At 40.5% G+C, this 72089-nt stretch overlaps 2 protein-coding genes across 3 annotated transcripts; both read left to right on the top strand.

The window, feature by feature from the left end:
• Positions 1-20728: 20728 nt before the first annotated feature.
• LOC121384959 (RGM domain family member B-like) lies at positions 20729-58299 on the top strand. 2 transcript variants are annotated; one of them, XM_041515464.1, is made up of 4 exons: positions 20729-20995; positions 46521-46693; positions 47208-47728; positions 54059-58299. In XM_041515464.1, the coding sequence occupies exons 1-4, from the start codon at positions 20976-20978 to the stop codon at positions 54776-54778; spliced, it is 1434 nt and encodes a 477-aa protein (XP_041371398.1). In that variant the 5' UTR covers positions 20729-20975; the 3' UTR covers positions 54779-58299. The 2 variants fall into 2 exon arrangements, with proteins under 2 accessions (XP_041371398.1, XP_041371389.1); XM_041515455.1 differs by lacking the exon at positions 20729-20995 and having other exon boundaries at positions 46015-46693.
• A 1929-nt stretch (positions 58300-60228) lies between these two features.
• On the top strand, positions 60229-68382 carry LOC121388366 (sperm protamine P2-like; the record flags this gene model as incomplete). The annotated part of the gene is made up of 3 exons (XM_041519668.1): positions 60229-60296; positions 68016-68094; positions 68305-68382. Coding segments are annotated over exons 1-3 (225 nt in total), but the record flags the coding sequence as incomplete, so codon positions are not given.
• Between the last annotated feature and the right edge of the window lie 3707 nt (positions 68383-72089).

Genomic DNA, 72089 nt, shown 5'->3' with positions numbered 1-72089 from the left:
TTTAAGGACCTTATTTCTCTAAAAATGGATAGTAAATAAAAATTACATTAATTGTTGGGAACCAAATCTAGCTATCGTATAATCTTAACTGAACCATGATGGAATGAAATCCATGTCGTCCCTCTTTGTAATTTTAGTTTTTAAATTATGGACCATCGACATAATTCAGTTATTTTTACAAAATGTCATTAATAAATGGAGTGTGGTGGTTATGAAGATGGTTGAATAAAGTACATTTAGGGACAAATCAAATTATTTTTGTTCAGGTAATACTTTGTCAGACCAATAAATAGGTCAGTGGTCTCTGACAATATGCCTTTAATTCTACGCAGAGAAGCAACACATTACAGTGTTGAAAGTTTTGAGTTAATAATTATGCAAATACAAGTAGGATCGATTGCGCTAAGATCGCTTCTTGGAACTGGGCCCTGAGCACGATAGTAAAGTAAAGTTTGTTTTATTTAACGACGCCACTAGAGCACGTTGATTTTTTATCTTATCATCGGCTATTGGACGTCAAACATATGGTCATTCTGACACTGTTTTTTTTTTAGAGGAAACCCGCTGTCGCCACATAGGCTACTCTTTTACGACATGCAGTAAGGGATTTTATTTGCGCTTCCCACAGGCAGGACAGCACAAACCATGGCCTTTGTTGAATCAGTTATGGATGACTGGTCGGTGCAAGTAGTATACACCTACCCATTGAGCCTTGCGGAGCACTCACTCGTGGTTTGGAGTCGGTATCTGGATTAAAAATCCCATGCCTCGACTGGGATCCGAACCCAGTACCTACCAGCCTGTAGACCGATGGCCTAACCACGACGCCACCGAGGCAGGCTTTGAGCAGGATAAAGGCGATATATTGAGGCAGTAACCGGTTATTTTATATATCCTGCAATCCAACAGGTATATTTGGTAACTCATTATAAAATTACAAAATAGTTTACATTCAATAGTCGATTATTAATATACCAATGTGCTCTAATCGTGTCTTTAAACAACACATATCCCTGTCTCGAGTCAGACCCCCGATCCTATCGGAGGCCGGACTCGGGATAGGCGTGTTCGAAACCCTAGTGGTATATGGACACGTTAAACCAGTTACTAAGCTAAGCTAAACAACATAAACTTTAACTTTTAACTGTTAGTTCCAAAGGTAGACAGTACGAGAAACGAAAGTAGAAATAGACAGGCGACGTTCTGACTGGATGGTGCTGCTCTGAGTCGACCAATCAACAAGCGACAAATCTAATCTGACGTGTCGGAAATATTTAGCGCCAGTTTGTCGGCGGTACAGCGGAGATAGAAGAAATCACGTAAACTGATTACCACGAGAAATTCATTTGACCATTTAGGTCATGCTATCTAGCCCTCTTTTTTATATATAGACTCATCTTGTAACCAACTGCAACAGTGCATTTCTACAAGGTCCCTATGATAATACACTAAAATTCCTAAGGCACCCCTCCATAGAAAATGTGCCAAATTTGCATAAATCCAATATGGCCGCCAGATATGAATATTATTGCCTGGCCAGGACTGACAGTGTAGATAGCTGCGCTGTGGGTCCAAGATTGCAAACTTGAACTTTAGTTGGATGTAAACAATAAATAAAAGATGAAAATAAAGTGTAAAACTGACAAATTGGGAACTTGTTTGAGATTAGCCATAGAGTTCCTGAAAAGAAAAGTTAGTTTTTTTCAACGACACATTGATTTATTAATGAGACGATCGGCTGTTAGATATTGATGATGATGGGGGATGCAGTGGTGGTGATGATGATGTTAATGATGATGGTGGTGGTGGTGGTGGTGGTGATGATGATGATGGTTGTGGCGGTGGTGGTAATGATGGTGATGATGGTGATGGTGGTGATGATGATGATGATGGTGGAGGTGGTGGTGGTGATGATGATGATGGTGGTGGTGGTGGTGGTGGTGGTGATGATGGTAGTGGTGGTGGTGGTGATGGTGATGATGATGATGATGATGACGATGACGATGAAGACTATGGTATTGATGAAGAGCAATGATAATGGTGATGATGATGGCGATGTTGATGATGTAGCTGCAGGATGAATGCCTATCCAGACAAGAAATTACTACCTTGATCTACTCTTACCGTGGAACAGCAAGATTTGTTTTATTTGTTACAACTACCAGCAAGCAATGGCGTGTGTGGAATTCGACAAATTCTCAAGTGGGATTCGGTCTTACGACTCCAGATAGCTCAGTGGTAAAGCGTTGGCCTGATGTGCGGGTGTGTGATCCTGTCAGGGTTGGGGGTGGGGGTTGGGGGCATTGGGCTATTTCTCGTTCCAGCCAGTGTACCACGACTGGTATATCAAAGGCCGTAGTATGTGCTATCGTATCTGTGGGATGGTGTATATATATATATATATATATATATATATCTTGCTACTAATGGAAAAATATAGCGGGTTCCTCTCTAAGACTATTTGTAAAAATTACAAAATGTTTGACATCCAATAGTCGATGATTAATCAACCAATGCGCTCTAGCGGTGTCGTTAAACAAAACAAACTTTAAAACTTTTAAATGCCTTAAGATTAAAGAGACCAAAAGCTGTGTTTATACAGCACTGAGTTCCAGGAATAATGGCCACGTTATACAGGGTTGAATCACTGTTTTAGTTCTAACATTGTTTGCAATACACAGAAGAATGTTCAATACAGGACGAAAAGGAAAAAGAAAGGAAATTTTATTTAACCACGCACTCAACACATTTTATTTACGGTTATGTGACGTCAGACATATGGTTAAGGACCACACAGATATTGAGAGAGGAAACCCGCTGTCGCCACTTCATGGGCTACTCTTTTCGATTAGCAGCAAGGGATCTTTTATATGCACCATCCCACAGACAGGGTAGTACGGCCTTTGACATACCAGTCGTGGTGCACTAGCTGGAACGAGAAATAGCCCAATGGGCCCATTGACGGGGATCGATCCCAGACCGACCGCGCATCGAGAGAGCACTTTACCACTGGGCTACGTCCCGCCCCAGGCAGCTATATGATTGATCCTAATCTATTAAATATGTATAAAGGGGTTTTACTTTAATTTACAGTTGTTGTTTCTATTTTTGTTATTATTAATTTATCTAGTAATCAGCGTAATACCTCTTTAAACTTGTCCGTTTTGTGTAATCTCACAGCACACTCAAATAGTCAAATTGCGTAATGTTTATAATTAGCTAATGGCTGGTACATTACTTAAAGTATTCTTTGAACTGACTGCCGAATTAATCAGATCAAATATGCTTATTGCTGAAATTGGTCAATTTCCCTTTTGTTTAGCGTTGAATACATTATTTGCTAAACGACTCCAGATGCAGTAATGGACAAAACGCAAGATGATTGCTCGAATTAGAATATCGCTAAGAAAATAACACAAAGTTCACATTTTCCAGACAAAAATTGTTACTGGTAAAAGCTTGAAATTACGTTACCTTTGTAACTGAAGAAACGATACGATGATGAATAAAGATTTAAAACAAAAAAAAGTAATAGTTTTATTATTCAAGAAAGTGAAATTATACGTATAGAGTGAGTTCAATGATTACTGGTAATTAATCATCAGCTATTGGATGTCCTCGACTTCGACTTCGAATTATTTTAACATTGGGATTGGGAACTCTATTAACGTGCCCACATCGTTAAAGGTTCAGGCACGCCAACTTCGGATCCAGTCTCTGACATCGCCAGTGGCTGGTTCCTGGGCAGGAGGGTTACTTTAACATGGTTATATACCACTAAGGTTTCGAGCCAGGGGCATGAAGCGAGACATATTAGATGTCAAACAATTGGTAATTCTGACACATGGTTTTCCGAGGAAACACGCTTCGTTTTCCCATTATCAGCAAGGAATCTTTTATATCCACTGTCTCACACGCAGGACAACTCATACCATAGCCTTTGATAAACCAGTATTTGGGCACTGGTTGGTACTGGCGAGAAAAAAAACAATGGTTGAAAGTGTCAACCGAGGGGGTTAGATTCTATGAACCAACCACATTAGGCAAACGCTGTCGATTGAGCTAGATTCGATTTTAAGGAAGGAAATGGTTTATTTAACGACGCACTCAACACATTTTATTTCCGGTTGTATGGCGTCGAACATATGGTTAAGGACCATACAGATATTGAGAGAGGAAACCCGCTGTCGCCACTTCATGGGCTACTCTTTTCGATTAGTAGCAAGGGATCTTTTATATGCACCATCCCATAGGCAAGATAACACATACCACGGCCTTTGATACACCAGTCGTGGTGCACTGGCTGGAGCGAGAAATAGCCCAATGGGCCCACCGACGGGGATCGATCCCGGACCGACCGCACATCAAGCGAACGCTTTACCACTGGGCTATGTCCCGCCCCTCGATTCTAAGAGAAAGGAAGTAAAGTAAAGTTTGTTTTATTTAACGACACCACTAGAGCACATTGATTTTTATCTTATCATCGGCTATTGGACGTCAAACATATGGTCATTCTGACGCATTTCTTTAGAGGAAACCCGCTGCCGCCACATAGGCTACTCTTTCCGATAAGCAGCAAGGGGTCTTTTATATGCACATTCCCACAGTCAGGACAGTACATACCACGGCCTTTGATGAACCAGTTGTGGACCATTGGTTGGAACGGAAAATAGCCCAAATTGCAAATGAGTCTACTGATCACCCTAAAGAGAGTGAAATGCGTTACGCGTAACTGAAAATTATGTAAAGAATGGGGGAAAAGGGAATATTTGTGTTGTGTAATTCTATTGTATCTTAAACCATAATTAGCATGTGTTTAACACATTTGGTAATTGTCAAAGATGATTCAAAGAATGTGGGGAGAAACCCGCTGTACTTCCTAACAAATAGGAAAAATGTTTTTTTAATTACAACTGATATACGATATAAAATTATTATATTAATAACTTTATTTTAAATTACAATATATGACTGCTACGCTAACAAAAATGTCCCCTGATTAGTAAAAAATAAATAAAACAAAACAAAAACAAAAAACGCACGCGCACGCGCGCGCACACACACATAATTATATTTTCCTCAGTGTCTCTTTTTTAACTTTGTATAGAATTTCTACCTTTTGTTACATTTTTAAACGGTTTTAGACTAAACATGATATTTGTAAACGATTTGTCGTGTCGTAGGGTGTAGCATTACAACTCGGTTTACAAGTGCAAACCTCTACATCACGTGTGTCACTCATTTGTCAGTCTGCGCAAGGCCAGACATGCGCTGTCAGACCGGAAGACGCGAAAGCAAGCCCCACGCTCGTCAATACACCAAGAGGCTGATGGGTAAATAATTAACCAACGAATCTGCGAACCTTTTTTCTTTTTCTGGGGGTTTTTCTGGGTTTTTTTTTTTTTCTTTTTTCTTGTTTTTTTTTTCCTCTTTTTTTTCTAAAACTTGGTACACTATTCCAGAGTTACGTCTGTTTTTGTGATGAAATTTCTCTTTTCGCGCCAGCGGGACGACGCCATTGGTTCCAACCCACCGTTTCTTTTTCTGCCGACCGCCTAGCAAGTATGGATTGTGAAAACAATACAACAACGTCGTTCTCCACGGAACATTAAACGTCGTCTTCATTAGCGCAGGCGCAGAGAGCCAGAACGGAAAGTAACTGCTATTCAAGACGAATTCTACATCAGATCCGGACCGAAAATAACGCGCTATCTTTTTGCGAGTATTTCCCCTGTGTTTGTCGTGTGTGCGAAAGCGATCAAGTGGGCTTCAACGAGAAAAGATTTACCGATGTTGGCAACGCGAAATGTGTGTAATCGTTGCTCCAGTGGTAATTAGTACGGCCAGATATCGAGAACCCAGTCACTGAGACGAGAAAAAACCCGCTCCTGAGCGAATTTACAGGCCGCGTTATGTGCATGCCTCTTTGCCAGAGATATTTTGAAGGAATAAAGAGTGGAGAGCGCTTGCTGAAGTGTTCTGATTGTTCATACGGCACATAAACCTGTCTTGGGTGTCTCTTCGGCAATTTGTAGCCCGCTCAGATTGGAGTTTCTCAAATGTAGCGGCTCGGTTTGGCCATTTTCTATAATAAAACAATCGATTGAATGTTTCCAACATCTAAACTGATATTTTTTCTCTTAATTAATTTTTAAAATTTTTGTATAGGCATTTTTATATATTTATGATATATATCACATCACATCACATCACATTACATCATATATCATATCATATCATGTTATACCATGTCATGTCATGTTATACCATATATACCATATCATAATATAATATCATATATAATATCATATCATTGTATCGTATCGTATCGTATAATGTCATACCATGTCATATCATATCATATCATACATACCATACCATACCATACCATAAAACTTCATATCATATATTATATGCCATATGATATTATTTCATATATGACATTATACGATACCATACAATGCGTAACAATATGATATGGCATGACATAAAATGACATGACATAATACGACATGACATACTATGATATGTGATGTGATGTGATGTGATGTGTTGTGATGTGATATGCTCTTCACTATCCGTTCTTCTCTTCTTTATGAAGTTGTTTCTCTGAATCTCTTCTTTGTTGGGGTTTTTTTCTATCCCAGCAACTGTGAACGTCATCATTGAACACACCGGTTTCTTATTGCTGGACGACGCATGCGTGTTGCCGACACCGCCTCGCTGGTAATGTGATCAACAACCGTAGAGATTTTCACGCCGTCATCTGTCAGTGTCAGAACCACGACGTCTTGTCAAACTCCGTCTCACGTTTCACTACATCGCAACTACATCTCACGTTCAAATGTATCTCATGTTCAACTACATCTCACGTTCAAATGTATCTCATGTTCAACTACATCTCACGTTCAAATGTATCTCACGTTCAAATGTATCTCATGTTCAAATGTATCTCACGTTCAACTACGTCTCACGTTCAAATGTATCTCACGTTCAACTACGTCTCACGTTCAAATGTATCTTAGGTTTAACTACATCTCACGTTCAACTACATCTCACGTTCTCACGTTTCACTACATCACAACTACATCTCACGTTCAACTGTATATCGGGTTTAACTACATCTCACGTTCAACTACATCTCATGTTCAAATGTATCTTGTGGTAAAGCGTTCAATTGATGCGCGGTCGGTTTGGGATCGATCTCCGTCGGTGGGGACATTGGACTATTTCTCGTTCCAGCCAGTGCACCACGACTGGTATATAAAAGGCCGTGGTATGTGCTATCATAGCATATATATATATATATATATATATATATATATATATATATATATATATATATATATATATATATATATATAGATTCCTTGCTGCTAATGGAAAAATGTAGCAGATTTTTTTCTCTTAGACTATATGTTAAAAACATCAAATGTTTGACATCCAATAACCGATGATTAATAAAACAATGTGCTCTAGTGGTGTCGATAAACAAAACAAACTTTAACTCACATTCAGCTACATTCTTAAACTACATCTCACGTTCAAATATATATCACGTTTAATTCCACATTCACCTCCATCTCACGTTCCATTCTATTTCACATTCACCTCCAGCTCACGTTCCATTCTATTTCACATTCACCTCCATCTTACGTTCCATTCTATTTCACATTCACCTCCAGCTCACGTTCCATTCTATTTCACATTCACCTCCAGCTCACGTTCCATTCTATTTCACATTCACCTCCATCTCACGTTCCATTCTATTTTACATTCAGCTCCAGCTCACGTTCAAATATATATCACGTTTAATTCCATCTCACGTTCCATTCTATTTCACATTCACCTCCATCTCACGTTCCATTCTATTTCACATTCACCTCCATTTCACGTTCCATTCTATTTCACATTCACCTCCATCTCACATTCAACGGAATCTTATCCATCACTCCCTCAGTATAAACCGGCCTCCGTGGCGTCGTGGCAGGCCATCGGTCTACAGGCTGGTAGGTACTGGGTTCGGATCCCAGTTGAGGCATGGAATTTTTAATCCAGATACCGACTCCAAACCCTGAGTGAGTGCTCCGCAAGGCTCAATGGGTAGGTGTAAACCACTTGCACCGACCAGTGATCCATAACTGGTTCAACAAAGGCCATGGTTTGTGCTATCCTGCCTGTGGGAAGCACAAATAAAAGATCCCTTGCTGCCTGTCGTAAAAGAGTAGCCTATGTGGCGACAGCGGGTTTCCTCTAAAAAAATCTGTGTGGTCCTTAACCATATGTCTGACGCCATATAACCGTAAATAAAATGTGTTGAGTGCGTCGTTAAATAAAACACTTCTTTCTTTCTTTCCATCAGTATAATTATTTTAACTTGATAAATCCAAATTCTCCTTCGATTTCAACCTCCTTCGATCTTGTTCTTTCAGTGTCCTCCGATATGGTCTTCCAAAGCTGTTCACACTAACTCCACTTCCTTTACGGGTGCTGTCTCTGTCTAATTTCCTTCACCCTCGTCCTCTGCCGCTAATAAGGGTGGTCTGTCCCACGGCACTTACTAACGATCGCCAGTAATAAGGAACTGTAGTAGCTGGCTACAAGGATCTCTTAACAATTTTAGAAGTAACCATTGAACACACTCTGAAGTGGTCAGACTAAACCCAAGAGTAACGCTGGTGGGAAATGGCAGGAGGGTGGCATGGATGACCGAAGATCCGAGCATTTGTCTAGGTTGTGGAGATAAGGACTGGGACGTGGAGTAATAACATGGCATTGCGTTATTTTGAAGTGAGGGTTCGTGGGTCGAATCCCTTTGTTCAAGCGAATTTTTCAATGTATTTTCAAGGGGTGTATGTTTCGGCTCTCTACTCCCCCCACCCCTCCTTTACATATTACATAAATTTCAGCACTCGCGCTTGAGCACAATTTTTTTTTTCAAACTGGTTTAATTGTAATATTCAGATGTTTATGCGAATTACGGATGGAAGGAATGTTTTAATTAACGACACACTCTACCAATTTTAATTACGGTTATATGGCGTCGGATATGTGGTTAAAGACCATACTGATAATGAGAGACAAAACCCGCTGCCGCGACGCAATGGGCAACTCTTTCCGATTAGCAGAAATGAATTTTTTACATGCAGTATCCCACAAACAGGATAGTACACAGCATGGCCTTTGTGTATCAGTCGTGGTGCACTGGTTGGAACGAGAAATAGCTCAATGAACCCACAGACGGGGGTTTATGCTAATGAATATTTATACGAAAGTTAACAAAACCTTGGATATTTCCACCATAATCGAGCGTGGATGAAAAAAAATACTGAATTTGAAAAACACCGCATTATCTTGGATCTATCTTTCGTCTGTGGAAAAAGGTTATAATATATTGCGGTGTATAACAGCGTGTGTTGTATCTCAATATTAACACGTGCTCGCGCTCGCTCGCGCTGTCTCGTGCCCCACTCGCTCTCTGGAGCTGCAAAGTTCTGTGGAGATACACGATAATCTGGTGAAATCACGTCTGCCTCTAACCTGCAGCGGGCTGCAATGGAGCGACAAGAATCCCTCGTAACCACAAATAAGCGTTCTCTGATACAGCCTCGATAAGATCTCCGATCTGACAGCGAGAAGTCAGCCTTGCAGGCAGCTGTCAGGAGCCAATGAAATTCAAGAAATTTATGAAATTGGGATCCTTTCAAAATGCTAGTGTAATTTTGAGATTTAAAAAAAGGGGGGGGGGGGGGGGGACACGTCTTAGGAACGTTGTGTATAATAAGCCTGAAGGCTGTTAGATACTGGGTTCGCACCCCAGTGCTAGACTCCACCCTAAATTAATTTGCCAGCCTTCAAAGCAGCTGTCCGGAGCCAGTGAAATTCAAGAAATTGGGATCCTTTCAAAATGTGTATAATTTTTATATTAAAAAAACATGGGGAGGAAAAGGTCTCGATGGCAATGGGTGTAAACCTGAAAGCCTGAAGGTACTGGGTTCGCGCATTTCAGTGCTGGATTCCATCCAGAATTACTTTGCCAGGCTTCAAAGCAGCTGTCAGGAGCTAATGAAATTTAAGAAATTTATGAAATTGGGATCCTTTCAAAATGTGTATCATTTTGAGATTAAAAAAACAAAACATGGGTGATGTGGTTAAACCACTGACCTTAAATTGATAGATACTGGGTTCGTATCCCAGTACTAGATTCTAGCGAGTGTGGGTTTTAACAACGCAATATGTAGTAGTGTTAGACCACTACGCCGACTTTTCTCACTAACAACTAGCCACAAACCCTTGCCCTGGACAGACAGTCAAGAAAATTGATGCGATGGTACGTGTGCGTGCGTGTGAGCCCATGTCAGATTAATGTACAGGAAATTGTGCAAAGGGAGCGGTCTAGACTGTGGCGAGTGACGTTTATAACGGGGGTCATGTCATGCTTCCCATTAAAAAAAAAAAAAAGTTGTTTCGAGCAGGAAGGGTTCGATCCCCAACACCCCTCTGCGGATGTAGACGCTCGCTAACACCCCTCTGCGCATACGCGCGCGCGCACACACATAAACACACACTCACACACGCGCACACACACACACTCCCCGCTTGTGTTCTGAAAAGTGGCTTCAATTTGATATGAACACGAAAATCAAGACTTAAAAAACGAAAAACATAAAAAGGGTTCGGGGGGGGGGGGGGGAGTTATGTGTAACTGAGGAGGGGAGGGGAGGATGAGGTAGAAGCTGAACTGTAGTTGTTGCAATCACAATTCGCTCCTCTATTTCCTCCGTTCCCGTGGTAGACATTGTCAGTAGACGAGGGTTACACGTTATCTTTTCTATCAGTCTGGCCAATATAAAACCTATTAGTGTAACAGTTTAAAGCCATTCATTTATAAACGAACAGTCCATTTTAATTGTGATGCATGTTTGTGCTTTTATAGTCAATTAAGCACGAAGCACGCTATTGATGTTGTAGATATTGCTTCTGCTGTTACTCCTCCTCTTCTCCTCTTCTTCTTCTTCTTCTTGTGTTCATCGTTGTTGTTGTTATTGTTGATGCATGTGGTGGTGGTGGTGATGCTGGTGGTGATCAGGAACATAGTTTTCATTGATTCAAGTATTTATCTTCTTGCACATCTTTTTTAACGACCACACACGAACGCACGCACCCACGCACACACACATCGACCCACTCAACCCCCCCCCCCCCCCCCCCCCCCCCCAAAAAGAAGAAGAAGAAAACAAGAAACATTTTAACACATGTTGTCCTATGATTTGTATTTACTGGATGGTGTGTAGCCTGGTAATCACGGAAGCACTATTAAATGTCCTCATATATGGTGCGGTATGCAAATTTGTTCATGATTATACATGTATTGCCCATAATTAGTCCTTATTTAGTCATTAGAATAGTATGATGTTTGTGTGTGTCTTGTTTGTGTATATGTTTTGCATCCAGTTACGTATGTGGAATGTCTATATGCAATAAAGTTTTTATCTTTTATCTTTTATATAATGCAGGTGTGATTTTCTTTTATCTTTTCCGCCGATACCACTGATGTTTTCTAGAATGTCATTAGAAACAGAATCTGCGTCAAGCAAGTCAGTAATATAAAACCCAATGGCACCTCTCCCCTTTCCAACCCCCCCCCCCCCCCCCCAGCCGACCCTATAGGACTACTCCAGTAGACCAGTAGATCAACAAATCTCCAGTCTAAGATAATACTGTTTTCATTTCTATGAACATAGTGGTTGTGTTTTCTTCTTCTTTTTTAAAACATATTTCTCAGACCCACTGACCTTCCCCCTCCCATTCCACCCTCGACTTCAGACAAGCATATCGATAAATCTGCAGTTGAAGATAATAATGTATTCATTTCCAATTTTACCAGTGCAGTTTGTTTTTCTGGGTGAGATCATTTGTCAGCGTTATCAACGCGGTGCTGCCCCCTGGCGGGGGACATGCAGCGGTAAACAAAGCTAGACGAGGTACACGGTGTTCAAGCGACGTGACCGGCTAGTTGTCTACACGTCACGTGACCACCTATTTGTCTACACACCACGTGGCCGCCTATTTGTCTACACGTCACGTGACCGCTTATTTGTCTATACGTCACGTGACCGCCTATTTGTCTACACAACACGTGACCGCCTATTTGTCTACACGTCACGTGACCGCCGTTTGTCTACAAGCGAAGTGACCGCCGATCCATTTACATGTCACATGACCGTCGATAACCCAACAAGTTGCCTGACCACCTATAGGTTACGTAACGACACAGGGGGTTACTACATGGTCATCTTGTGGTCATGTGATCGCTACCTATAGGTCTACAGGCGGTTATCTAAAATGTTGGTGGTCAAGTGACCTGTAGGTGGTCATGTGACCTGTATGTGGTCATGTAACCTGTAGGTGGTCATGTAACCTGTAGGTGGTCATGCAACCTGTAGGTGGTCATGTAACCTGTAGGTGGTCATGCAACTTGCAGTTGGTCGTGTAACGAACAGGCGGTTATGTAACCTGTTGGTGGTCATGTGACCTGTAGGTGGTCATGTGACATTTAGGTGATCATGCAACCTGTAGAAGGTCACGCGATCGCTTCAGCTTACATGGCTACCTCTAGGTTACGTGACCATATATGGGTTACATGCCAACAGGTTACATAACAGCCTGTTCGTAACATGACCACCTACAGGTCACATGACCACCTACAGGTCATATGACCACCTACAAGTTACATGACCACCTACAGGTTATATAACCGCTTGTTGTTGACATGACCACCTGCAGGTCACATGACCACCTACAAGTTACATGACCACCTACAGGTTATATAACCGCCTGTTGTCCACATGACCACCTACAGGTTACATGATCGCCTACAGGTTACATGATCGCCTACAAGTTACATGGCCACCTAGAGGTTACACGACCACCTACGGGTTACACGACCATCTGTGATCATAAAACATTATAAAACTTTCTGTACCACATTCTTATTTGATCATTACAGGTAAATCTAAACCTCATCTGGGTAATATCATTTTGACATTCTAAAGTGTGACATTATTAATTATGCGATATTTATTATCTATTAATTATTCGTCATTACTTGTTTATGTTCCTGAGTGTTAATAAAACCTGTACGCTGGAATGTTTTATAGGGACTACAAACTGGCGTATGGCATACATACATACAACACGTGATGTGATTCAGTCACTTGTTATCTCTGTTCGGGGGATAAGGAACCCATACTACACGGAACTAGGCAGGCCATATGCGCATACTGCCTCCATTTGGTGGACCACCGGAGAAGTTGATTTTCAAAACACAAAATGTGTGATTTCTCCTTCAAATATGTCTTACATAATATTCATAAATTATTTATTTACTTCGTTTGTAGTGTACGCCCTGTTAGACGTAGAAGTAAATATTATAATATACGATTATTAAACTAAAAGAAAACAACATGAAAGTAATATTTGTTTGGGGGGTGGTGGTTGTGGGGAGGGGTTTTTTGTTGTTGTTTTTTGGGGGGTTGGTGGTGGTGGTGTGTTTTTATTTCTCTTTTTGGGGAGGGGTGTGGGGTTTTTGGGGGGAGGGCGTTTTGTTTTGGGCTTTTTGAGGGGTTTTTTTTGGGGGGGGTGTCTGGTGATGGTGTTGGTGAATTTGATTTCTCTTTTTGGGGAGGTGGGTGTGGTTTTTGAGGGAGAGTGTTTTTTTGGGTTTTTTTTTGGGGGGGGGGTTGTTTTCTCTCTCTCTGTTTGGGTTTTTTTTTTTTCCTCCTTTTTTTTCTTTTTTTTTCTTCTTCTTTTTTTTTTTTTTTTGGGGGGGGGGGGGGGGGAACGGGGATATTTTTGTTGTTGGTTGGGTTTTTTTTGGTGGGGTGTTACTTATACATGCATAAATAGGACAACACGATTTTGCCGTCATAGAAAAATGTCAGGGATGGAAATGTAAAATATTTTTCCGGACTACGACTAGTATAGTTAATAAAAAAAAGATTGGGGCGGATACTGGGACACAAACCCAGTAACTACGAGTCTATCAATCGTTGTCGGTGTATGTTGGAATGAAAGACAAAATCAGTTAAATACGGACGAATATCTCATTACCCGTGTCACATTCCAAGGTCGACAAATACGTCAAAGTGTTTCATTGTCCACCACGATCGCTAATTATCCCCCCAGACGGGCAGGCCCCTCCCGTTTTCAAGCTGATCTTGCATAATGTATCGCCCGCTACGCGATGTAATAATAGCAACTGTGATAAATCGCCAAAGTAAATTTCACCTGTGAAAAGAAAGTCGAATGCATTGACACAAAAGGTGTTAACAACGTGTGATATTGCTAGCTGAGGTGTTAAACTCCGCATAAAAGATTAAATCTGCTTATGTGGTCGCCTCATCGAGCCCACCTGTGTCGGGTATTATTCCTCCCCATGTGAGCGCGCTCCCCAGCGTAAACCCACTTGTCAAAACGTTCAATGTTGATGGTAAGGCTGGGTATTGTTGGTATTATTCCTCCCCATGTGAGCGCGCACCCCAGCGTAAATTCACTTTCAATGTTGATGGCATTGTTCACATTAAACTTTGTGTTTCTCAAAATAGTATTTAAAAAAAAGAAGAAGAAGAAAAAGGAAAAGAAAAAAAGAAAACGTGTTCTGTTTTCAGCTTTACGCTACAGTTGTAGCTGATTGGAAATATATCGTTCAAAACAATTTCTGACATAAACGTCAGCGAAGCGAGAGTACGTAAATTTATGAGGTTCAGAAAGCGTAAAATGGAAATACATATCTATGTAGGTGTTTTTGAATGAACGCCTCTTATGCGGTCATACCACGTTGATGCACCAATTGTTGTTGATTCTGATTCGCCCCCGATACAATTTTGAAATATATATGACAACCTGCTAACGTAACCCCGTTAAATAGTCGTATTTGTAAGCGTTGTAACCAAAATATTATAGAAGATGAATTTCAATTCCTGGTCACTTGTAATTTCTATTCTGATTTAAGATTGAATTTATGGAATTTATAATAAGCCCTAACTTTTTTTAATTATTACTCGCTCTGGGTAAGAGCCGGTACCGGTACGCGAACCCAGTACCTACCACTCTTACGTCTGATGGCTTAACCACTACACCACCGAGGCCGGTATTTGATAGTATTATTTCTATTGGATATGTATGTAACAAACATATATCAGAATACGAAAAAAAGAAAGAAAGAAAGAAAGAAAGAGAAAGAAAGAAAGAAAGAGAAAGAAAGAAAGAAAGAAAGAAAGTTGGAAAGAGAAAGAAAGAAAGAAAGAAAAAATATTTTATTATAGTGTCACATGTTGTACATAAATCATGGTATGTACTACTCTGTCTGTGGGATAGTGCATATAAAAGATCCCTTGCTGCTAATCGAAAAGAGTAGCCCATGAAGTGGCGACAGCGGGTTTCCTCTCTTAATATCTGTGTGGTCCTTAACCATATGTCTGACGCCATATAACCATAAATAAAATGTGTTGAGTGTGTCGTTAAATAAAACATTTCTTTTTTTCCTTCTTCTAACTGCCTATCCTATGGTGATGACCTAGAGGTCAATGCCAAATGGTCCACTGAAATTAACACTATCGAAGCTGATTTCTACCTATGATGTTTACGTTACCTTGGCAAGTGCGAGTGCCAAATTATGTTTTCGTGGGTCAAAGACCATTGAGTATTTTTCTGTCCCAACAAGTGCCCCATGACTGGCACACCACATACCGTGGTATGTGCCTATCAGTCCAGGGAAAAGCACATTTAAAAAATCTCTTGCTGCTATTCGGTGTAAGTAGCCTGGTTTTCTCTCTTGCTAGACCTAAAATAAAGTTGTGTGTTTTAGAAAACGTGTCGAAAAACTAAGGTAAGGTAGATCGGCGCTCTTTCATTTTATGTTTGTTTGGTTGGTTGGTTGGTTGGTTGGTGGGTTGTTTGGCTGGTTGTTTTGGGGGTTTTCTTAAATTATTTATGTATGTATGTATGTATGTATGTATGTATGTATGTATGTATGTATGTATGTATGTAAGTATGTATGGGGGTTTTCTTAAATTATTTATTTATGTATGTATGTATGTATGTATGTATGTATGTATGTATGTATGTATTTATTTATTTATTTATTTATTTATTAAAGTACATTCTCCCTTGCGAGTCTAGTTAAAATGTTATGTATGTTCACCTAAGTAGTACTAAACCAGTCGCGTGAGCAGGAATGTTTCAAGGAGTGGGTCTAGACTGTGGCTAGCGAAGTTTATTGAGGAGCAGGTGGTTCGTAACATACTCCCTACCGAAATGTATTGGGGAAAAAAGAAAGTTTGCTTAAGCAGTGGGGAAGGGGAGGAAGTTCGACTCCCGAAACTCACTACCTGTACACGCGCCTGTGAAAAAAACAAAATTAGAAAAGAAAAAAACAAGAACATTTAAAAAAAAAAATAGGGTCGGCACTTTTTCTAAGTAGGGTCGGATTCCCAGAAACACACAAGTTCTTTTCACGCTTCATCTAGACCAATTAAACCAAAGAACAATAATTTTAAATGCTCTGGGGAGTCGGGGTTTTTTTCTTATTACTTTTTTTTTTTTTTAAGAGACTGAAACTTAGCTATAATGTTTAAGAGTCGAGTCATCTTCATTTAGACACAAGGTCCAAACACTGCTGTTTGTGTAGTTGACACATACATTAATTGTACATAGACACACTGGTGTATATTTCAGTACACCGTGTCACAGTTCACAGGGCGGTTCCAGACGCCTGTGAAGGAATTTATATCTCTCGACTGCTGAATCTCCCCCCCCCCCCCCCCCCACACACACACACTTAAATACGAGTCTGCTTAAAATCATAATTGGGGATAGTAATAACCCACAGAAACTGGGGTCTTCTGTAAGTAAACAAAAACGACAATTAATATTAAAAAGAACACTTTTTCGTATCTTTCCAGGGTATCTTCCTCTGACCCCCCCCCCCCCCCCCCCCCCCCCCCCCCCCCAAGGTCGGAACGCAGCCTAGTGGTAAAATCGGTGAGGCCATTGGACTATTTTTCGTTCCAGTCAGTGCATCATAGCTGGTATATATCAAAAGTCATGATATATGCCATCCTGTCTGTGGGATGGTGGATATAAAAGATGGCAAAAGGTAGCTGGTTTCCTCTCTATGAATATGTCACAATAATTACCATATTTTTTTACATCAAATAGCCGACGATTAATAATTCAATGTGCTCTAGTGGTGTCGTTAAAGTTTTTAATATCCAACCCACCCCTTCCTCCATTTAGGTACGGCCCTTGTTAGAAATCTACACAGATACCTACAGCCGATTCATTGTTATTGTTCTGCTCTTTCAATTACTACCGTGATTTGTCGCTGACATTTGATCGCGGCATTATCCAGCAATTTGTCTGCCTTCTAAAATAATACAATCATTATTACATCCGATTGTTTGACACCTGGCCGCCATTACATCTTCATTTCCCAACTGGTGTTTTTGACAAGCCAGTGATTGTCTTCCACTAAATATGATAGCTATGGCGCGCAGTGTCAATTTCACGTAATACGTTCCGGATTAGTCAATTACAAAGCACCGATCTCGCATTTGAACGAGCGTATTTAAAAGTCCGGTATCACGTGTCGCCCGCAACAAAGTCAGTTTAAAGAGAGTTGTGGACGTTATCTACCGCGTGTTAAAAGTTATCGACAACTATCGCGTATACAGTGTAAATCAGAAAAGATATACGTGTGTTTGTTTGTGTATGATTGATTTTGAAAAGTTAACACTGACAATGTTTTTAGTTGTTGGGTTTTTCTTTTTGGGTTTGTTTTTCGTTGGTTTCATTGTGTTGTTTTTTTAGTAGGAAGAAGAAATTTCTTTTCAAGTTGATTAACTGGTCGGATTTCTTTTCTTTTTTTAAATATTGGTTAGACTTAGCTGAAAGTTAAAGATTGTTTTGTTTAACGATACCACTAGAGTTCATTAATTATTAAACATCGGCTATTCAGGCGCGTATGTAGGGTTGGGTTTCGGTGGTCGATATCCCCCTCTCCTCCAACCCGCTCAAACATTTTTTTAAATACATTTTCCGGAGGAGCATGTCTCGAAACCCCACCCCACCCAATAAACTTCGCTCACCATAGTGTAGACCCCTTACCCATAAAAACGTCCTGCACACACGCCTTCTATTAAATATTTGTTAATTTTTAACAAAATGTCTGAGAGGCAACCCGCTACATATTTCAATTAGCAGAAAAGAATCTTTTATAGGCACTTTCCCCCAGACTGGATAGCACCTACCACGGCCTTTGATATACCATTTGCGGGGCACTGTGCTAGTGTCTACACCGAGATGCGAGTCATTTCATTTTACTTCCATTTATTTTCGTCCTTAGATCCAATTAAGCTTCAAGCACGCTGTCCTGGGCACGCACCTCAGCTATCTGGGCTTTCTATCCAGGAGTTGCTTGTGTTGGCGAGAGAGAAGTCGGTTAGTGACCAGGGCCCATATTTTCGAAGCCATCTTAGCCTACGAAATCGTGAAATCATCGTAAGCTATGACGTCACTATGGCGTGCGCTGTAGTGACGTCACAACCTACGACGGTTTTACGATTTCGTAGCGCTAAGATGGCTTCGAAAATAGGGCCCCAGGGCCCCGTTCCACGAAGTGACCTTAGCCCTAAGATTACCATAAGCGCATAGCTACCCTATGCACCTAAGTTGATCTTAGGGCTAAGATCGCTTCGTGGAACGGGGCCCAGACACCTATCCTTTGAGCCATTAAAACTGGTTGTGGCTGGGAGCCGATACCGGGATGCGATCCCAGTACCTACTGGTGGCTTAACGGCTACACCATCGAGCAGTGATCATTTGGAGGTAGTGTGATTACTAAGTTGATGTTTGTTAGTCTGTTTGTTTTTGTTTAACAACACCACTAGAGCACACTGATTTATTTAAAAATCAACTATTGGATGTCAAACATTTGGTAATTTTGACATATAGTCTGAGAGGAAACCCGCTACATTTTTCGATTAGTAACAAGGGATCTTTTATATGCACCATGTCACAGACAGGATAGCATATACCACGGCCTTTGATATACTAGTTGTGGTGCACTGGCTGGAACTAGAAATAGCCCATTAGTAGCAAAGGGTCTTTTATATATATCCACCATGCTACAGACAGGATCTGAATGGTGAAGGCCAATGTGTGCATTGTTTTCAGGTTCTTTAACATTTCTTGGTGGTGTTGCATTTTGCTTCTTGTTGTTCTAAAGTGTAGGAGATTTTGGCTTCTGTAGTGCATCGTTTTTACTGGCGATAAAATATCCTGTTGTACATATATGTTGCTTTTACTGATGTAAGATAATTAGAAATATAATGTTTAAATTCAATCTCTCTTTCTTTCTATCTTTCTTTCTTCCTTTTCTGTTAGCGGCGGGACGTAGGCCAGTGGTTAAGCGCTCGCTCGATGTGCGGTCGGTCTGGGATCGATCCCCGTCAGTGGGCCCATTGGGCTATTTCTCGTTCCAGCCAGTGCACCACGACTGGTTAGTATATCAAAGGCTGTGGTATGTACTACCCTGTCTGTGGGATGTCTGACGCCATGTAACCGTAAATAAAATGTGTTGAGTGCGTCGTTAAATAAAAATTTCTTTCTTTTCCTTTTCTGTTGACCCCAGAAATCTTTATTTTTCATGTACGAATATTCATTATTACTAGTCTAATGGACATTATAAAGTTTCAGTGTGCATATTATGTACAATTTCTAACCTATAACATGACTGTAAGGTAGTAATATCATTGGTTACTGAATGCCAAGTTCTAGCAAACTGTAAGAGATGTCTTGAGATTCAGTCAGCTATCATTGGTTACTGAATGTCAAGTTCTAGCAAACTGTAAGAGATGTCTTGAGATTCAATCAGCTATCATTGGTTACTGAATGGCAAATTCTGGAAAACTAGATTCAGTCAGCTATCAATGGTTACTGAATGTCAAGCACTAGCAAACTGTTATGGGTGTCTTGGGAGAAATTCGCTATACCATACAAACTACTCTTGAAAAAGCACCACGTGGGTATTTCATAAGCTCAGCTGATCAGATAGAAAGATTATATATAATAATAAAAAAATAATAATAAAAATATATATATATATATATATATATATATATATATATATACATACATATATATATTAGGGTGTCACTTGAATAGGCTACGTCTTTGTATAATGTTGTTATATGGTGAACATTTTCACAGCCTTTCAAGGGAGAATGCAATTAAAACTGGTGCTCTTCAGGCGCGAACACAGGGCAGACGGCAGATATTGTGTGGCTATTCTACACTTCATTACACACTGAGCGAGCCTTTCAAACACGGTCCTACTCGAACGAGCCCCCAAAGCCATTGCAATTCAGTAAATCTTTTCTCTGCCTAAAAAAAGCAATATGGCTGTTCCCATGTCGACATTCAAACGACGTCTTAGTGACGGAACGCACGTGAGCTGAGCAATGCGCGCGAGAGAGAGAGTCACTGTGACGTCGCTTCTCGGAAACCAATAGAAAGTGATTGATTGAAATGTCGAATTCACCCGAATAATGATTCCGTATTAATGCCGAGATGTGTCGAACAATGAAACTGCAATAACATGGGATTTGTTTGAATCTGGACAACGCTCACAATGGAGGTACTTGAAAACGAGCTGTAGAAAAATTTTCATTTTTAACTGTAGCGGATTTCTCATAGAATGGTGTGATTGAATGGCGCCGAGCTGTTTGTTCGCTGCCTCACGAAACGTAGTGTACAAAAGAAACGTATTATAGGCCCCGTATTGACAGCTATATAAGAAGCGTCGCGGCTCGGGTTTCCTTTCCAATGAGAAGCAAACTAGGATTAAACATTGACACATTTCGGGTGTTGCCAGCTCTCACATGTCGAAAAGAAGGATGGAGTAAAGAAGACGAATGCTATCTGACAAGAGAAGGTGAGAAAAAGTTTTCCTCTTCAGGACACATATCATCAAGTGTCTTCAAATGTTTACCCTTATAGACACTTTTCTTCTTTAAATAATTAACAGGTGTATTTTAATTAATTGGTGGGTCGAATTTTTGAAAGATGATAATAACAGATTTAGGGTAAAATGTTGGTTATGTCATTTCAGCACAGATCATCAAGTGTCTTCAAATGTTTACCCTTATAGATACTTTTCTTTTATATATATATATATATATATATATATATATATATATATATATATATATATATATATATATATATATATATATATATATAATTAACAGGTGTATTTTAATTAAATGGCGGGTTGAATTTTTTAAAGATGATAATAACAGATTTCAGGTGAATTGTTGGTAACGTCATTTTTGCAAACAGATTATCAAGTGTCTTCAAATATTTATCATTATAGATACTTTTCTTTTTTTATATAATTAACAGGTGTATTTTAATTAATTGGTGATAATAAATGGTTTCGAGTGAAATGTTGGTAACGTCATTTCAGCACACAGATCATTGTGTCTTCAAATATTTACACTTATATATTTACCCTTATAGATATTTTAAAAAATAATTAATAGTCGTATTTTAATTAATTGGTAGGTCGAATTTTTTAAAGATGATAACAACAGATTTAGGGTAAAATGTTGGTTGTGTCAATTTCTAGCAAACAGATCACCAAGTGTCTTTAAGTATTTACCTTTATATATACATTTTGAAAAATAATTTATAGTTGTGTTTTAATTAATTAACAGGTCAAATATCTGAAAGATGAGTATAACAGGTTTGGGAATTTTTTTTTTGGAAACTTTGTTTCTGTTTTTCATGGATGATTTTAAAAACCTTTTAAAAGTAACAGTGTCAAGGTCGTTGGTGTAGGGATTGGGGTGGGAAGAGCAGTCTCCTCAGTCGAGTCTATATTAAAATAATACAAAGTTTAATTATAAATTATATATAATATACTGATATACACCTACGATTAAAATATCTTCTGGGGTAGCTCGTGGCCTTGAGTTATCAATATGCCAATATGAATATTAAATAATAAAAAAGATATCTATCTATTAAGAGTTATTTATATTTACGATATCCAAAGTTCTATACCACAGGCCTGCTGAATTCTATATTTTATCAAAACACTTGGTAGAATACAGAATGAATGAACATTGGTAGATATAGGTACATAAGTATAACGGTATAGGCTATCCTGACAAACGAGTCAAAATGTAACTATAAAATATAATTAACTTATTAAAATTAATAAGAGTTATAGGAGTTTATAGGAGTTACATTAATGTTAGACGTTATTAATTGTGTTCACTGCAAACTTGTATTTCACACAAATAATTATTCTGACATTATGAAACGAGTTCAGTAAAATCCTGGATGATTAATTAGTAATATTTCACGTTTCAATAATATATTCACAAAAGTCTATTTCACAATAATATCTAAGTTCACTGAAATGGTATATTATTTAACACGAATACCCTAAGATCACTAAATTCATATCTTATTTCATATTAATATCCAAAGTTTAGTCATTCTTTTAGTGTTTAACACAGTTATCTCAAGTTCACTACCAATAAAAAGGGAACATGTGAATGTAGGATTAAATATTAAATATGAAACTCTTGTTGGATTAAAATACAAAAATATTAAATATTAAATATAAAATACAGAGATATTATGTGGAACTGGATGTCAATAACACAATTAACGTCTGATACAAGATATGAGGGATTTAAGTTAGTATTTGCTGTTGCTGTTGATGTGATCCCTTATTTCTTTTCATCAGTATACAGTCAAACCTGCTCTATTAGCCACTTGCATTAAGCAGCCAGTCCAGCCAACTGTGTTAAGAGACGACATTTCTATCGTCCCAGATCATCTACTACAGTGTAATCTGACCTGTATTAAGCACCCATCTGTGTTAAGAGGCCACATTTTTAACTCCTAAATATCTAATATAATACAAGCTAACCTGTATTAAGCAGCCACCTGCCTTAATAGACCACTTTTTATATGTATTTGCTGGTTGCTTAACACGGGTTTGATTGTATGTTACTAGTAATTCTCATTAGTGTACAAGGTTACCAAAAATATTATTTTAGTTCACATTCGTACCACGTTCAGTAAAGCTATATTATTTCAAATTAATATCCTGTTTATTAAAATTGTATATTAGTTCACATTAATATCCTAAGTTTATTAAATTGTATAATATTTCATATTAATATCCTAAGTTTATTAAATTATATTATTTTTGACATTTAATATCCTTTTTTTTTTAAATTGTATATTATTTCACATTAATATCCTAAGTTTATTGACTTGTATATTATTTCACATTTAATATCTAAAATTTATTAAAATTGTAAATTATTTCACATTAATAATCCTGTTTTATACATTCCATATTATTTTACATTAATACCCGATATTCAATTAATCTCACTAGGATCTCAAGTTCCAAATAATTATATAATATCACTAGTATTTCACATATTGTATTATCTGTATTATAATTCATATATTCCAATTAATATGACATTGTAATAAGCGGTATCGTAATTCACGTATTCCACTATGTCATAAGTAGTGTGATAATTAATAATATTCCATTTGTCATGAGCTGTATAATATACTCTATATACATGTACTCTACTATATATTTCAATAATGTCATTAATGATTTTTTTTTCAAGTTCAAGACACCTAGAGCACATTGATTAATTAATCATCAGCTATTAGATGTCAAACATTTGTCAAATCTGACACGTAATCATGAGAGGAAACCCGCTACATTCTTCCTAATGAAGCAAGGGGTCTTTTGTATGCACTTTCCCACAGACAGGAAAGCACATACCTCGCCCTTTTATATATATACCAGTTGTGGTGCATTGGCTAGGACGAGAAATAACCCAATGGGCCCACAGACAGGGATCGATCCTAAATGGACAGAGCATCAAGCGAGCGCTTTATCACCGGGCTACGTCCCGCTCCCTTCATTTTGAATTAATACACTATGAAACACAAAAATTATGAAGTTGTATTTAAAAGAAACATATTATGATTTGAATACAAATATAAAATTCAGTGGTAAAAAACTGGGGAACAAAGTCCTTGAGCCTCCTCCATTCTGATTTGGTTGGGGTTTTTTTTTTTTTTGTTATCGTTTGGGTCTTTTTAAATACATTGGGGGTTGATTTGTTTGTTTATTTGTGTGCTTGTTTAGTGGGGTTTTTTTTTGTTGTTGTTGTTGTTTATTGTTTTGTTTGGGTTTTTTCTTCCTTTTTATTGTTGTTGTTTTGTTTTTGTGTTGTTTGTTTTGTCTTCTGTTTTTTTTTCTCGTTTTTTTCTTGTTTTTTTTTTTGGGGGGGGGGGATATTTGTTTGTTTTAGGTGGATTTTCCATTTTACTTTTTAAATAAATTTTATTAAGGATTTAGCATGCTGTTCTTGTTACCCACCTCAATTTGACAGTGTTAAGTGAATAATATGAACCCAAGCTTCCACCCCCACCTCTACCCCCACTCCCAACCCCTAATCAAAAACAATACCTCATCCAAAAACTGCTCTCTCTCTCTCTCTCTCTCTCTCTCTCTCTCTCTCTCTCTCTCTCTGTGTGTGTGTGTGTGTGTGTTGTATGTGTATGTGTTTGTAATGTGTGTATGCAGTTTCCAATCAGTCTTGTTTTAGACGCACCTTTCTTTCCCTTATCACCTACTGCCACCCCACCCCCACCCCACCCCCATAAAAAAATCCTTCACTCCATCTACATTCTCACCAACCCCGTGACGGTCAGATAATCCTGAGAGATCTTTTTTTTTTTTTTTTTAAACTGAGCTTTACTGGACGGTCAAGGTTGTAAAATAATCGCAAGCTTGTTAGCAAATTGGCATCCGACGAGCCGCGCTGACCAAATAACCAAAGTGTACTTTATTCTTCTTCTCTACCCCTTACGCAAACAGGCAGATATCTTGAGTGTCCATCCCGCGGCTCATTAGCGCCACAAATTAACACGTCAGACGTGAAAACCCAGGAACCGGCGGTGCCACCAGCTTATTAAAGAAAAGCCGAGCGCAGCTGAAAGGTTATTCGCTTCTCACATCCAGAGGACTGAAAAGTATCTTTACAAAAGATTCGCCGGTCAAACAAGGTGCTGCTGCAGACGATCGTTTTGTCTCGCTGTTTGTCTATGTCCAGTTTTCTTCTCAGTTTCCGCGGCTTCTTTAACAATCGGCTGACGTGTTCTCCCCTTCGTCAGGACCCGGATCGAATTTCCCGCCTTGTCGGGAAGAATTCACCGTTACAGAATCCTAATTTTTTTTTTTAAAAACAAAAAAAATAATAATAAAAAACCCACCATTGACAATGACATGCAGGAAAACGTCTTTTGGGGTTAAAATTCACACTTTAGACATTGTGTTGGGCTCCTTTCCCCGAAAACAACGATATTCGATACACGCGGAAACAAGACCCAAAGATCAGACACAGATTGGTAGGCAAAAAGATATGTCGAGTAGAGGTAGTCTTGCTTACAACGGTCGTGTCTGCTGGAGTTGGTAAAGACATCGAACCCCGATGATTGTGGTTCGTCTGACCGTTTTGCTGACATCTTTACATCACACCGACCCCAAGCAGCTGGTACATTAATAATCTAACCAGGATACCGAGGTCGACCCATGGAGAGATGGGGCTAGAATTGCTTTCTAATGACAATACCATTTGCTTATGTACGATTCTGGATTCCTATGCCATGTTCCAGTTTTGAAACATTTTGTGGACTTGGCAGCAAGAAGTTTCTACCATATGAAAACGCCGGATACCTAGAGGCGGGCAGGCTTGGGTTTTGGTAGTGCCATGTGCTAACAAGATGCGCCTAACCAGCTAGGTCCTAATTAGTGCCGAGGAAAATTACTTCCATCCTTGCTTGTTGGGAGTCAAAGCCACATCTCAACAGAAGAAAAAAATCGCAATCCAGATGTGGACCTTTGGTTCTACGTTTGCGAATGATTCCAGCAGAGAGGTTTTTGTGTGTTTGAAACTGTAGCTTGATTAGTAGCCGTCAATCCCTTTTTTGAGCAGACGTCGATTTCGGTGTGTGAGACGTCAAAGTTCTGTGGACAGGCTTCGTCAACTTAATTTTGATTTGCACACTCAACGAAGTTTGGTTTGCACAAGTTAACGTAATTTTGATTTGCACATTCAACGCAGTTTGGTTTGCAGACGTCAAAGTACATATGTAGTTTGGTTTGCAAAAATCAATGTAGTTTGGTTTGCACACGTCAACGTAGTTTGATCAACAGATATCAAATTAGTTTGGTTTGCAGCATACTTTGATTATTTAACTGTCAACACATTTTAATTACATACGTCAACTCAGTTTGCTTATAGGCCTAAACGTCGACGCATTTTATTTGTGGATGCCAACAAATCTGTTTGATTTGCAGACGACATCATAGCAATATTTGCAGACGTCAATGTAGTTTAGTTTTCTGACATCTAGAATTTTGATTATAATTTCTAAACATCAACTCAAGTTTGGTTTATAACCGTCAATTGTAAATTAATTTGAGAGGTCATCGAAGGCCTGTACTCATTCTGGCGTCCAGCAGCAGCTGTGTGTGTACGGTTGTCAGTGTGTCAGTGTGTCTGTGTACTCGGTCTAGCACGATTATCTCGACTGGTGTTAACGTACTGACACAACGGTGTTGCGTACACACGAACTAAAAAGCCAGACAAATACACTGTTCTGAAATAAAAACCTGTACCCTAGTTATATAACTTATCAGACGGTTTCTTCTGTCCCACCTCTCTCTCTCTCTCTCTCTCTCTCTCTCACACACACTCACTCTTTTTTTTCCCTCTCAGTCTCCCGGCGAAAGTCAAAGAAAACATGTGTTAGACACTTACTGCCTGCCAAGATCGCATTTTCCTGTGAAAATAAAGCCCGCATACTTCACCATGTCTGCGACCAATTAATTAGCCCCCTTTCCACGCTCACAACTTCGCAGGGAAGTCGTATTTTAGGAACAGCACCTTGTGGCCCTCTCGTTGCTTCCCCGTCGCTGGATCGATCGACTCTGCGGATCATTCAAGGGTTAGAGTGTAAAGGAATCTACAGCTCCACTACGTAGGGCTATCAACCATTCAAGAGATCGCTGTTGGCGGGTTTATCGTCTGACGGGCCTATCTTTGTTACGATTCCGCTCCGTCGTCTGCTAGTGGCAGGACTGTTTTTGTAACGGTGCTATACGCTACATGGCTGTATAGTGTCGTCTGCTAGTGAGTGGACTATCATAGTAACGAAAATACACGTGCTGTGCTGTCTGCTTGGTGGTTGGACTATCTGTGTTGTGTCGTCTGCTAGTAACATGACTATTTTTGTAACGGTGCTATACGCTACATGACCCTATAGTGTCGTCTGCTATTGAGTGGACTATTATAGTAACGAAGATACTCTTGCTGTGACTTCTGCTTACTTATGGCTGGATTATCTCTGTAGGGGCGCTACATCTATCGTGTCGTCTGCTAGTGGCAGGACTGTAACGGTGCTAGATGCAACATGTATAGTGTCATCAGCTAGTGAGTGGACTATCATGGTAACGGCGATACACGTGCTGTGACGTCTGCTAATGGTTGGACTGTAAGGGTGCTACATCCAGTTGTGCGTCTGCTAGTGACAGGTATCTTCGTAACAGCTATATGTAACGTTTATGGTGTCGTCTGCTTCCTCCTATGCCGTTGTGTAACGGCCCGAGTGTAAATAAAGTCTTGTCTTGACAGTTATCTTTGTAACAGCTATACGCGACATGACTGTCTAGTGTCGTCTGCTAGTGAGTGGACTGTCATAGTAACGACGCTACAGCTATTGTGTCGTCTGCTTAGTGACGACTATCTCTGTAACGGTTCTAGGTCTACAACTGTCGTAGGATTATTGGTGTAACGGTTCTATTTTGTTATTGTCTGCTAACTGTTGGACTGTTTTCGTAACGGTTTTACGTCAATAGTGTCGTCTGCTACGACAACGACTATTTCCGTCACGGTTTTAGAACCTCTTCTACTGAAATAGGATTATCTTTGGAACGGTTCTACGTGTTTAACGTCTGCTAATTGCTAGACTGTTTTTGTACCTTGTCGTCTGCTAGAACGAGAACTATCTCTATAACTGTTCTACCTCTACACTGACGTCTGCTAGCGAGCTGGACTATCTTCGTAACGGTTCTGTCGTCTGCTAAAGTGGTTTTGTCGGATAATAAAATCACTTCACGCAAAATCAAATTTGTTCAGCATGAGGGAAGTAAAACAATGGTGGGATATGTGAAATGTCCCTGGCATCTTCTGCAACGCGGTGAGTATAATTATTAATTAATTGTCTGGTTTTGAAATCAAAACGTGCAAGTTTGTCTGGATCCTGATTTATAAGATTTTATAATTTGTTATCTTTCTAAAATCAAATCTTGTTATTGGCGTACTCTTGGTTTTAAGTTTAGCTATGGCTTTGGCTTGTGTTTGTCTGTGCATACATTCGTCTGTCTGTCTGCTTGTTTGCCAGTCTACCTGTCTGTGTGTGTATGTATGTATTGATGTATGTATGTATGTATGTATGTATGTTACATTGTATGTATGTATGTATTTATGTATGTATGTATGTATGGATCGATCGATCGATCGATCGATCGATGGGTATATGTATGTATGTATGTAGGTAGGTAGGGTGGTGTATATATGTAGGTAGGTAGATAGGTACCTAGGTAGGTAGGAATGTGTACATATGTAAGCAGGTAGATGTGTATGTATATAGGTAGGTGGGTAGGTTTATGTTTTTTGTAAGTAGGTATGGGTATGTGTATTATCATTTATCTGCATATACGTATGTGCATATATACGTCATGCATGTGCGTGTGCACGAGGTTTGTTTGTTACCAAACCCATCTACTTCAGAATATTCTCGACTGGCAACTCTATATAGTAACCTGGACATATTATACATTCTTTAAAAATCGTAAATTTGAGATGAGCGGCTCACGAGACGGACCGAGCATCACTTTAATTATTTGCGATGTTCCTGCTTCAGCAGTGACGCGATGGCTGTCAGAGGAGCAGTGTAAACTCCAACTGTCTATGAATGGGATAACGCGCTGTCACGTCCCATCGTACAAATCGCTTATCAGATGGAGTACGGAGCGTATGGTCGGTGCGCGTCATCACACTCGTTTCTGGGACGGGATGTACACGGTCGTAGGAATATTATTTGGAGTAGGTGGGTGGGGGGTCACAATCTCTAGTGGAGGGGGACACAGTCTCTGGTGGAGGGGGATACAGTCTCTAGTGGATGAGGACACAGTCTCTTGGGGATTGAGAGGGGCACAAGCTAGATTTTTATCTTTATTTTGTCATATAGAGTAGGACAAAACAAACGTAAATTTGTCGTCCTCAAGTAGGGGACATACGCCTCCGCCTCGCCCCTACCGCCGCTTCTTTCGGACCTGATGTAGCACTATGGGTGTAGAGCGATGGGTGGCAGGGTCGATCGGGTTGTGGGTTTTTTCCCATTTTAAACAGTACCCAACAAACAGTACATCAAAGGCTGGTGATATTCAAATGATCCATTTTAATCGACAATTGATTGGTAGAACCAATTCAGAAATTGTTAACTGTAATGTTCTTTTCAGTTTAGATGATGAATTAGATGTAAATATGCATGGGTAGGAGTTTGTTTTCATTTGTACATAACGAAAAAGCATTTAGATTTTGTCTATCACAATGAACACAGCAATACATGCATAGTCTATCTTAAGTTCATAATATTATAACCGATTGTATAATCGAAAGTTTATCGGCTGATGCAAATCGATTATAACCAATGATCGGTGATGAAATTACAACATATCCCCAACACTATCAAAGGCAGTGGTGTCTGCTTTCTGTCTATGGGAAAGTGTATAAAAGATCTCTTGCTGTTTTACCGGTAGTAGTAGTCTATGTGGTGATAGTGGGGTTGTCTCTCTATCTCTCCCTCTGTATGTCTGTGTGTCTGTGTGTGTGTGTGTGTGTGTGTGTGTCTGTATATATATATATATATATATATAGAGAGAGAGAGAGAGAGAGAGAGAGAGAGAGAGAGAGAGAGAGAGAGAGAGAGAGAGAGAGAGAGAGAGAGAGAGAGAGAGAGATAGATAGATATATATATATAGATATATCTCAGAACTGTCGAAATAACCGTAAGTCAGTCAACAAATATACATCTTTCAAAATAGGCCAGGCGCGTGTACAGGAAATGATGCAGGGGGGTCGGGTCGTGCTCATCCAGAAAATATACTGAACACCTTTTTGGGGGAGAAGACGGTTTGTTGTTTCTTTTACCGCCAACCCCTCCTCACTGCAAATGTGCCTGCCTGTGTACTGATGTGTCGTGAACCAAACAGGGGTAGGATTTAGCTCAGTCGATTGAGTGCTCGCTTGAGGTGCTTGCATCGCAGGATTGAACCACCTCGATTGATCCATTCAACTGATTGGGTTTTACTCGTTCCAACCAGTGCACCACAGCTGGTTAAAGGCCGTGGTATGTGCTTTCCTGTCCGTGCATTGCTGTATTTGGAAAAATGTTACGGATTTCCTCTGATGGCTACGTGTCAGAATTACCAAATGTTTGACATCCAATAGCCGATGATTAATTCATCATTGTGCTCTAGTGGTGTCGTTAAACAAACAAAATTTTGAACCAAACATTCCCTTCCTTTCTTTTCACATTTATTTCCGGTAAACAAATGCGTAAATATGCGGCGATGCACGCGCCAACTTCACGTGATGTTCGCGCGCGCGGTGTCGTCTGCCACGTCTGAGCCAAACGACACTCGGGGATCGATTGGTTCCCAGTCTTGTGTTTGTTGTCACCGCGGCGCTTGAAAGCTAATTTGATGAATATTTAAAATCCGTGACCTCTTGGCCTGCTCCCCTAAACCAGAGCATTCGGAACGATGCCGCGTGGACCTTTTTCCGTGTTTGTTTAAACTATTTGCTTCTGCTAGTTTCGAAAACAAGGCTGTGTCTATTATATTAGGATCATTAGGTATACAGGGTTGATCGTAATTGGAAGATGGTGACTGTGGTGGGATGGGGAAGGATATTATTTTTAATACTGGATCCCCATGCCCCAAATAATAACAATTTTAACTGTCCATGATACACCATATTAGATCAAGCTAAAACTCTGAAAGTTCCGCAATGATTGTTAATATGTTTGTTTGGGGTTTGTTTTTTGTTGTGGGGTTGTTGTTGTTGGGTTTGTTTGTATTTTTTTTTTTTTTTTTTTTTGGGGGGGTGTTGGTTGTTGGAGTTTTTTGTTGCTTTTTTGTTTGTTTGGTGGTTTTTGTTGTCTTTTTTTCTTCTTCTTTTTTTTTTTTTTTTTTTTTTTTGGGGGGGGGGAGGGAGTTCTGTTTACTTTTAGGGTATTGACGCCCCCAAACTAAATTTTAACGTAACTATCTATAAAGTAGCTAATCTTACATATTTCTTTAGGTTTTGTTTACATTTATGTTTTTAATTTTAAAATCCAATAGCCCATGATTAATTAATCATTGTGCTCTAGTGCTCTCCAGAGGCGGATCTAGCCCCCCGCCCCCCCCCCCCCCCATAATTTTGCGACAGTTCTAATTTATTATATATTAATTTTCTTTCTTTTTTACGATCCCCTCCAAACCTCCCCAAAGTTCCATTGGCATTCCGCCTCATGTCATTTGGTCCCCCTAAATGGATACTACTACCCCTATCTCAAATCCCATTCCTACTATCTCTGTTATTTTGGATGTTCTGGGTGATCGTCTATCAATCAAGCCACACAGTAATCGCATGCTAGACTGTAGACATTTTGGAACCCTGTTTTCAGCTGCCCAGACTGTTTGTGTCCCCGCGGACATTCGACCATTTGATCTTCTTCACCAGAGAGACGTGGCCCTCCATTTTACGTGTACAACCTGCAATCACTGTGGGGAAAAAACATGGTCGCAGCCATCAATTGTGTTTTGGCATGTGTTTTGGTTGTTTTAACTCTGCAAAAAACACGGTAATGGTACCTCAGAGAGACAAACAGACACAGAGACAGGCAGACAGGCGAGCAGACAGAAGGATGGATAGACAGACACACATATTAACACAGAGTTGATTTAACTTGACTGACGGACGGACGGACGGACGGACGGACGGACCGACCGACTGGCAGACTGACTGACGGACTGACTGACATATTAACATACATATGAACAGAGACTGACAGACAGTTCAATGGTATTTTAAAATTATTTATTTAGTCTGTGCACCTCATTCAATATAATACATGACAATACACTACAATACAACACAACACAACGCAACGCAACGCAACGCAACGCAACGCAACGCAACGCAATACAACACAACACAACACAAAACAAAACAAGACACAACACAGTACAATGCAATGTAATACAACACAACACAATACAACACAATACAATACAATACTATACAATACCATCTTTATTGCAATCATTGTATGCTTATTCCCATTAAAAAAGAAAAAGCAAGTGATGAGGCTGTGGTTAGATTTTTCTCTGGAGGAAGGGGTGGATGGGTCCAAGGCAATACAGGGAGTTTGGTTAATTATGAAGAGTTATGAGTATTTTAAATGAAGAAGAGTTATGATAAGGAAAAAACATTAAGAAAGGTACCTGAATCCTTGGTTTTGTTCCAAACGAGGTTACAATATTGTTGCAAGTGTTCGACTTCAACCTTATGTTACCACTTCATATTAAAATAGACTGGTCGACATTAATTTACATATTTTGCAATTACTGAAACTAAATATCTACAGAATTTTTACAAATCACAACAGACAAAGTCGATAAAGCAAAATATAAGCGAAAAAAACAACAACGAAGAATATAAATACATACTAGACACAGTAAAACACTTCAGGTTTATAAATAACTTCATCATTTTACGGTCATATTTTTGATGTAAAGAAACGGTCTATAGTTCAAACCTGTGAAACGCCAGTTGTTTCCCCTGAAGCAATCTTCTTTTTGATGACGTTACGAGTGATTTGAAGTTGAATTTTCTTTTTGAGTCAATATTGAGCTGGCTTTAATACCACAGACTGATTGAACAAACACTAGTTTTGCGCCTTTATCGCCAAGTTTCGCCATCGAGCGTGCACAAACACACCTGGGCAGTGCGCATGACGATTCTGCCGGCTCGCGGGCCCCCTTGTAGCCGTCTGCTACTTCTACCGTGTGGTCGACACCGCGTTGACGTCACATCAAACATTTAGCGCTCAAAACGCAAACAATAACAAGGATGCGAGGCTGCCCGAATGTGTCTTCTTAAGATGCGCTCAGCATCCAAAACAAACAGTCGATAGGAGTGTCGGCTGGTGTTATTTTAAGAAGAAACCCGAACGGGGTCATTTGTAACGTGTTAATCCAATATCGAGGAATTTTCTCAATGTTTTCATTATTACAAGCAGATGGGGTTTTTGAGTATTTTTTTTAATTATTATTGAACGGACCAGTATAAATATTAATAACTATCTCTTTTAAAATTTATATTATTATGCTGATATAAGTATTTACGTTTTAATATTGGCAATAATTAGATGCAATTAAATTATGAAAATATTATCTTTCAATACTGATAATTAGTTAAAACACTTAAAGAACAACATTATTTTGATTTTTGTGATATATATATACATATGTTTTAAAGACTATATGTCGCAACCTGTAATCAGCGGCCACCTGTCTTAAGCAGCCACTTTATCTACTTCCTGTGTGACCGTTTAAGACAGGTTTGACCACACACACACACACACACACACACACACACACACACACACACACATTCAATCATTTACGTATTTCATTATTTTCATTTAAATTATTAATTACTGTTTTACATAAATGTTGGCCTGAACACAAATACACTGAGTGAGACTTGTGTTCCGGAGACAGCATGTTTGAATCTAGCTTAGATATAAGCAAGCACGTAACAATTGAGGGTATACGTTGTATACAGCGTGTAGTATTAAATATATTACACAGTGTATAATATATTATTGCACAGATGGTATACAGATATTGTTTCGTGTTGTGACACTGGCTTTAAACGTGTGTGTTATTGATGTCGTCACTAAAACAAAATGTCATGACGGTACGTACCATTACTTTCGAAATACCAGTCGTGGAGCATTGGTAGAAATGGGAACAGAGATGGTGAGTCGATCTTACGATCTACCGCATCTGGAGCTGACGTTGTATCATCGAGTTCACCCTTTTCCCCATACAGATGATGATTATTAATTTGTTTCAGTACAGTATCTCCAAATACTTTCATCCAGTCAAGAAGAAGAATAATTTATGGCTAATGTTTGAACTTTACTGAGGTTTCATTTATAATACTTTATTGCCTGTTGTAATAAAGTTGCTTCAGTCGTAAATCAGAGCCGGCGTTTAGGCGATCTTCAGTCGAGATCTTGTACTTATTATCGAGAGCGCGCAGTTTCGAATCTTCGCCATGTTGTTTTATTATTATTACCATTATCGCAATGGATTGATGGCCGCTACAGTTGGAACGGGCTGTCGCAAAGTGTTGCTGCGTGTGATTTACGACACCTTCTATTCTAAATCCTTAACGCACGCTGAATTGATCATTGAAGTTGTTTTATTTGACAATTTTTTCACGTGTCCGCCTGAGAGGTACATTTTCCATGTTTGCGTCTTTTGACGGTGTTTTCGAGTGCCAGGTGTTTCGCGCCCTGAGGGAAAAAAATTAGTGTTCGTGCTAATCTGCCCACACAGGTGTGTCGGATTATAAAAGTACTTCACTGGGAAATAATTACAGTGAGCTGTTGGGAACCTTTGGAAAATATTGAACTTAAGGATTAACAGTAAACAACAAGAAGAAAAGAATCTATTCAGCTCAATAAAATATATTCCAGTAACAAGTGGAAGGCCTAGCCAATTGTGGCACTTAAAGGAATGTAATTACATTTTAAGTCTTGACGTCTTTGTTCGTGTTTTGTGTGCTAAATATAACAATCGTATCAATACAAGATTTTACAGTCAAAATAGGTCCTTGATAAATAATTAATTTTCTTTGATTTTTACATCAACGGGATTCCTTGGTATTAAATATATAATAATTAAAACAGTTTGACACCAGTTACCTCTTTCCTGTAACTACACCAATTGCAACGTGACGTCAAATGTTTCTGTATAGATAATCTCCTTATCCAAGTTAAAAGAACTGAAATATAATGTTGCTATAAACAAAAATGTGTTCCATATATAAATGAATTTGTTTTTAAAATACCACTAATATTCCCAGTCGCATGTTATGTTTTAGTTTTGGTAATGTTATTTAGACAAAAAGTTACTTCGATGAGAACTACTTTTGAAAATGTTTGGTTATGCACATAATAATTATATTGCGAATGCTATATCAGTGGCCGTTAGATAGGCCTACTATGAAACAAATAAAATATTCTATCTTTTTTCTTAAGTTTTTTGTTCGACATCGGTAGTCTTAATTTCACTGGACATTTTGGATTAGACATGTACTTCATCGCCATGGAAAGGCCAATAAAATATATTATTAATAGAACTCACAACATATTGTTGGACATCTTCGTACTGGAACTGAATTAAAATGCATCCAAAAGTGAATGGTGGTGGTGCATATCAGTATAGCTACGGTAAAAATACATCGCTCGTCATCTGTTAAAAAGCAAAAACAAGAAAGTTATCTAAAACGTTCTGTTCAATTCATCCTTCCATTGTTCTTTTGCCCCCTATTCGGTTCTGTTTCCTACCCATTTTGCCAGCCAACAGCAGATGCCATGTGTTTAATTACAGTTTCTTGACAATGGTTACGGGTCTAACTGGGGATTAAATAATTCTGTCGCTATTACGGTGACTCCTCAAGCGAGGTTCGCTTCGTCAAAGTCATAAGCATCCTTTCAAACGGAGGTGGTGGTAGCCATATTGTCTGTCTGGTCATAAAACTGCACCTTTTCGTACTTCGTCTTCCGGAGAGCTTGACACGTCACGGCGACTCGGCGGCTCAAGTACTCAGTCGTCTCCCTTTAATGTCTTCATGATGGCGGGTTGTCGCTGACACCGGCTGACGGGCAACGTTAAGCCAGCAATTATGACGTCCATCATTTTCCGTAGACGTTTCTTTTCTTTTTCTTTTTTTTAAATTTACCGTTATATTCATATTTTAAATTGTTTAATAATTACTTGGTGTCTATTTTCATTTGTTTGTGATTAGCTTCTAAATGTTCTGAGTTGAAATATTGACGTTAAAGGGACACACCCTAGTTACGGCTATTTGTTAACCATTACGGCGTTGTTTTTCGCTATTAAACCCCATTTTTCACAAATAAAATTGCACTTTACTTACATTTTATTATTTAGAATACACATTTCCATTCACCTGAAGTGCTTTTTGGTAATCCTGATGTTTGTAAAACCACGAAATGCATTTTTTGCATTTTTTCACAAGACGTGTTGTCGAGAAAAAACCGTTAAGCAAGCGAGGTCTAATCTATTTTTAGAGGGGATATTTCCATTTCAATGTCACAGACGTTGGTATATCACGTGACCGTTATCATTTTGGTTCGGTTTGTTTTCTCGTGCACGGTTCGCGCAATCAACATCCGATTTGTTGTTGTTCATTTGTGAGATTTTTCTTCACAGTTCGTGAACATATTCAGTAACAATAAAGTTCAGACAAGTAAGTGCCTCAATACAAAACGTTACAAAACCCTTAAAACCAATCATTTTGCTAAGTCTTACGATATTTGGAGAGGGGATACAACCAGGACAGAACAGTTGGAACATATCCAGGATAGGTGAAACGAACGCACCCCAAGTCTGTGAAATTTGTCGTGACGTAGGCATTGTTGTGCTTCGAGCGACATCTACCGGTGACATCAGAATACTAACTTTCAAAATTATTTCAAGCAATTGGGACATGGGGATTCCCATGGTATTTATCGATATAAAACCTGCTTTTTCACTCCATTTGATAAAAACGTGATCTAAGTGTGTTACAGGTTTGTAGATTAACCCAATTATAATTTATTTTCGCTGGATGGAACTAGGGTGTGCGGCTTTAAAAGAATACTTTCTTGTTTTTGACCACTGTAACATACTAGTATTCGAAACAGCAATGCTTAGAGTATTAACTATGTGTTTTTGGTCGGCTTAATTAGTAGCTTAAATTTCTCCAAACTTTTTTTAAATAATGGAAAAAAAAACCGCACAGGATTTGTTTTTGGTGTGTGTGTGTGTGTGTGTGTGTGTGTGTGTGTGTGTGTGTGTGTGTGTGGAGGTGTCAGTGTTTTGTTTGGGAGGTTGTTTTTTTTGGTTTTGGGATCAATCTAATTAAAATTAGCTCCACTATTACATGTGGATCTAACAGCAGCCAGTTGGAGCTCATGCCCACCAATCAAAACCTTACTTGCAATATCATGCCAGTGATTTAAAAATAATTTGAAAACATTCCGAATTATCCATGTTTCGTGTGAATTACGAATGCCTTAAAACATGTTTTATATTTATAAAATAAATAATTTGTAATGTAAAACTGAAGACTGATAACCCATCCCGTACGTATTGGTATGGTTCGCTGTACTGCGGCCACTGAAATAGACTCGCCCGATATTTTTAGAATTTGTATGCTCCCAAATAACGTAATAAAAGGCGAAGTGTGATTGGTCGATATTTAAATTATTATTTACAGACGAAACGTTACTTTGACATTGGAGACTACGCAGTGTTGTTAGCAATCTGATTAAAATTAGTTCTACTGGTCTAAATAAGGCATTCGTAATTAACACGAAACATGTCGTATACCCTCAGGGTAATTCGGAATGTTTTCAAATTATTTTCAAATCACTGGCATGATTCTGCAAGTAAGGTTTTGATTGGTGGACATGAGCTCCAACTGGCTGCTGTTAGATCCACATGTAATAGTGGAGCTAATTTTAATTAGATTGGTTTTGGGGGGTGTTGGTGTTTGAGAAGGGATTTGATTTTTGTTGTTAATTTTTTTTGTACTTTTTGTTTAGTTTAGACGATTGTTGTATATTGGTTTGGGATCTTTTTTTAATGTTTTCATTTTTAAGTGACATTTGTAGATGACCTAGGAAATAAGAACGTTCTAACCAAAATTTGAAATAACAAACTGAAAGTAGATGTAATCATGGATGTATTTACTAACATGAATTTCAAACTTAAATTATTACACCGATATACTATTGTGTTGGTGTAACTTTTCTTCTGGGTGGCGTGTTTTTCAAAAAACAAAACAAAAAACCCCACGTAAAAACTATCTTTAAAAGAATAGGAAGTGTCTATTTTATATTAATATTTATTGTTAATAAAAGTGTGTGTGTGTGTGTGTGTGTGTGTGTGTGTGTGTGTGTGTGTGTATTTTGTTTTCACTCATAAAAGTAGCACACGATATATGTTATATATCGGTAACACGTTCTACTGTGTAACATTTCTCCATAATGGACATTGATCTGGGTCTGCGACATCTTGGTTGAGGACCGGCCTCGGTGGCGTCGTGGCAGGCCATCGGTCTACAGGCTGGTAGGTACTGGGTTCGGATCCCAGTCGAGGCATGGGATTTTTAATCGAGATACCGACTCCAAACCCTGAGTGAGTTCTCCGCAAGGCTCAATGGGTAGGTGTAAACCACTTGCACCGACCAGTGATCCATAACTGGTTCAACAAAGGCCATGGTTTGTGCTATCCTGCCTGTGGGAAGCGCAAATAAAAGATCCCTTGCTGCCAATCGGAAGAGTAGCCCATGTAGTGGCGACAGCGGGTTTCCTCTCAAAATATGTGTGGTCCTTAACCATATGTCTGACGCCATATAACCGTAAATAAAATGTGTTGAGTGCGTCGTTAAATAAAACACTTCTTTCTTTCTTTCTTGGTTGAGTGTGTGTGACCTGACTGGATGGGGGAAAACACCACAGAAAACCCCAGGTGCATGTTGACGCGGGGGTTGACACTACTGCTAAACCTCGCCGATGTTTGGACTCGGCTTACGTGTGAAATTGAAAGATTACAACGAGTCCACAAAAATTAGCCGACAGGGTAGTGTGAAAGATTTTCAAGCGCACCGGTGCAAAGTTACATAAAAATCCACAAGAAAATGTCGCCACCTTGACGCATGCGTGCAAAATCCGGTTTTCGAATCTGGAGTTGAAATGCGAAGTTGAGGGGACTTTTCGAGCTGACAACACTTTTCGTCCCAAGCTCGTGAGTTGACGTGTAGTGAGGCGTCAGGGAGGACGTGCAAACGACAACCTCGTACACTGGCCCTGACGTAACCGGCTTGTTTTCAGGTGTAGGGTGGTCGGCTGAGGTGCGTTAGGTTGGATGATCGACTACTCGAAGGAAAGTTTGTTTTGTTTAACGATACCACTAGAGCACAACGGGTTGACTGAACTTCCTAGTCAAAATAGTTTACAAACGTTGACTATCTGAACTTAGACCAGCCCCAAATTCAGCCAGCTAACAACCTACGCGAACTATTTGACTGGGTCCCGATGTGGTCATTTAGTTTAACGTGAAGAGCATAAACCAGTCTAGCGGACGGTGTTTTTTTCTGCTCGTTCTGGCTGAACTGTGCCCTGGTGTAGGAAGAGGTTCCGTTTAATTAAATGTTCTCTTCCTCTCACTCAAAGCCACCCACCCCACCCCGCCTCATGAGAGGTGAGGATCTAGTTCATTGGTAAAGCGTAAAACAATGTCGAAATAAGCATTTGTTAGACACCAAATAGCCATGGTTTAAAATTGGCTGAGGTATCATTACACTAATCTTTATTTTTGTTCATGCCTATATATAATTAATGTTCAATCACGCTGTCCTGGGCACACACCTCAGCTATCTGGGCTGTCTGTCCAGGGCAGTGGGTTAGTGGTTAGTGAGAGAGACGTCGGTGTAGTGGTCTCACACCTTTCCACTGAGTCGTTACAACTCGCTCTGAGTGGGAGCCGGTATCGGGCTGCGAACCCAATACTCACCAGCCTTATGTCCGATGGCTTAACCACGACACCACCGAGGCCGGTGTACTCTGCCACTCGGTACCTACGTATTTAAGCAAAATGTTCTTAAAAAGGGTTGCTGACGAGTTTCTTCCTGTAGTGTGTGTATCGGCAGTTAATATGTGAAATAGTTATTCTCGGTGAAACTAAAAAATTATCATTGTATAAAGTATTTAACATCAAACATATGGTTTAAACAATATTTATTCCTTTATAATGCTGGTTGGGGATTGGTCAACAGGCAAAATGCCTATATCAAGACCTCTCCCTCAAACATTTGATTATTGTTTTATTAGAGCGGGAATCTTTTGTCTACTGAACCGACACTGTGGTAGGCTAAACCCCCATGTTTTCGTTATAGAGTTATCTCTGACGGCAGAAAGCGGTTATTTCCAAGGGTCAAGATTGGCTGAAATTCCTGTCGGTCCGGTAAACTACAAATTCTACAGGACCGAATAATAATCTGATGGACCAAACATGATCATAAGAAGAAGAAGAAGAAGTTTGTTTTCAAGGAAGGAAGGAACTGTTTTATTTAACGACACGACTAGATCGCATTGATTCATTGATCATCGGCTGTTGGATGTCAAACATTTGGTAATTTTGACATATAGTCTTAGAGACGAAACCCGCTACATTTTTCCATTAGTAGCAAGGGATCTTTTATGTGCAGTATCCCATAGACAGGATAGCACATACCACGGCCTGTGATATATCAGTCGTGGTGCACTGGCCGTATAAACGCAAAATAGGGAAGGAAGAAAATATTTTATTTAATGACACATTTTATTTACGGTTATATGGCGTCAGACATGGTTAAGGACCACAGATATCTATGGTTAAGGACCACATATATTGAGAGAGGAAATCCGCTGTCGCCACAATTTTCCATTAGCAGCAAGGAATTTTTTATATGCACCATCCCACAGACAGGATAGTACATACCACGGCCTTTGTTACACCAGCTGTGGAGCACTGGTTGGAACGAGAAATTGCCCAATTGGTCCACCGACGGGGATCGATCCTCGACCGACCGCGCATCAAACGAACGCTTTACCCACTAGGCTACGCCCCGCCCCAAACACAAAATAAATGCCTGCCCTTGGTGATGTTGACCGGCTAAAAACCGGTCGGGACGGTAGTATTTCGAGCCCTGATAACCGCGCAAATGTCTGCCTAGCTCTCGAACGGCAGAGTACGAGTACTCGGGCTGCTTCCCCGTGTGAGTTTAAAATATTTTCTGTTTTCAAATGCACTGACACTGTTTATACGAAAGTGTGCCGATATCACTGTTTATGTCAAACATAGCATGTGTATTTCATCACGTGATGCTGGCATAATCGCGCGCGGGTTATCGGTTTCATAGTAAAGAGACGGGTCGCTGACAGGTGTCGATTTCATCAACCGCAATCGGTGAAATGTGTCAACTTCACACTTACCACTGTACAGTCTCGTGCAGGTACTGTAGATAGCAGGACAGGGCCGGGCCTAGGGGTGAAGGTCATATGCAAAATAATTAAGGCACAGTAATAATTATTTAGTCTAGTGGTGTTCCAGTGATTGATTATAATCGAAACTTATATCGGTTGGACTCTACCGATGAGATGGTCGATTATAGAAATCGGTAATCGATTGTCGATTGTTCCTACAGTTTCATTAATGGAACTGATGTAAATATGCTGGGGTTTGGGTGTTTAGCTTCATGCGTACGTAAAGAAAACCTATGTTAAATAGATGTTAAATAAAATTAGTGATTTCCCGGAGTCTGAATAAGTATTATCTAAACAATAATGTAATCGGTGTAAATCCCGTCTTGTCACAGTACACTATTGTTCGCATTTGTTACTCATGTGTCGTTGGTAACGGCCTGAGTTGTACTAAAGTTCTGTTCTGTTCTGGGGCCTAATTCACAAATATCTCTTTGGCTCGGTTAGACAACAAATCATCCTCTTTGCAAGTATTTTAGCATTGCGCTTCAAGATCGCTAAGTTTCGAGAATTTAGTGAATTAGGCCCCAGTTCTGTTCTGTCCTGACATTTACTCGGTTGATGCAGACCGAATATAACCGATGATCGATGATGAAATTTCAACCGATTCCCAAAACTATTTTGAGACCAATTTCCAGATTGCTTCCCACTCTTGAAATCTGAGAAGCAAAGATTGCGTCCCATTCCACAAAACGAATTTTGAGCCTTGCCGTCCTATATCTTTATTTCTGACTACGTAATTCTCGCTTGATGCGCGATCGGTCTTGGATCGATCCCCATCGGCTATTTCTCGCTCCAGCTAGTGCACCACGATTGATACATCAAAAACTGTGGTATGTGTTATCCTATCTATGGGATGGTACATATAAAAGATCCCTTGCTACTAATGGAAAAAATGTAGCGGGTTTCCTCTCTAAGACTACTGGTATATGTCAAAATTACCAAATGTTTGACAACCAATGGCCGATGATTAATAAATCAATGTGTTCTAGTGGTGTTGTTAAACAAAACAAACTTTAAGACATTTGTCGACCCTGGTGCAAACTGGAACGTCCACTTTTCGCAATGTACTGTTTTCCTGTCACTTGACCAAAGGTTGACAGTTTGACACTATCTGTTGGTACATATCAGATATTAATAGCTGTGTCATTATAAGACATGATGTACGGTCAAAGGGTGCTACATTGTAATGGCGGGGCATAAACGCTTGATTTTCAAGTCATGATAGATACAATCATACATGGGTGGAACATTATAAAATTATAGTAATAATAAATAAATAATAATAATAACAAAGTACACGTTAACAAAGGAGTTGTCATTTACATTCAATGAACCTGCAAGAGGGTCGACGGTCCAATTCAATAAAATAAAACAGTGAATACATTTAACCCTTCTGTATGTTTAGAATGCAAGAATTTGTTCTGTTAAAGATGTGTGACCTGGACCCATTCCACGAAGCAATCTTAGCGTTAAAATCACCTTAAGTGTATAACTACCGTATGCGTTTACGGTTATCTTTGCGTTAAGATCGCTTCGTGGAACCCAGGGGCCTAATTCACATTTAAGCTACATCGCATTGTCCATGCATTTTTTGTTGCGGGGATTTTGTTGGGGGGGTTGTGTTGTTGGGGGGGGGGGGGGGGGTTCGGGAGAGAAAGTGGGGTTTTTTGTTTCGTTTTTGTTGTTTTGTTTTGCTTTTTTGCATTACACTTCGAGATCGCAAGTTGCGAGAGTTTCAGCAAATTAGGCCCCTGGCCCAATGGATAATCTTGATGTCCGTAACAACAGTTAACAGGTTAACTTTGATTAATATTATTTAACTAGTTAGCTTACAAGTATACCGTCTGAAATTACTTTTAACTAGCACGAGTTTTCATAAGCGTATGAGACGGGGGGTGTAGTGGGGTGGGGGCATGGGAGGGGCTGATGCAAATCTTCAAATTCGGGCAAAAATGGTAGAGATATTCGGGCAAAATGTGCTAACCTGAGACCTTTTTACAATGTATTTCCATCAGTTTGTCTGCAAAATTAGTTGTAATCCATGTAAAAATGCGTAGTAAATTCGTTTGCAACCTTATATAGCTGTTTGGCAGTAATGCTAATATGAATAAATGTTGTTATTCAGATTCGGGCATTTTCGTTTAATTCCGGCAAAAACAAGCCTGCCCTTCCCCCCCCCCCCCCCCCCCCCCCCCCCCGCCCTAAAAAAAATGGTAGCCCGTACGCCTATGCGTGTTTTACCTATGGGTAATAGCTGTGCAGTTTTTTACATGGGAAATGTCTTCTGCACCAGTATCTTCTGGGTCTGACAGCTGAACGTTCAGTCATCGTGTGACGGTTTTCTTCTTTCGTATGGTTGTCTACGTGCTGTATTTACACAACAGTTATCAGACAACTGTTTACAGTATTCCACCACACAATCATTCATCCATCACATTTCTGATTTATCAGCTCCTAAAGAGACGGCTTCAATAACTCAGTCTTTTGTGACTTTGACCCGTCTGTTTTCGCAGTATTATCGTGTAGATCTTTCCAAAAAAAAATGTTTACCTTTAATACAACCGTCGACCATTCTGTAACAGTTAAAGTCTGTTTGTGTTACCCTATGCATGCCATATCAAAGTATTAATTCATTTACACAGTCGAATATGAGTCACACACTTTGTTCTTGCGCATAATCAATAGCAATTCTGCAGATTCGTTAGTTAACACCGAGTAACGAATCTGACGGGTTGGCTGTGAAGTATTCCAATTCAGGGCCAGTCAGAAGGAGATAATGGTGGGGGTAAATTAGCCATGGGCTAGCAGCCATCGTTGTTAAAGAGATCATTTATCAATTTGACATGGGTTTTTTTTATAACCATTAGACTCCCTCTCTCTACCTCCCTCTCCTCTCTCCCCCCCCTCTCTCTCTCTACCTACCTCCCTCCCTCGCTCTGTCTCTCCCCCCTCTCTCTCTCTCTCTCTCTCTCTCTCTCTCTCTCTCTCTCTCTCTCTCTCTCTCTCTCTCTCTTTGTACATCATTGAGGGTTTCTTCCTGTCAACTGTAAAATATACACTACAAGAATTAACACACACATACACACACACCACACACGCGCGCGCACACGCACACACATACACACACACACACACACTAAACCCGTAAGATTTATAGATAAGCAATTATTACATAATTATATCAAGCAAGACGTATCTTTGATTTTTATGATGTAACAAAGGCCGTGGTATGTATTATCCTGTTTGTGGGATTGTGCATGACAAGATCCCTTGCTGCTATTCGAAAAGAATAACCCATAGATACATTTCTTTCTTTTATTTAAAACATTATAATATTCTAGTTTCACTCCCCTTCCCACACCCCTTCCTCGCTCCTGTATCTCTCTTCTCCGTTTCATCCCTCCTGCACTCTCTCTCTCTCTCTCTCTCTCTCTCTCTCTCTCTCTCTCTCTCTCTCTCTCTCTCTCTCTCTCTCTCTCTCTCTCTCTCTCTCTCTCTCTCTCTCTCATTTTCTCATTAAAATACTTGTATTAAGTGGTCATTTACGATTGTTTCTTATAATGGTGTTCCACTCGATCGATTTACATGAATCGGTTAATCAAGTTGTTTGATGGTCCGATGTTAACACCTCTGATTATTGGAAGACGTTGCTGTCTAAACGCCGGATGTAATTAACCCTGTCAGCGCATGGCTTGGAACTGAGAGCGGTGTCGCTTTCATTATGCGTGAATTGTGTTCACAATTACACCGCAGATTTTAGAACCTCACTTTTATTTCAGTTTTCATAAGCCGTATCTTGCGCTAAAAATCATTGGCGGGGGTGGGCGGGGATGGGGACAGTAAACAAATGGAAATAGTGATATAGTTTTTTTTTCAGCTGGTAAAAGAGGGCTTTTTAAAATATAAATTACACCTTTTTGTATATTTTTCTGAGAGCGACTGCTACAGTGGCGTAGAGAGGGGGCCGCCCCCCACCCCCACCCCTAATGAAACTTTTTTTAATAGACTATTAAAGTTTATTCAATCATACATAGTGTGCCCCCTCCCCCTATAAAATCCTGGACACGCCAGTGAACTGCTACCAGTAACCCCTCCTCTTCCCTCGAAGTACGCCCTGGATTCGCTCCAAAATAGAAACACTACTACACTTACTGGTGTAAGGATTAGTGTTAGTTTTAGACGTAAAATAAACATTCTGTATTATCATATATTCTTAAATTTAAAGTACAGTGTTGAAAGCATACTATTTCCAAGTGGATTCAAGACATATATTGACAGTTTAACTATTATCTTCAGCCTGTTACCATCAAAACTTACAATCGCACAGATTTCGTCAGTAATGCGATCATAAATACTAACAAGTTGCACACTAATACCGATTGCGAGACAAACGTTCTCTCATTATGTCGAATAATCAATGTCAAATGCCACTAGCGGTCTTCTTTGAGTGTGAAAGCTTTTAAACTCCACCAATCAAAATTTCCCTAACGACGTACGGGAACGGTGTATTGACATTATCTGCTGTTATATCAAATATCACAGCAGCGAAGGCAGGATTAACGGGGGTGTGGCCAACACCTCGGCTGACAGCTGACGACCGCAAGCTCCGCCCCGTGACCCACTTTTCACGTTAACGGCTTGCAGTCCCTCATTCTTTCAGAGCAGATCGAGAGTGGCATAGACCGAGCGAGTTGTTCGGGACTAAAACACGGAGCTGTGTTGTGTGGCTGCTTGTGGTGAACATTTTTTTTTTTTTTTTTTTAAGCTTCGGTTTTCCAAGCACAGAAATGGCCGAGATGTGAAGTTTATTTTCGTGGAGTCTGGTCGTAAGATGACCAACATGATGTGTCACGATGATTGATGGCTCATGGGACGATTTGTTTTTCACTTTACAGAGGTGTTTCTGCTGATCGGAGTGGACGAGAGAGTGCGTCGGCGGCCCGGACCCATCAAATCGGACCTGCATGGAAGGGTATGGGGACGAGCGGCTGCCCTAGCCCGCCCTGCTGCTTGTCCACCCCTCCCCTACTCGCCGTCCTGCTCACACTGGCGATACTGATTCTCTCAGGTTAGTACAAATTCCATCCTGTTTATTATATTAATACTGTTTTTATTACCACATCATCTGTCATTTGGACGTCAAACACTGGACCCCCTTGGTATCATACTCATCTTTGTGTCTGTATTTTGATGGGACGTTTCTTGTACCCCATTTGTCGCCATCGCTGATATTTGTGTTTTCGTATATTAAATTTTGATTTATTTTCAATCACTAAATATCTCTTTGTGTCTCTTTGGAGGGATGGGGGGCATTTCTTTCACCTCAGCTGTTACCATAGACAGTTGATGCTATTATAGACTAGTTGTTGATGCTGTTACAGACTAGTTGTTGATGCTGTTAAAGACAGTAGTTGTTGATGCTGTTATGGACTAGTTGATGCTGTTATGGACAGTAACTGATGCTGTTATAGATAGTTGTTGTTGATACTGTTATTATAGACAGTAGTTGTTAGTGATGTGACAGTGTCTGATGTTTGTTATTCTATTACGTATATTTATCAGTTATTTATTTATTTTTGCAGCTGAAGGATTTAAGACTAACTCAGGTTGTAAGATCGATTCTTGCTGGAGCCGTTACGACATGGTGCGGACGTCAATAGAGCAGCGGGCCACCCTGGCGGGTACCGGCTTGCCAGATCTCTCGGCAGACGATACGCACTGTGTTGCCTTGAGAACCTACTTGCACTGCATCAAACGAATCAAGGAGAATGGAGGATGCCATGGTGATATACGTTATTTCAGTGTTAGAAACGGTGTGAAGAACCAGATGAAACAGCATAACTGTTCGCACGAAGGAAGGACGATCGACACGTCGAAAATCACCCCCGCCTCCCCGAGCACCCCCAGGGAGTGTGCCTACAGTGGCAGGAAAGTGTTCAAGCAGTGTGGCCTTTTTGGCGACCCCCATCTCAGGACGTTTTACGGCGAATTTCAGACTTGTAAAGTGAAGGGGGCATGGCCCCTTGTGAATAACAAGTTTTTAACTGTGCAGGTTACAAATGACGCCATAGCAGGTGATAGCGGAGCAACGGCTACAAGCAAGGTACGTATCCCCCACCCCCACTCTCACCGTCCTCATTCCTCATTTCACGTGTACGCATTCTGTACACACAATGGAACGCTACTATTCTAACGTAATCAGACCGTTCCGAACAGAGGTGTCATGGCCGCTATCACCTCAAGCTAGTGTAAACAATACTGGTGTGGCTTTTGTTCATTTTCACAGTTGGGACTTTTCTGTTCGAATGGACGCTTCTTGGGCAACGTGTAATAACGAAACCCCTCCAAAACGCGTCTGTAACGTTTGTTTGTGGCACTTGTATCTGAACTGCAACGCGTTCAACTAAGCAGAAAGCGAGACAACAAAAGTTGTGATATTTTTACACCAAGAACTCGAGGCGCCCTCTCGAATCAATATGGCGGTTGGTGTTTGTACTTGGCTGGGTCAAGCGATAGGGACTACCATTTATCGTGACTGACAACAAAAACCCCGGCAGATAGCGCCAGATACCACGCATTTCAAAGTGTGTCCCCCTTTTTGTTTTTATCACTGACCACGGAACGATGATGTGTGGTAGTCCGTGTGGTATAGGTGTTGTTTTCTAAGATGCTGGTGAACAAAAGGAAATGCCATGACATTCCTGAGCTCTCTGTAAAACAACAAATGTTGAGAAATCCTCCACCTGGAGGTTATTAGCTCTGCCTCTCTCTCTCAAAACTAGGCTGCCGGGATCTCATGTACACAGAGCGTACGAAGGCTAAATTATTGTACATACTAAGCTAGCGTTTAGAATTTTAGCAAGGGCGGACACAAGGGAGGGGAACCTGCCCCCTTAAAAATCAGTGTTCTTAATTTTTATAAATTTGTTTACAAATTTTCATTGTAGTGCCCATTTTTGGCAGTTGATTTGTGTTGAAATGCAAAATGATCGTAATAGGTAGGGGTGGATCTAAAATAGGGAACCATGGGTACCTATCCCCCATAATTTTTTTTAAAAAAATTCCCTTTTGTGATCAATTTGTTTACACTTCTTCATTGATGTGCCCTTTTTAGGTAGTTGATTCGTATTGAAATGCAAAATTATTTCTTATTATTATTTTATATATATATATATATATGCTTCTTTTTGAACAATACAATTTTCAGTGAAGTGTCCATTCCAGGGAGTTTGTCCATGTGGGTTTTTTGGTTGTTGTTTTTTTCCTTTGTCCCCTCTTTAACATGTTTCCTGGGACCGCTTTTGTTTACCTGTCACCATGACTGGTATATCAAAGGGCGTGGTATATGCTATCCAATCTGTGGGATGGCACATATCAAACATCCCTTGCTACTAAACTGGGAAAATGTAGCAAGTTTCCCTTCTAAGGCTATGTGTCAAAATTACCATATGTTTGACATCCGATAGCTAGTATTTAATAAATCAATGTTCTTTAGTGGTGTCGTTAAACAAAACAAATATTTTGTTTACCTGTGTTTTCTAGAGGAGGATGTGCATGTGGTATATGAGTTTCAAACAAAATAAGTATATTGAGTATATTTATTAACATTATAGTATAAATCATATAATACATTTGCATACACAAACTGAAGAATAAAGTTTTTAATATTTAATACAGCCTTTCATTAAGTGTGATATATGCACTTAATTTTATTCATGCAGTACACTTTAATCCATTAATATAGTTAATATAGTTATAAGACCATTGAGTTATTAACATAATGTCGTTTTTAATATAACAAAGATTCAGGCGTTTGTTGATGGGGTCACTTCAAATATTTACCATTTACAAGCCAGAATTAATTACCAAAATCTTTATAAAATGGGGTTATCTCTGCGATATAAACTTGAATCCACCGCAGGATATAAACTAGTATTCACCTTTTGGTAAAATCTGATTGTTACAGACATTGCAACACTCTCCAAACACTGAATACACCGGTCTCGGTGGCGCAGTGGTTAAGCCATCGGACTACAGGCTGGTAGGTACAGGGTTCGCAGAGTGGTTTCTTAAGGGCTCAATGGGTAGTTGTAAGGCCACTACACCCTCTTCTCTCTCACTAACCAACTAACTCACTGTTCTGAACAGACATCCCAGATAGCTGAGGTGTGTGTGCCCAGGACAGCGTGCTTGAACCTTAATTGGATATAAGCACAAAAATAAGTTGAAATGAATGAATATACACACACTGGTATTCTAAACAAGACAATGTACTGAATAAGTAATTTTAGTCCCCATAAAAGATATTTCAGATGGAAACATTTTACATTGGCTGCAAACTCAAGACAGTCCCGTTAAAAGTATATAAACTCGGTCTGGGTGGGAATGAATGAATGAATGTTTAACGACACCCCAGCACGAAAAATACATCGGCTATTGGGTGTCAAACTATGGTAAGGGCAGTCTGGGTGGGAGTCAGTACCGCGAATCGAACACGGTACCTGTCATCTTTAAAATTTGTTTGCTTAACCCAGTGTTCGACAAAATTTTGAGAAAGTCACTAGCCCTCCCAGGAGCTTCAGCTAGTGCCCTTTGTAATACAGTCATACAGTTGATAATTTCCACTATCCCAGACCAAACATTCACCAGTCGGGACTGATGGCTGGTGTATTTGTCGATTGGTTGATTTCAACTTATTTTCGTGCTTATATCCAATTAAGGTTCAAGCACGCTGTCCTGGGCACACACCTCAGCTATCTGGGCTGCCTGTCCAGGACAGTGGGTTAGTTGTTAGTTTGTTAGTGGTTAGTGAGAGAGAAGAGGGTGTAGTGGCCTTACACCTACCCAATGAGCCCTTAAGAACTCGCTCTGAGTTGGAGCCGGTACCGGGCTGCGAACCCTGTACCTACCAGCCTGTAATCCGATGGTATTTGTCAAACCCTGCTTAAACATTATAATACCACTGATCATATAGTTCAGTACTCATTTATTTTGTCATTTCACCGATCACCCATAGCGAGTGAACGTTTAACGTAACACAGTCACATGGTTACGTATTAGTTAACAACGGCTCGTTAATGGCTCCAGTTTAATTTGTTTATCGCCCCTGTGTGGGCACGGTGTTTGTCCACTCGAATGGAAACGATGGAGATTAATTGTCACTTAACGTCCTGACCTAATTAATGGGTGGACTGAGAAAGGGCGCGGTAATCTGATAACAAGGAGTGATTTACAACGAGGGTCGCTAGACGATTTGCAGGTGGCCGGGTTTTTTTGTGTAGTTTGTCACTGTATGTCAGCCAGTCCTAGTGGTGGTGGTGGTCCTACGTGTGGTGTAGGGTCAAATCGAGGGCAAAAGAACCCCAGGCTCTGGCGAAAGGAAATACAAACAGACCTCGATGTGAAAAACATATTGAGGGGAGCAGGATAAAATCGTGTAAATTAAAATCTTAAAAATTGATGGATATATGTTCAGGCGGAATTATTTCCGTTATTGGATATCGGCATGAAAATAAGTTGAAATGATAAAAAAAACAGATATAAGATTCAAAAGCATATATCTAAGAAAACAGAACTTTTGTAATTATTATTTCATGTACTCGTATAAAACATTTTAGGTATGCCGTCATGGTGTAGTGGCAGTGGAAATGTTATTTTAGCAGCCAAATGCTCCCTGCTTGACATAAAAGAGCATTTGACCCGGTGCGTGTATTTTTAAAAAAACGATTTCATCACTCATACAATTATTCCTCTGAACTGATGCTGTATCTAACGGTGAATCGATGATGATATTGTCCTCACTGCTCTGCTATCGATCGTACAAACTGTGAAAATTTATCATTCTTCACCAACCTAAATCAAGTCTTGCCATTTCTGTTTTCTTCTGTCGATGACAATACAAGTTATTGATAGTTGTGGCTAATTCATCGATAGTTTCTGTCGTTGTTTTTTATTCCCCAAAGTGCTAGGGAAAAAAGCTACGACCTTATGAACTCGCTGTTTTCAGTCATTAGAGATTTAAGATTACGCGGAAAGACTTAGTGTTTGTGTGTGTAATGTTGTTACATGTAGAATCAATGTAATTTTCAGTCTACGTTTGTGAGTCAAGCTGGACAATGAATGAATGAATGTTTAACGACACCCCAGCACGAAAAATAATCGGCTATTGGGTGTCAAACTGGTAAAAAGAAAGAAATGTTTTATTTAACGACGCACTCAACACATTTTATTTACGGTTATATGGCGTCAGACATGGTTAAGGACCACACAGATTTTGAGAGGAAACCCGCTGTCACCACTACATGGGCTACTCTTTCCGATTAGCAGCAAGGGATCTTTTATTTGCGCTTCCCACAGGCAGAATAGCACAAACCATGGCCTTTTTTGAACCAGTTATGGATCACTGGTCGGTGCAAGTGGTTTAAACCTACCCATTGAGTCTTGCGGAGCACTCACTCAGGGTTTGGAGTCGGTATCTGGATTAAAAATTCCATGCCTCGACTGGGATCCGAACCCAGTACCTACCAGCCTGTAGACCGATGGCCTAACCACGACGCCACCGAGGCCGGTGAAAACTGTGGTAAAGGCAAATCTAAAGTGATGATCAACATCAATATAAAATGAATTAGTCAAGCTGGACAAAGTGGTATGCCAATGATTTTTTTTTAATATGGAGAGTCTGACAATGATTTTAGGGAGTAATTATGACCTCGTGTAAACAGCCTTAAGATGGGGCGAGATTTAGTTGTCGGTTGAGTGCTCGCTTGAGGTACTTGCATCGCAGGATCGAACCACCTCGATGGATCCATTCAACTAATTGTTTTTTCTCGTTCCAGCCAGTGCACCACAACTGGTCAAAGGCCGTGGTATGTACTTTCCTGTCTGTGGGAAAGTACATATAAAAGATCCTTCTCTGCATTAAGAAACATGTAGCGGGTCTTCTTTGACTACTAGTCAAAATTAACAAATGTTTGACATCCAATAGCTGATGATTATTTAATCAATGTGCTCTAGTGGTGGTGTTAAACAAAACAAACTTTAACATCCTTGGGTTGTCTATGCAGAAATATGGATTTTACGCTAATATTTTGTGTTCGTTCAGACATCTGGATATTTGACATTCCTAACTACATATTAAAATAATTAATGGACAAATTAGATGTTCTTTTCTCAAATGTGTCTGGCTCATATCATTTTTACTTTATTATTTTTTTTTAATAGTTAAAAGTTCACACAAGCCCCGATTTGTACGTCATAAACACCAAGATGTAAATTTTACCTAACCCTCCTGCGTATCATTAATTTAATGAATGTCGAAATGTTAAGTTGTCAGATCGATTTAATTTGTATCTGTGGCTGTCAGTCGTCTATGAGAGTTGTGCCAATTCGTTCGATACTGTATATAGATTCTAGCTGCGTATATATCACACACACACACACACACACACACACACACACACACACACACACACACACACACACACACACACACACACACACACACATATATACACACGCAAAATCCATGCAGCCAGTATTGTCACTGTATTGAAATCGTTAATGATAAGGCCAAAAATACAAAAGAATATTAGCAAAACGGTTTTACTGTATTTTAGGGTAAAGTAATAACCATTTCACGTAATGTACTTTTGATCATTGTGCATGATACGTCAGAAATGTTTCGTGGCTTGTGAATTATGATATTGATTGAGAAAATAGATTTGAAGAAAATAAATCCGTGATGACCGGCTCCAGACGGGTTTTGTTTCCGTACTAATTTTGTTAAAAGCTGGACGGAATTCTAGATGGTATCTTTCTTTGTTCATGGTCATAATACCGAAGTGTCTGGATTAGCTGGAGTTTGGCCCGGACTAAGATAAAATATATTGGACATGGAGCCTAAAACGTTTTACAAGCATTTTTATTGCAACTTGTGGGAAAGGAACCTAACCCTGTCGATAGAGAGCTTGTTTGAGAAGCTTGGGTCGGTTTTGTTTCTTTTTTTTCTTCTTTTTTTTCTTTTGTGTTTTTTTTGTTTGTGTGTGTCAACTAGTGGTCCATGACTGGTATAACAAAGGCCGATGTATGTGTTCTCGTATCTGTGGGAAATGCGTATACTTTTTTTTTTTTTTTTTGCTAATCGAAAAATGTAGCTGGTTTCCTCTGAAGACTAAATGTCAGAATTACCAAATGTTTGACTTAAACCAATACAAACACTGATGATTAAATTATCGATTTATAAATTAATCTTAATCGATGTGCTCCAGTCATGTCGTTAAAAAATTATATATATGTGTGCGCGTGTGTGTGTGTGTGTGTGTGTGTGTGTGTGTGTGTGTGTGGATATCACTATTATTGTAAGAGAAATCTTTTCAAATATCTTTATGCTATGAGATATATTATTTAATGAGATTTTTTCTCTTTTATATTTCAGCTAACTGTGATAATTAAAAAGAACAATGTCTGTGCGTCGGACACGTTTCAAATGTACCAGGCACAGACCGACTATCTACCTAGCTCATTCTACGACGGCAGGACTGACTATGGGCCGCACAAGAGTGTGGAACTCGTCGAGGTGGAGGCAGGGAAGCATGTCGAAATACACATTCGTTACATCGAAACGACTATCTTGGTCCGGCAGATCGGCCGCTACCTCACGTTCAACATCCGCATGCCGGCGGACATCGTGAACGAGAGTTCCAATTCGAATGATATGGAGTTATGTGTCAGTGGTTGTCCCGAATCCGAGCGGATTAATTACCAGGAGTACCTCGCGCAGCGCCGGAACCGGATTACCTCCTTTTCCGGAAGTAGTGACGCCATTGTGGTGATGCCTCGCGCGGAAGCACACAGCATCTGTCGCGAGGCGAAGGTTGTGGATTTTTACTTTGATTCGTGTGTGTTTGACCTGATGGTGACCGGGGACAAGAACTTCACCCTGGCCGCCGTCAGCGCCCTACAGGACGTGCTGCAGCTAGACCCGGACCTGTTGAAGTCCCTGTCGGACCGGGTAGATTTCAGCCCCTACGATCAGCTGTATGGTGGTGGGGTCTGTTCGACTCGGACTCAGTCTGTGTGGCTCGTGTGGTTGACATTACTGTTGAGTACTAGTATATTATTATCATCATTGTGCTGCGAGATTGTGAGAGTTTGATAGTGTAGGCTCAATTTTAGACCAACATTGTTTGCAGTCGAGAGAAGAATTATTTGAAAACATGATAATGCATATTGAGTAATAGTATGTAATTATTTGGTTTGATTTGAGGATATTTATTTTGAAAAATGTTTTTCACGTCAGAATAAGCAGGAATATTAGATATTAATAATAAAGTACATCTTTTATACCATAGTGAAAAATGTTCAGGTTTAAAATAGTAATGATTGTATTACCAAGGACCTTTTATTATGTCGTAGACTTACCAAATGTTTGACATCCAATAGCCGATGATTAATAAATCAATGTGCTCAAGTGGTGTCGTTAAACAAAACAAACTTTAACTCATAACTTTGTTTTAAAAAAGTTAAGTTATTATAATGTCTTAGTTGTAAGATTAGGGTAGTGTTAATTTAGAATAACTTAAGACTATGGCTTCCTCTCCCTTGCTTTCTGTACACACTTCTGAATTATGCCATGCCATGGAGCATGTTTGATGTTTTCAAATGATTGTTCTTTTGCCTGGAAACAAATGGTTGTATATATAGAGCTAACTTATCACAGGTACATGGGTACAGGTACATGGATGTAGGTCTGGAAATAGCGGCCTGCAAACAACGAAAAGTAGTCCATTGTTTTTAAGGCATAGCATATGAAATAGAAATTCACCAACTAAAATCATTTGAAAAAATCACAGATAATTTTTCAAGAGGGAGATGCATGCAAGAGTATCTTGTATTTTGTTTAGCTCGTGGTTCTGTTAAATTTTAATTCCATAATATCTCAAATACATTTCAGAGATCATATTTTTTCACACACACTATCCAAACCCTCCACTCACCCCGTCTTGTCTTTATTTTCAGCAGGCCCTTTTTTCCTGAGCAGGCCATTTTTCTTTTGACCTATTTAAAAAAAAAAAAAAAAAAATGCAGGCCATATTTTACTTGTTATTTCGAGCCCTGGGGTGTTGGGGCCGTGATACAAACGACGCGGGCAGCATGCCTGAAAACACTCCATGTCAACATGTACGACGATATAACACATAGCCGAGTTGTCACTCTTGTGTTTATTAAGTAAACATGGCTGAGTGGGACTTGAGAGGTCAATATATGACGATTCATAAATACATTACATTCATCTTGCAATTGAATGTTTGGTGCTAAAAAAAAGTAATAAAATGGGGTGGAGTGTTTGAAACGACTATGGATTTTAATAATTTAACCGTAATTACGTTTTAAAAAACAACAACTTTTACTTGAATTCAGTAATTGATAGGCTAAATTAAATTGAACTAATAGTTCAGGTAAATTTATTATCTTCTCACCGGTGTAGTAAATTGATCTAGAAGTATAAAACCTGGCATTAATGTATAAACTAATTGAATATCTGTAGTGCTAAAAATAAAATAAAAATGGAGTGAAGTATTTGAAAAGACCGGATTTTAAGAATTTAACAGTAATTACGTTTTAAAAAACAACAACTTTTATTAATTAAATTCAGTGATTGATGGGCTAAATTAAATTGAACTAACGGTCCAGGTAGCTGTATTCTCTTGTCGCCTGTGCATTAAATCGATTTAGAGGTGTAAAACTTGGCATAATGTTACATGATAAAGTGGTTTATATGGACATGGACAATAAGAAAGATATTTGTAACACAAATGGCCGACTTTACGAAGCCTGATTTTTCTTAAACGCGGGTGTTTCAACATCGTATAAATGTATGTAGTCACTCGCGTGTTCGGCTAAAGCAGACTTTGTAAATCGGTCCATAATGTATTGTAATACGGTCGCAACAGCGCCACTAAGGCACGACAGACCAGCATCCATGTACTTCGTAATGTGAGAGGCTAGCTCAATACTGGACACGAAATCAGCGCAGCCTAATATATGTATATTGAGAAATTCTGTGCTGCAACGCCGACAGTAGCTTGTACACACATGGATACTTTTCTACGAGAATGGCGTGTTAGAAGAGTAGGGGGGGGGGGGGAACGTTCTTACACTTGTCGAACCTGGTTACCATTTACCCTTTTTTTTAAATTTGAGTTAAGAGAAACCCACCCTGCCTGTTGCCAAATTAGCTAATTGCTATTTTTGTATACTAAGTGGCTACAATATTCAGTATTCAGCTAATAAATTTGTGTTTAAATAAGCCACTTAAAAAAAATAAAGAAATACTTTACAGATCTGAAAATTGGTTAAATCTAAATTATTTCCATGAGATTGTTTCAATTAAATTATGTCTTAATGAACAAGATTTTTTTTTTAATGTTTTGAGAATGTATCATTTAAAAATGTTTTTACTTCAGCTGTTTGGGGGAGGGGAGTGGGGGGGGGGGGGGGGGGGGGGGGCATTTTGCCTATGTCCAGCATTTACAACTTAAACATATCCTTCAAGTATTCATTAAAATTACAAGTCAGTAAAATATAAAAGTATTTGTAGAACTGACACTCTGATCATGCCTATTCACCGGAAATGTATCCCAGTGTGCACTTGTACTTCCGTCATTACCTCATTGTTATTATTATAATGCAAAGACAATAAATTACGGGGAATGCGTTTTTTAAAGGGTGTATGCTCGTTTTCTTTTTTTATTTATGGAGTTCGTCTGATTGATGTCCGGACGTTATGGCCACCATGTTAGAAGAACAAATAAGTTTGTATATGTTGAACAAATAAAATTAATGTATGAGTGCCAGTTTCACTATGTGGACTTGTGAACTTTGAAAGGTAAGAAGCTAAAACGGGTTGTATTCGAAACCATATTGTTGTATTTTTGGAAAATATGACGATGTCTTGTGTTTTAAAACATTTTCTTTTTCTATTTTCCGCCTTTTTTGGATTCTTTCTATGCCCACGATAAACATTTTTGAATTTTTACACAAACGATGCTAAAGTATATCTTGTTTTACACGACTACTGTTGTGGTATTGTGTACATCGATCAAAACACTTGCTTTGAAAAATATGATTGGTGCATAAATACCCATGTTTTAAGCTGTACATGATTATTGGTGTTTTCAAGAACATCATTTTTAACTTTCCATCTAAAAAAAAAACTTATGGCATTTCACACGATATCATGTCATATTGTCTAATACTTACTGCTGTTTCATTTATATTTTTACAAAACATATATGAAATTTTTAGAACTTTTTATTCTCTTCCGATCTTCAATATTTGTTTTTATGTTATTGGAGTAATTAGATGGGGTACTAACGAGTTGTTTGCGGGACACACAACTCTTAGCATTCAATCCTGAAGACTGTTCCAGATTTGGTCACATGGGGAGGGGGTGGGTATTAAAAAATATAATAGTTACAATAGAATAGTATACATTGTGAGAAAACGAGCAGGTGATTATTTAATTGGGACTGGGGGGAGGGACTGGGCAGTGGGGGGTTGTGTTTGTATATATGTGTCCGTGTGTATGTCCCGTCACGTGTGGAAGGTCAGTTCTTTACACTGTGTGACGGACCCGTAAGTGAAAATGAAAGTAAAATATTTGAAGAAAAAAAACCTTTCTTATTTTGTTTTCAATATTTTGTACACACATGTATTTATATCGTAACTTTTGTTACTATTTAAGAGACAGATTACTTCAAAGTGGGTGTAGATTATTTTGTGGGTGGGTAGATTGTTCTGTGGTCAATACTCGACGAGTCGTGTTCAGGAGAACGAGTGTTCGCGGACAGTCGCATGCTTGCGGGGTTCGGGGGGGGGGGGGGGGGGGGGGCTTGTGGGGTTGTTTTTTTGTGTTTTTGTTTGCACCTAATGTTAACTGAATGTGATATGATAGAAGACGAAGGTACCAGTCAAATACTAGTAGTCCGCGAACGTTTGACCTCCTGAACACGCCACCTACATCCAGGTGTAGCTCGGTCCGACCCCGGTCGTATTCTTTTGTCTCGCGTCCACCGTAATGCGGCTGTTTGCAGATCGGCCGTACGTCTACTTTGGTAGGCGGTATATGTAAACAGTTACAGTCTAACTGTTGTATTTGCCTGATGCAGTGTCGACCGAATGTTGAAATAGTGGGAACAAGGGGATACTTGATATACTTCCAACACCCTCGTTCCGATCAAACTCGCGCTCCTGTCCGCTCCGCCACGCTGTCTGCTGTTCGTGTGATCGCCCACCACACCCGCGCTCCAGCTTTTCTTTTCTTTTCTTTTCTTTCTTTTCTTTTTTAAATCCCAAACACGAATTAACTTTTTACTATCAGATTTGTTTTTGTATGGGTGAGCCATTTTAACCGTACGGCAGTTACGTTTATTCTTCATACCATATCGTTATATACTGATGGAAAGAAATAAGGGAACACGTAAACAATTATAAATAGTAACAGAAAACATTGACTGTAGCCAGAATCCTTAATCCATAGTGATAACATTTGACCATGTCACTGGCAGTAGTCAGTCACACAGTGCTGACAGTCACACAGTGCTGACAGTCACACAATGCTGTCAGTCACACAGTACTGATTGTCACACAGTACTGTCAGTCACACAGTGCTGTCAGTCACACGGTACTGGCTGTCACACAGCACTGTCAGTCACACAATGCTGTCAGGCACACAGTACTGACATTCAATCATTAAATCTTTCAAACATCAATCCCACATTTACAGATGTGTAGTTTATATAGACATGTCTACTCTAGCATTGATTTCGATTTGGTCTCATATACCATGTAATCCCTCATCGGTTTCCATCAGTGATTATTTCAAGACCACTGTAGTCTGATAAATACCAGTGTTTTAAGAATCTTTAATGCGAAATATTTTTTATTGGCCTTTCTTTTTTTCATCGATTCATATAGATCTCTGAATGGCACACACTAGTAGCTACAGTTTATTAGAAAGATGACGGTCACCGATTAATACATGTACCGGTTGTCAATAAACATTCCTTTTTTATAAGCAAAAAGACTTGTACTTGAAGATATTTTCTTGTTTAGTTTCGTCAGCGTTGTCTACCCATCCATGCAGTGTTTGTAGAATTCAACTCGTGCATTTTTACGTTCATATTCATCTTCATTATCAAACCACTAACAATGTTCTTACTCATCACTGCTGCCATACAAGTGTCAAAAAGGCATTTGTGACTTCTTTTTTTTCATTGGTGTCACTTCTGCCATATTACAGTCAAGTCCTGTCAAAGGACTGGGTCATTTCCGTTTTGCATCCATCACCTGTAGTAACTGAATACTAGTTAGTATCAGTAACAACCTGTCTCAAAAGCTTTTTTTTTCTTTTTTTTTGCTTCCGTAAATTTTAAATACAGATATGCTTTAATCCCAAGTACAAAGCCACACTGATTCACGATCGGGTCAATTCTCGAATGGTTCATCGTTACTCCAAGTGTCTGTGCGACTGCGAGAGCTGTACCCAACTGGATATAATCCAGAAGATCTGTCGCAGGACATGACGCTTCGCGGGATGACGCCATGTCGCTGCATTATGACGCTGCCGTCACCACCACGCGCGCAATGCCGCTCACGCCGTCCCACCCAACGTAATCTGTGAAAGATTTGAGAGGTCTGCAAATAAACTGTCCCGCGAAAAAAGAAAAAAGAACTCTGAAGTCTGTAAATAAACTTTCCCGTGAAAAAGAGAACTCTGTGAAGTCTGTAAATAAAATGCCCGGGCCGACTTCGACTTAGAAAAAACACCTGGCTTGAAGGTTTACTCTAAAACCAAGCTGCGGTGTGTGAAAAAAACACCCTGTGTCTCTCGGTGGAAGTTGTAGAGGGTCTTACAGACTCGGCGCGATGCCCAGTAACACACAGACTCGCAGCGGCTGCTGTATACATTGATGTGTAACGGGGGACAGCCTCGATGGCAGGGCCGGAACCAGGAAATATATGGGTGGGGGACTATGTAAAGGAAAAGGGGCACATGGACCAACTCGTGGAAAGGGCAATTTAGAAAAATAGAACCAGAAAAAAAGGCACTTGCATATATTTAGATGGGACGGATCCACTTCCCATTCCCGGATCCGCCTCTGGGTGGTGTGGTGGTTAAGTTATGGGTCTTGGGGTGTGGTAGGTGAATGTGTTCTCATCCCAGAATCTGCATCCACCAAAAATTAGTTTTAATTGTTCAGTGGTGAAATGTGAGGTTTCCGCACCCGTTCTCTCTCACTATCAATTCACCATTAACCCTCTCCTGGACAAACAACTACAATAACTGAGGTGTGTGCCCAGAATAGCGTGTCTTAACCATACACACGAAAGTAGGGTTCTGAATGTGTTGCTTGGTACATTTGGATAGTTAGACATATTTAATGTTACTTGGGGCGGAGTAGGGCGTGGATAGTAACTTCCCACTCTTAGTATTTTTCCAACCATAACTATCGGGACAAAATGCCTTTTTTCCTGTTCTTGCTTAACAATGTTTTATACCATAATTATTTTGTATAGGGTTGTGTACAGTGTAAAAGATTCAGTGATTTGTTAACCGGTACCAGCGTTCTAATTGTCATTCATTAATAGCCAACTCCAGCTTTGACGTCCAAGAAGTTAACCCAAGTACTTTGCCGTTCGAGCCCCTGTACTATGACGGTAAGAGAGCTAGACGGACATTTGGACAGTCATAACCGCTTTCTCGGGGTTAGGGTTATAACCATACAAGTGGCCGATGGTCATTTATAATGGCTCTCTCAGGGTTAGGGTTAGGATTGGAGAGCTATTATAATCATAACTCTTGCTATAATTATGTCCGTCTAGCTCTCGAACAGCGGAGTGCTCGGGCTACCGATACGCGTCCAGTTGTATCGGACCTGCTAACAATACTACATGTTTTCATTTGTAAAAAAGCGTCGCATTGCTGCCTGTCGCCGCGCAATACTCCTAGCTACAAAAGACAGGTGTTTTCAGGTCAGAGAACAGGTAAAAACGAAAGATCGAGACCCCGATAAGCATTTGTGTCGGTTTAGCCTGGTATCTCCGTTACGTTCGTCACATATTCGCGGGCACGGCTTAGTGGCTTGGTGACGGTGGGACAAAACCAGAGCAGATATTTGTCTGTTTTCATGTCAGCATTTTGTATAAATATACAGTTTATGTTCGGGCTAGAGTTTCATGAAAAGAGGTTGTAATTACAAGGTCCGCAACCGGTAGTTTCGTAAAGGGGGGTCCGTTTATTTTTTTTTAATAATTTAAAATGTCTCATAGTTTTGAATACAAGGCGAGTTGAAAGGCTTTTTTTTCTTTTCTTTTTTTCTTCATGTCGATATTGTTGCACTCATTCCTCCTCCCTCTTAACGATTCGTGGTAGATTAGGTTTTATTTATTCGCGACCACTACCGTAGAAAAACAACTTGAAATTTAATTTAAAAACAACTTGATTTTCTTTTATCGTCGTCCCCGTGTTCCTCTCAAAGTGAAACGCGCGTTGTAAGAGCTACATGTTATCCGTTGAACGTTTTTTGTTATTTTTTCATTAACATAACTATTATCTCTTCAACACTGAAGTCGTGGTGGTGCCGACCCGTGAAGTAATGCGAGGTGCCTACGACAACGAAACCAGACACCCCTACTTAACACCAGGACAGACATGTCATATCATTATTTTACTTGGAATCAATAATAGAACATAAAATTCATAAACAATTTAAAACGATTTACAGGTAACGCAAATTAGCACCATAAAGCAGGATATCCTTAATGAGATTATATCTAACAGCAGATCCTATTTCATGACAAATAACCTTCTATAGAAATAGGGTAATATCAATTAGTACTGTAATACATGTACCTGTATGTAACACTGTTATTCGAGTATTTATAATTATCCAAGGTTTTGTGTTTAAAATACAATACTTGGTGAATGTTTCAAAGCAGAAATGATTATCTAGGTGTTACATGGAGCATCAAGTGTCCATGTTACATGCAAACTGTATATAGGTGTACACTAGGTATATGCTAAATGACATGTTAGGCCAACCACTAGTATAGGAAAGGCAAAATGGGCTGTAGGCAAACCATGTAGGCATGAATATAAGTGTAGACTTCGCCGTGAAAAAAAAATAGAGAGTGATTCATTGCTTTCCTAGCTTAGATTATGGGGAACCATTTAAGATATTAATAATATATTGATATATAAATTCACATGATAAAGGGAGATACAAATTACTCTCCTTGATCTGGTTTCAGGTGAGTGAGAGCGATAGTTCACCTTAACCAGCAAGGTCTCTAAGTAGCTTCACTGGTGGCTACATGAAATGTTTCTCTGTGTATCGGTGTCTGGGAGAAGACATCTCGCACCCATTATTAACGAATGGTCGTTATGCAGAATGGACGTTACTGCAGGTTTGATTTTAGGTATCTGCTGGCTATTAACGGTTATCATTCTTCTATAGGAAGTAACGCTGATATTAATTTTTAAAAAATGACGCAAATATGTCTCTTGAGCGACAGTTCAATACGAAATACCTACGAAGGTGACATTTGTGCTGCAGAGAACATCAAAGAGTTCTCGTCGTCAAACGGACTTACGTAAAGTGTGAAAAATGTCCACGTGGTCTTTACCAGCAAGACAAACACCATCCATCGAGAGACTAATTCTCTACCAGCGACGCTTCGCACGTACCCCCCCCCCCCCCCCCCCTTACAAAGGCTGGAGCTGTGTAAAGAGTTGACTCGTAGTTCACTTGCAACTTCGTAAGCCAAGTCTACTACGGTATATTCTGTATCTAAACCTCCATATCCAATTTAGCGTACCTACTATATTTTGTACCTAACTAAACCCCTTCTTCTGTTTGGCGATCTAAATGTTCTATCTTCCTTACCTAAACCCCATGTCCAAACTGGCGCACCTATTAATTTCCTACCAAGAATCCGTCTCCATCTCGAAGAACCAAGACTACTATCTTTCGTACTTCAACCCCATCTTTATCTTTGTCACCCAATAGCCGATATGTATTTGTATGCTGGGGTGTCGTTAAACATTCATTCATTCATTCGTACCTAAACCCATACCACCAACTGGATGCACCAAGTCCACTATAGTCCGGATATAAACCGCATCATCAATTTGCACACAAAGTCTAGTATATGTACCTGAACCCTTATCTCCAATTTTGCGAATCGAGTTTATTACTACCAACTTGGCGCACATAGTCGTATAAATTTGCGTTGGAAAAACATTTCGGTGGATTCCTGTAAAACGATGGGCTCCAATCATGTTGCGGGGCAAGACGTAGCACGGTGGTAAAGCGCTCGCTTGATGCGCGGTCGGTTTGGGATCGATCCACGTCAGTGAGCCCATTGGGCTATTTCTCGCTCCAACCAGTGCACCATGACCGGTACATCAAAGGCCGTGGTATGTGCTATCCTGTCTATGGGATGGTGCATATAAAAGATCCCTTCATGCTAATCGAAAAGAGTACCCCATGAAGTGGCGACAGCGGCTTTCCTCTCTCAATATCTGTCTGGTCCTTAACCATATGTCCGACGCCATATAACCGTAAATAAAATGTGTTGAGTACGTCGTTCAATAAACCATTTCCTTCTAATCGTGTTGCTTGTCGATCTTTTGAAAATCAACGTGAAGTTTTTTTTATTTCGGAATAGAACTCGTGAAAAGAACTCCGAAGGTTTTCTACTCGTCGGAGTAATATACTGGCACAATCCGGAAGTGTATATGTGCTGACACAAGAAAAGAACGGTTTATTACACTGGCCGGTTAGCAATGGTATATGAGGAGAATACAAAATGAAATAAAAATACCTGTGTGACAAGATGGTTTACAGGAGGGTTGTGTACATGGAAATGTACAATTCATGACCAAATGTGACACACAAGTCACAATATACATTGTACATGGTTTTTAACCTGGATACCAAAAGCTGCTAGTAATATCACGAAGATCTCTAGCCAAGTGCCAGTTTTACTTAGCTAAATAAATATATAACACAACATATTATGATTTTATAATTTTTGGGCAAAATAACATTGAAAATGTTCACCAAATACTTTAAATTATATTCGCATTTGGCGATCCGGGGAAAATGCGGAACTGTATTTGCTGACGAAACTAAACATGAAAATATCTTCAAGTATAGGTCTTTGTTTATAAAGAAAAGGAATGTTTATCAACATCCGGTACATATATTAATCAGTGACTGTCATCTTTTTAATAAACTGTAGCTGTATTTCCGATTTTGATCTAGAGAAGGGGAAAAGAAAACAAGAAAGAAAACAAGAAATAAAGAAATGAAATAACTCTGAAATGTCTTTACTGTAAACAACAACAACAACAACAAAACCCAACCCAAAGAACATGAAAATAAGCACAAAATGCTCTTACACATTGGGACACCACGGAAATAACCACAAAACATATTCACATTGGGGGAGAAGAGAGAGACAGACAGACAGAGACAAGAAGACGAAAAGAAAACAACCATGACTTATATGGGGGTGAGATAGGTGCATTGACTTAGCCAGAATTCCCTAGTGGGCGACACCCCGATGGGCAGATAGGTACAGACCCAGTTTGGAATTCATTAAACTCTTGTAACGTTCCAATCTCGCAGTGAATATGCATCAACACATGCACGGACGACGATGCAATGTTGCTTAAGATAGCTTTTTATGAATGAAGTTTCTCTGGTATGTATGATGTGTGGAAGAAGACGGTGCATACTAAGTTCACAGAGAATAGCTCGTCATACATAAAAGAATACCACGTGTGTGAGCGTGAGCTCAAATACAGAAGGGTGGAACACCTTCAAAGAAGAGAACTGCACGCGCTACGCTGGCGCGCACTGAGCACTGCGCTTCACATTTGGTTCCTCTTTGGCAGTGTTCTCGTTGCCAGGGGATACGAAAGCTGGGTTTTTGTTTCGGTACCACATTGTGTCCGACTGTCTTAATGTGGAACACGTGGTACAGTCGGAATACAGTTCTACACTCGCACAACACATCGGCTACCAGTTCTAACCTGGTTTTTCTTACCCACTGCCTGTTTCGCGAAGATTAACTACATACACATGTGGCACCTTTAATCAGTATAATATTATACTGCTTAAGTATAAAGCATATACACATCATAGTTTTAAGCATTGCAGTAATAATATCTATCTTCTTCAAACTCCTCTCTCTCTCTCTCTCTCTCTCTCTCTCTCTCTCTCTCTCTCTCTCTCTCTCTCTCTCTCTCTCTCTCTCGCTATCCCTTTTTCGCAGACATATATATACACACACACATACATACATACATACACATGTACATCATTATACATATAGCGCGCGTGTGGTATGTATACATCTATATTCTGTAACATTAATGACAATATTATATGTACATAATATCTCAGTATGGTAAATATTAATTAAACAGCCATTTAGCACCATGTTAAGAGTATGTACTTATTTACTGCAATACACTAAAGAAGAAAACAAACTGCTTAGGGTTTTTTTTAAAGTCAATTCGTGAGTAAAGCCTCGTGAACACCTGTTTATCTAAAATTACATCTCCACGCTTTACCGGGAAATGAGAGGTCCACCCTGCGAAGACGGGTAGCTAGCTGAAGCGACAAGTTCACAGATCAAAGGACAGAGCGAACCTGCGAGAAGCACGCTTAGCAGGTCACCACAGGTGTGAGGTGGTATGATGTACGACAGGCACTATTGAACGCATACCGGACTGGTTCCAAGTTTCAAGTGCACCGACTTATTACCCTCTCTAGTTGAAGAAAGTTGCGTTCAGCGACAAGCGAGCAACGCTGACGTTCGCGAACTACCTGATTGGTTCCAGATGTGGTCATTCGGTTTAATTCAATATGATGTGCTATAGAACGGACAGGGAACATCCGCGAGCGCTAGCTTTCCTGAACACAGGTTTGAAGGTTGTGGAAAGGTACCTCAGCACATATTAAACTACGGTTATTTGTCTGTTAGACATATGGTTATTTCGACACTTAACTGAATGAAAACTCGCGCTAGAGAGAGAAAGAAAGAAAGAAAGAAATGTTTTTATTTAACGACGCACTCAACACATTTTATTTACGGTTATATGGCGTCAGAAATATGGTTAAGGACCGCACAGATATTGAGAGGAAACCCGCTGTCGCCACTTTATGGGCTACTCTTTTCGATTAGCAGCAAGGGATCTTTTATATGCACCATCCCACAGACAGGATAGTACATACCACGGCTTTTGTTACACCAGTTGTGGAGCGCTGGCTGGAACGAGAAATAGCCCAATGGGTCCACTGGCGGGGATCGATCCTAGACCGACCGTGCATCAAGCGAACGCTTTACCACTGGGCTACGTTCCTCCCCAGGGAGAGCGGGAGTTCAAGGAGAGATGGAGCGTTCAAGGAGAGAAATGGAGTTTCAAGGAGAGAGAGGGGACTTCAAGGAGAGCAGGAATTCAAGGAGCAAGAGAGGGTTCAATGAGAGAGCCAGGGAGAGAGAGAGAGAGAGAGAGAGAGAGAGAGAGGGAGGGAGAGAAGGAGAGGAGAGGGTTCAAGGAGAGAGAGAGAGAGGAGAGGGTTCAGAGAGAGAGAGAAAAGGCGAAGGTTCAAGGAGAGAGAAGGAGATGCTTCATGGAGAGAGGAGAGGGTTCACGGAGAGAGAGGAGAGGGTTTAAGGATAGAGAGGAGAGGGTTCAAGGATAGAGAGAAGTAGAGGGTTCAAGAAGAGAGAGGAGAGGGTTTAAGGATAGAGAGGAGAGGGTTTAAGGATAGAGAGAAGTAGAGGGTTCAAGAAGAGAGGAGAGGGTTCAAGAAGAGAGAGGAGAGGGTTTAAGGATAGAGAGGAGAGGGTTCAAGGATAGAGAGAAGGAAAGGAGAGAGGAGAGGGTTCAAGAAGAGAGAGGAGAGGGTTCAAGAAGAGAGAGGAGAGGGTTTAAGGATAGAGAGGAGAGGGTTCAAGGATAGAGAGAAGTAGAGGGTTCAAGAAGAGAGAGGAGAGGGTTTAAGGATAGAGAGGAGAGGGTTCAAGGAGAGAGAGAGAAGTAGAAGGGGGGGAGAGAGGGGAAAAGGAGAGAGAGAGAGGGGGGAGGGAGAGAAGGATAAGAGAGGAGAGGGTTCAAGGAGAGAGAGAAGGAAAGGAGAGAGGAGAGGGGAAGAAGGAGGAGAGAGGAGAGGGGGGAAGAAGAGAGAAGGAGAGGAGAAGGAGGAGGAAGAGGGAGAGGGAAAAGGAGGAAAGAGAGAAGAGAAGAGGGGGGAAGAGAAGAGAGAGGAGGGGAAAGGGGGAAGAGAGAGGGGAGAGGGGAAAGGGAGAGAAAAGAGGGAAGGGAGAGAGGAGGAAAGGAGGGGGGAAAGGAGGGGGAGGAAGGGGAGAGGAGAGGAGAAGGAAAAAAGAGAGAAGGGAGAGAGGAGAAAGAGAGAAGGGGGGAAAGGAGAGAAAGAAGAGAGGAGAAGAAGGAAGGAGAGGGGGGGGAGGGGAAAAAAGAAGAAGGAGAAAAGAGAAGAAGAGAAGAAGGGGGAGGAGAGAGGAGAGGGGGGGAAGAAGGAAGAGAGAGAAGGAGAGGGGGAAAAAGAGAGGAGAGGGAAGGAGAAGGAAGGAGAGAGAGAGGAAAGAGAAGAAGAGAGAATGAGGAGGAAAAGGAGGAGAGAAGGAAAGGGTTCAAAAGAGAGAGGAGAGAGAAGAAGGAGAGAGGAGAGGGAAAGGGAGAGAGGAAGAAGGAGAAAGGAAAAGAGGAAAGAGAGGAGAGGGGAAGAAGGAAAGAGAGGAGAGGGGGGAAGGAGAGAGAGGAGAGGGGGGGAAAGGAAGAGAGAAAGGAGAGGGAGAAAAAGAGAGAGAGAGAGAAAAGAGAGGGGGAAAGAGAGAGAAGGGGAAGGGAGAAGGAAGAGAGAGAGAGGGAAAAAAGAGAGAGAGAAGGAGAGGGGAAGGAAGGGAGAGAGAGGGAAAGGGTTCAAGGAAAGAGAGAAGGAGAGGGTTGAAGGGAGAAGAGAGAGAGAAAGGAGAGGGGGGGAAAAAAGGAGGAGGAGAAGGAGAGATAGGGGGGGAGGAGAGGAGAAGGGAGAAGGAGGAGGAAGAGAGAGGAGAGGGGGGGGAAGGAAAGAGAGGAGAGGGAAAAGAGAGAGGAGAAGGGGAAAGAAGGAAAGAGAAGAGAGAAAAAGGGAGAGGAGAGGAGGAGAGGAGAAAAGAAGAAAAGAGAGAGGAGAGGGTTCAAAGGAGAGAAGAAGAGAGGAAAGAGGAGGAGAAGAAGAGAGAGGAGAGAAAAAAAGGAAGGAAAGGGAGAAGAGAGGAAGAAAAAGAAAGAGAGGAGAAGGGGGGGAAAGGAGAGAAAGAAGAGAGGGGGAAAGGAGAAGAGAGAAGGAGAGAAAAAAAGAGAGAGGAGAAGGGGAAAAAGAAAGAGAGGAGAGGGTTCAAAGGGAAGAGAGAGGAGAGGAGGAAAAAGAGAGAGGGAGAGGGAGAGGAAGAGGGAGGAGAGAGAGAAAAAAAGAAGAAGGAGAAAAGAGAGGAAAGGGAGGGAAGGATAGAGAGGAGAGGGGGGAAGGAGAAGAGAGAAGAGGAGAAAAAAAAAAAAAGAGAGAGGGGAGAGGGGAAAAAAAAAGAGAGGAGAGGGGGGGGGGAGAGAAGAGAAGAGAGGGGGGGGGAAAAGGAGAGGGGAAAAAGAGAGGGAGAGGGGGAAAGAGAAGGAGAGGGGAGGAAGAAGAGAGGAAAGAGGGGAAGAAAGAGAGAGAAGGGGAAGGGAAGGGGGGAGAGAGAGAGGAGAGGGTTCAAGAGAGGGGAAGGAGGAGAGGGAGAGGGAGGGAGGAAAGAGAGAGGAGGAGGGAAAGGAAAGAGGGGGGAGGGGGGAGGGAGGGAGAGGAGAGGGGAAAGGAGAGAAGGGGAGAGAAGGGGAAGGGAGAGAGAGAAGGAGAGGGAGAAAGAGAGAGAGAGAGGGGAGGAAGAAGGAGAGAGAGGAGAAGGAAAAAGGGAGGAGAAGAGAGAAAGAAAGGAAGGAGAGAGAGGGGAGAGGGAGGAAGGAGAGAGGGGAAGGAGAGGGGGAAGAAAGGAGAGAGGAAAAAGTTAGAGGAAGGAGGAAAAAGGAGGAGAGGAGAGGGGGAAAAGGAAGAAGGGGGAAGGAGGAGAGGGAGAGGAGGGGGGGGGGAGGAAGGAAAAGAGAGAAGAGGAGAAGGAGAGGGGGAAAAAGGGGGAAAGGAGAGGGGAAGGAAGGAAAGAGAGAGAGGAAAAAAAAGGAGGGAGAGGAGAAGAAAGGGAAAAGAGAAGAAGAGAGGAGAGGAGGGAAGAGAGGAAAAAGGGGGAGAGAAAGAAAGAGAGAGGGAGGAGAAGGGAAAGGAAAAGGGAGGAGAGGAAGGGAAAAGAGAGAGGAGAGGGGAAAAAAAGAAAGAGGAAAGGGAGGAAAAAAGAGAGAGAGAAGAAAAAAAAGGAAGGGGAGGAAGAGAGGGGGGAAAGAGAAAGAGAGAAAAGAAGGAAAAAAAGGGGAGAAAAGGGGAGAGAGGAGAAAGAAAAGGGAGGGGGGAAGGGAGAGGGGGAGAGAGAGGAGGAAGGGAAGAGGGAGAAAAGGGAGAGGGGAGGAGGGGGGGGAAAAGAGAGAAAGAGAGGGAAAAAGGGGGAAAGGGAGGAGAGGGGGAAAGAAAGAGAGAGAGAGGAGGAAAGGGGGGAAAGGAGGAGAGAGAAAGAAAAGGGGAAGAAAGAGGAGAAAAAAGGGGGAGGGAGGATAGAAAAGAAAGGGGGAGGGAGAGAAGGGGGAGGAGAGGAGAGGGGGGGGAAAGGGGAGAGGAAAGGAAGGGAAAAAAGAAGAGAGAGAGAAAGAAAGGGGAGAGAAAGAGGGGAAGGGGAAAGGGAAGGAAAAAGGAAAGGGAAAAAAGAAGGAGAAAAAGGAGGGGGAAAAGAAGAGAGGGAGGGAAAGAGGAAGAGAGGGAAGGGGGGAAGGGGAAGAGGAGAGAGAGAGGAAAGGAGAGAAGAGGAGGAGGAAGGGAAAAAAGAGAAAAAGGGAAGAAAGGAGAGAGAAAGAGGAGAAGAGAAAGAGAGAGAAAAGGAGAGGAAGGAGGGAAAAGGAAAGAGAAAGAAGGAGAAGAGAAGAGAGAAAAGGGGAAGAGGAGGGAAAAAAGAGAGAGAGGGGGAGGGAGAAGGAAAAGAAGGGGGAGGGAAAGGGGAGAAGAAAAAAGGGAAGGGGGAAGGAGAGAGGAGGAGAGAGGGGAAGAGAGGAGGGGGGGGAGAGGGGGAAAGGGGAGGGAGAGGAGGAGAGGGGGAAAAGAAGGAAGGAGGGGGAGAAGGAAGAAAGGAGAGAGAGGGGAAAAGAAAGGGAGAAAAGAGGGAAAAGGGAAAAGAGGGGAGGGGGGAGAAAGAGAGAAGGAGAAGAAAAAGAAAAGAGGGAAGAGAGAGGGAGAAGAGAGGAGGGAGAGAAGGAGAAAAAGAGAAAGAAGGAGGAGGGGAGGGAGAAAGAGGAAAGGGGGAAGAAGGGGGGGAAAAGAAGGGAAGAGAGGGGGAGAAGGAGAAAAGGGGAAGAGGGAAAAGAGGAGAAAAGAAGGAGAGGAGAGGGAAGAGAGGAAAAAAAGAAAGGGGAGGAAAGGAAAAGAAGGGGGGAAGAAGAGGGAGAGGGGGGAAAGGGAGGGAAAGAAGAAAAGGAAGGGGGGAGGGGGGAAGGGGGGAGAGGAAAAAGGGGAAAGGGGAGGGGAAAAGGGGGAAAGAAAAGAGGGAAAGGGGAAAAAGGGGGAAAGAGGAAGGGAAAAGGGAAAGGAAAAGGGAGAGAAGAAAAGAAGAGGGAGAGGAAGAAAAAAAGAAGAGGGAAAAGAGGGGGGGGAGGGAGAGAGGGGGGAAAGGAAAAGGGGAGGGAAGGAGGGAGAAAAAGGGGGGGGAGGGGGAGGGGGGGGGAAAGAAAAGGGGAAAAAAGAAAAAAAAGAAGGGGAGGAAAAGGGGGAGAGAGGAGAGAGAAAAAAAAAAGAAGGGGAGAAAAAGAGAGGAGGGGAAAAGGAAAAGAGGGGGAAGGAAAAGGAAGGGGAGGAGGGGAAGAAAGGAAAGGGAAAGGAAAAGGGGGGAAGGGGGAGAGGAAGGGGGGAAGGGAAGGGAGAGAAAAGAGGAAGGGAAAGGAAAGAGGGGAGGGAGAGGGGGGGGGAGAAGGGGGAGAGGAAGAGGGGGGAAGAAGAGAAGGGGGGGGGGGGGGGGGGAAAGAAAAGGAAAAAAAGGGGGAGAAGAGGAAAGGAGAGGAAGGAAGAAGGGGAGGGAAAGAGGGAGGGGGGGGGAGGGAAGGGAAAAAAAAAAAGAGGGGAAGAAGAAAAAAAAGAAAAGAAAAAAGAAGGAAGGGGGGAAGAAAAAAAAGGGGGAAAGGGGAGAGGGGGGGGGAAAAAAAGGGGGGGGGAAAGGGGAAAAGGAAGGAAAAGGGGGGAGGAAAAAAGGAGGGAAAG

Source organism: Gigantopelta aegis, chromosome 2, assembly GCF_016097555.1.
Source record: "Gigantopelta aegis isolate Gae_Host chromosome 2, Gae_host_genome, whole genome shotgun sequence".
NCBI classification, from domain to species: Eukaryota; Metazoa; Mollusca; class Gastropoda; order Neomphalida; family Peltospiridae; genus Gigantopelta; species Gigantopelta aegis.
The sequence above is the reverse complement of the archived record's forward strand: the minus strand, read 5'-3'. Positions and strand labels throughout refer to the sequence as shown.

Excerpts from the sequence above, each read along its gene's own strand:
- LOC121384959 (XM_041515455.1), top strand. The coding sequence starts at position 46,486 with ATGGCTCATGGGACGATTTGTTTTTCACTTTACAGAGGTGTTTCTGCT. Across the intron at positions 46,694-47,207 it reads GGCGATACTGATTCTCTCAG|CTGAAGGATTTAAGACTAAC; the intron begins GTTAGTACAAAT and ends TTATTTTTGCAG. Across the intron at positions 47,729-54,058 it reads GAGCAACGGCTACAAGCAAG|CTAACTGTGATAATTAAAAA; the intron begins GTACGTATCCCC and ends TTTATATTTCAG.